Consider the following 72,089-nt stretch of genomic DNA (forward strand, 5'->3'; position numbering starts at 1 on the left):
TCTGTCGCCAATAAAATCAAAACTCCATTGATGGAATCTTGGAAGCCTTGCTTCCAGTCGTCTAGGATTTTGATCTATCTTTCCTTTGTCAAAATAGTGGGAATATGCCACTTTTGTATCCCTTGGAAAGAATAACTCATACCCATCAATTTGTGTGTATGAAAAAGTGGAATAAGGATTTGTATTTGCAGGACACAACACTTCAATTAAGTCATTACATGTATGGTTAGTAAATCAATAAGCATGAATAATAAAACCATAACAAATCGACCAATTGCCTTCTAAAAGATGCGAGTATAAGATTGCTCTCAGATTTTTATAAGCAATACTAGTGACTAGACTACACCAAGATGAAGGATTTAATCTATATGAGCATGATATTAAGCTAAAAATGGATTCAAGATGGATGAAAATTCAAGCAATAACAAATTCAAGCAATAATGGATGCAAATAATCTAAAAAAAGCACAATATATTCAATGACTCCAGAGCAAAAATCAGCATAATAATCTCCAAGCATATCCTCAAAAATTTCTGGGGTGTTTTGAATGAGAGCTAAAGGCTGAATTTATAAAGAATTACAAGAGAGATGATGAAAAAGCTCAATTTAGGATTAATTGAAAATAATTGAGAAATCATGTTTAGTTAACCTTAGGATAGATTCCAATTATAGTTTAATTGAAATGCATCTAAATTAGGAAGTTCAAGTTGCATTAGAAATAAGATTTAATTAATTCCATGCACTTGTGATAAAAATAGATAATTCTTTTATTTATTCAAGAAAAGAGTCTTTTCAATGCAATTGAACTTCTTTTTTCTGAAAAGCTTTGAGTTCCAATTTTAGAGAATGATCAATAATTCATTTATTTGCTTTTTTGATTTCAAGTTCTAAATTTAGACAAAGAAATAATATCTCAAGTTTGATTTCTCTCTCAATTCAGTTCTTTAATTTTATTTTCAATTCAACTCTTGCTTTGTAATTAATTTCTCTTGTGTAATAAATTAATTCTTTTTTGCATGATTAAATGGCAAATTTATTAATTAATTAAATATGCAAGGATATTTAACAAATTAAATAGGATAATTGATTAAAAATGATTTTCTTGGAATGATTCAATTAATTACATAAATATTAAATTAATATTGAGTAATTGATTTGCCATGTGATATTTGATGATTGAAGAATTAATAATGTGCTCAAGATTGATTTAATTTCCTTTGGTTAGGACCTTGGTGATGTTGTCGAGATTAGAAGCCCATGGTTTAGATGACCATTTTTAGGGTATTACATTTGCCCCTCTTTGAATTAATGTGTGAGCAATGCATTGGTTCAAAGAATATGTTGATGTCTAGGAGATACCAGTTCTGAACTTGATTGATCACGAACTAGATGAAGAGCAATGTGTTTAGCTTGATTTGAAGAGATGAAGCTGAATGTAGTCTGATTAAAGAGAAATCGATCCCGAACTTGATTTAACTAGGAATGATAGAGAGAAAAGATACCAAACTTGAACTTGACTGATCAAGAAGCGGATCTTACTGATCTAGAACTTGATTGAACTAGACATAGTGAGCGAAGATAAAATTGATCTTGAACCTAATTGATCAAGATACGATGAGCGAAGATAAACTGTGCAACTCAATTCAATGAGATGAAACTGAACACCTACTTAGATTGAGTGTGTGATCTAAGATACTCTTTAAACCCTTGATTGAGTTTAAATGAATAATCAGCTTGATGAAAAGTGATGAAACTGATTAACGTTAAGAGATTGATTCAGATGAAGATAAATATCAGCTTGATATGAAGCGATGAAACTGATATGCCCCTAGCCATTGAATTTGATTCAGATGAATGGGAAATGTCAACTTGATGTGAAGCAATAAAGGTGAGATACCCCTTAGCAATAAGATTTGATTGATTTTCTTTAGTTGAAAGGATTTTTTCTCGACTTTCGATGAAGATTTGAAAAATTTCTCGACTTTGAAGATCTGAGGTCATGAGGTCATGAGTATGCCCCCTTGGGAGCGAAATCGAAAGATAACAAGGGTACATGAGTATAGGCAATTTTTAGCAATGATAATGATTTGAGCACAAATGATTCAAAGGAATTTTTGAAAATTTAGTGTTGATTGATAAGAAATTAAGCACAAAGTTGTTTTGTAAAATAAAATTGAGATTCAGCATTGATTCATGAGAAATTGAGCGCAATTAGAAGAAAGAATGAGCATTTGATGAAAAGCGCTAAGTGGTCCAATTTTTTTGAATTGACTAGAAAAATGATCTTAGAGTTCAATTTCGATCCCAAAAATGGAGTCAGAATAGGCAAATTAGCTAAGGGTACAATTTTCATGTACATCGGAGGAAGTTGAAAAATTAGGGTTTTTCTGATCCAAGGATTGGTTCCAGCAGCATCCATTACCTATATTTTCTGATCTAGCAGAGCAGGCACCTCGTATTGAGGAGGTTGAGGATGATTCCCCCACACAGGGGTAGGGATAGGGCTAGAGACAGGGACAGGGATAGGGACAGAGAGACAAGGCTCCAAGGCGGGTAGGTGGCAATCTTGGTGCTACTAGCAGCAGGGGTTGGACAGTAGAGGGGTGAGGGCGGATCCCTAGGGAGTGTAGGTGTGAGGTTGGGTGGATCTGAGGAGGAGAGAGTAGCATCGAGATAGGTTCGATAGAGACGGGAAGAGTAGGGTGGAGCTGGAGGTGGAGATCAGCGTGGAGAGCCTATGAGAGAGCAGGGGACCGATGCAGCGCGGTTGATGAGAGCACATCTAGTGGATCTACAGTCACAGTTGACAGTGGCATAGAATCAGCTAATGAAGTGAGACTGATAGCTAGAAGAGAGAAATTGTCAGCTAGTTGAGCTCAAAGCAAAGTGCGATAGTCAGGTTGCGGCGATGAGAGTAGAGCGAGACACTCTTCACCAGGAGGTTTTGCACTAGACTAGTCGAGCGACTTACTATGTTGCGGCTTATAGTGTAGCAGTTCCATTAGCACAGCAGGTTGTCCCCTACTCATAGTACATGGCATGGTCAGAGGGAGCTCAGGCACCTCGTTAGGATCCCGGTCAGCATGCTCCTCCTCCTCCACCTGGCAATGAGGGAGAGGCCAAGAGCTAGATATTATTTTTGTAGCTCTGATATTTTTTGTACTCTAAGACTTTATATGATATGACTTTATTCGATATATATATATATATATATATACACACACACACACATGCACAAGATCTAATTTGACTTCATCGTACTTGTGTTGATTCACTTATGAGATGCTTTCTATATGCTTTATTCTATATGTATGCATTTCTTTTTAGTATGGATGTATGTAATGTGAATGAATATGGATGTCTATTTTTGTTTCTTTTCATATGCAAATAAATGATGAATGAGAATGAGTAATGAGTAATGAGTGATGCAAATTTTTATTTTTCTATGCAATAAGATGAATGCAAATGAGTAATAATGAAATGTATGAATCTATATAAAATGTTTATGTGTGCAGCTAACATCTCAAAACACAAGTACTCGATCAAAGAAATGATGAAAAAGAGACCACTTAGCTAAGAAATGATGATGCTTCTAGCTCTCATTCAGAAAATAAAGAGATCATTATTATCATACCCAAATCACTCTGAATTCACAAAATATAGAATGAAATGCAAAATGAGATGCAACCTAAACCTAGTCACTAGATTTAAAATACTTAAGATTCATCACCGAGTATAATGAACATAATAGGCAGATTAGAGTTCCTTTCTTTTCATGTGCAATATTTATTATCTTGTCTACAATGACCCTTTTTTCGTTCATATCCTTGGACAGATTTCATAGGGACCCGAATTGCATGATAAAAAAATTCACTCAAAACAGACAAAGAAATGATGGGAACCTCCCTGTAGCACTCAAGTAAGAGGAGTCGAGGTATGTGTGGTGATTTCACCTTGATGTGAAGGCTCTTATCACAAACACCCAGCTTATTAGATGTTTCCAGATCATCAGAATCATTCCTACAAGCAGAAAACAAAGAAAATAATATGCCCCCAATCCTTGCTCCTCTTAGTCAAGATAGACTTCCTCAAGTTACTCAGAGGGATAATAATCAAAAATCAATATAAAAGACAACATACAAAGTAAATTTTCACTCATAGCTCAAACTGTTTAGTGATTGTTTTCAATTTTGTTGTTTTCTTGTTTACTCAGTGATTAAACTCTTCAGTAATTAGGAGATAGGTGACTGACTTAGAGTGGACGACCAGGTTTCACTGATAGAAAGATGACTTGGTTGATACTGCTTATGACATGTAAATTGCTTTGTTGATTAACGTAAGACTAGGACATTAATCAGTTTCAAGCCATGGGGGTTCCAATGAGCCAGGATGTCACTAAAGTGACTAAAATATATGTACAGGCGACAACAAGATGCAAGAAATGATATCCTTGTACCATGAGGTTCTTTGCAAACTACAAATTGCATCCTTTGAATCAGATAAAGTTTTATTCAGGCAGATTCTAAATATTCCTCAGCCATAAGCTTTGCTAGGGCCATTCCTTAGACCAATTTAGTAATAAGAATGTCAATGTCGAACTCTTGGACCCTGTTGATCCATCTACATTTTCTACCTTTTGTTTCTGAGTAGACAAAGATATCCTTCACTACTGCATTAGGCACATAAGCTATGACATGGATGCCTACAAGGTATGGTCTGAATTTTTTCATAGCCTTGACTAAAGCATAAGCTTGTTTTTCCATAATGCCATGCTTGAGTTCTGCTACCTGGAGGGATTTACTATAAAAAGCAATAGGTTGTTCATACCCCTCATTGTTCTTTTGTAACATGACAACAACTACAACGTGGAATGAGGCAAAGGAGAAAACCTGAAAGGGTTTCTTGAAATCAAGTGCCTTTAGAACAAGGGTTTGTTTGATGGCTCTTTTGATAGCTACAAAATCTTCTAGGGCTTCATTTGTCCAATCTATTATAGCTCCTTTCCTTAGCATCTTAGAAATAGGCTTTACTATCTCACCAAAGTTGGATTTGAACCTACAGACAAAGTTTATTTGGCCAAAGAAAGATTGGATATCCTTCATAGTCTTGGGGACGGGTATTTTGTCAATGGCTGCCACCCTCTCATGGTCTATCCTTACTCCATCCTTGGACACAATGTTTCCTAACAACTTTCCCTTAGTCATAGAAAAGTGGCACTTTTTAGGATTTAAAGAAAACCCATATTCCAAGGATATGGTGAACACCTTCTCTAAATGAAAACAATGCTCCTCTGCCTTCTTGAAAAATGTCATTAGATAATCTTGATAGACCATCATAATGATGTCTATCAAATATGAGAAAGCTACATCCATAGCTCTCTGAAAAGTTTCTCTAGTATTAGTCAGTCCAAAAGGCATCCTAACATAAACATAGGTCCCCCATGGAGTGGTGAAAGTGGTCTTGTACTATTCAGATTCCTTGACCTTCACTTGGTTGTATCTTGAAAATACATCCATCATAGACAACAATTCACAACCTCTAACCTTTTGTAACATTGCTTCCATGTTGGGGAGAGGGTATTTTGTTAGGTCCCAGAGACAACGAAGAGGGGGGGGGTGAATCAGTTGTCTACTAAATTCAAACCAAAAACAAGTTAACCAACTTAATGCTTAATATCGGTAAACCAGTTAAGTATGTCGGTAGACACTTTTAATAGTTAATTGCTATACCGGTAAAGATTAATGCATGAAACATAAACACAAAGTCTTCCACAACATATAACACCAATATTTGTACATGGAAACTCTGTAAGGGGAAAAACCATGGTGGGAAACCTTACCCACAATCAGATGATACTACTACAGATAGTAAGTGTACATAAATGGGGTCTGCACATGTAGAAAGGTCAACAGCCTAGAGCTCATTGCTCAATCACAAAATGGGAGTCACACTGACTACAGTTGGATGGTTATATCCAATAAGAATGTACTGCACAGAATAGCATATTCATATGCTTGATTCAGTACTGGTGTAATGCTGATATGCTTCCACAAAAACCTAGCTTCACCTTCAAATGATGTCTTCATGTATAGCTCTTCTTAATCTCGCATATACCTTCACACAATCCTTTTTCGCATTCCACATTTGATCTTACAAATAAGATCTTACATTTATACCATAACCTAAGACCAATTTTAGTAGGTCAGCTCTACAAGATATTACAATAAAAACATTTTACAAATAATATAATATCCGATGCAATAACCGATTAAACATGCTGGCTTAATGCATTTACAATAATAATTAATCATCTCCATAGCATGCCATGCTGATCTGGAAAAGATAAACCTACCGGTGTAACCCTAGATAACCATGGACCTATTTGCCAGTAAAAGCAAATATGCAAATATGAATATACCAATGAACAAAACTCTAGGACAAGATGTCCAAATGATGTCTTTGACATTACCAAGTGTCTTCCATGTAATTCCGAGTGTCAGTGATCATTATATCCTGCTGGTGAACCATATACCAATAACTATGCAATAGTTACTTACTTGTCGGTGAATGCTACTAGATCTCCAAAGTGCTAGTGTTTTAGTAGGTGTTGACATAAATAACAAAACCATACCAAAATACCAACAATCGCCCCCTTTGGCATTGATGGAAACACAAGATGGAAAAACCATCAAAGTGCCAAAACAGAAATGCCAAATACCAAAAACCAACAATCTCCAAAAAGATTATAACTAGAAATCAAAATACATACAAAGAGTAATAGTCTCTCCCAAACAACAATCTCTCCCCCTGGGAGCAACATGTGTTATCCAAAGTTTTTCAATACCAATCTCTCCTCAAAAGATAATGTGTTTTTCCATAGATATCTCTCCCCCTTTGACATGAAATGCCATAGTTTATAACAAAATACCAATCAATTCAATACACCAACTACTCCCCCTGAGAAGTAGCTTCCTCATCAAAGACCATAATAAAAGATTTGTCTATTAATTCTACTGGTTGATGACAATCATCATCTATTTAAGTCTCTACCAGTGGTGGTATGACTCCAAGTTGATCTCTGAGATATTCAAAAGTCTCCTTAGGCAAAGGTTTTGTGAAAATATCTGCAAGCTATTCTTTAGTATTCACGTAAACCAGTTTTATCTCCTTTTCTTCAACTTTTTCCCTTAGAAAATTCAGTTTGATAGAAACATGTTTTGTTTTAGAATGTAATACCAGATTCTTAGATATATCAGTTGCTGCAGTGTTATCACAATATATAGTAATAGGTTCCTTGCATTTTACCTTTATGTCTTTCAACATTTGCTTAAGCCATAGTACCTGTGTACAGCTAGTTGCTGCTGCAACATATTCTGATTCTGCTATTGATAAAGATGTACAACTTTGTTTCTTACTCAACCAAGAAACTAATCTATTTCCAAGAAAGAATGCTCCGGTGGTGGTGCTTTTTCTATCATCCACATCTCCTGCCCAATTTGCATCTGTGTATGCACATAATTCAAAGTTTTCATCTCTAGGATACCATAATCCAAGATTTATAGTGCCTTGTAAGTACCGAAAAATCATTTTAACTGTTGATTCACGATTTTCTCTAGGATTACTTTGAAATCTTGAAACAATACATACTGCATTCATAATATCAAGTCTAGTTTGTGTCAAATATAGTAAACCTCCTATCATAGATATGTATCTAGTTGGATTAACAAGTGTAGATTCATCCCTTTGTGATAATTTGTCATTTGTTGTCATAGGTGTGCTTACCGGTTTAGAGTTGTCCATCCCAAATTTCTTTAGTAACTCTTTTTAGTACTTGGATTGACTCAAGAATATACCTTTGTCAGTCTGTGAAATCTGTAATCCTATAAAGAATTTTATTTCTCCAATCATAGATATTTCAAATTCTTGTTGCATTTTAATAGAAAATTCCTTACATAATCCATCTTCTCCTCCAAAGATTATATCATCAATGAATACTTCTATAATCAAGATGTCATCATTAGTTATTTTGTAATATAAATTGTTATCTGCATTTCCTTTAGTAAAACCAATCTTTAAAAGATACTTATCCAATCTTGCATACCAAGCTCTTGGAGCTTGTTTTAATCCATACAGAGCTTTTCTTAACCTACAAACCATATCATTGTCATCTGTCAAATAAAATCCATCAAGTTGTTCAATATAGACTTCCTCTTCAAGATCTCCATTCAAGAATGCACATTTAATATCCATTTAATAAACTTTGTAGTTCTTGTGTACTGCAAAAGCCAAAAATATTCTGACTACCTCAATTCTAGCTACCGGTGCAAAGGTTTCATTGTAATCAACTCCTCCTTTCTGAGAATATCCCTTACACACTAGTCTTGCTTTATTTCTGACAATCGTACCATCTTCATTAAGTTTGTTTTTGAATACCCATTTGGTTCCAATTACATTCTTATCTTTAAGCCGGGGAACTAATGTCCAAGTGTTATTTTTCTCAGTTTGTTCTAATTCTTCTTCCATAGTTTTAATCCAAAATTTATCTTCACATGCCTCATTAATAGATGATGGTTCAATTTGAGAAATAAGACATACCTCTTCATTTGCAAATCTTCCTCTTGTCATAACTCCTTTAAATTTGTTTCCAATTATATGATCTTTAGAATGATTCAATCTTACATACCGGGGTGTCTTTGTTTGCTGTTGTTCTTCAATTACTGTGGAATCCTTAGATGGTATTGAGGTAGCTGGATCTTCATTCTGTACTGGTGGATTTAGTGTAGGTTTATTTGTCACAATTTATGTTGTCGGTTCAAAGTCTATATACCTTGAAGTTCCTCTAAATTGTTCATCAATCTTTACATTTGTACTCTCAACAATTTTCTGCAATCTCTTGTTAAAACATCCATATGCCTTGCTCTTAGATGAATAACCAAGAAATATTCCTTTATCACTTCTAGGATCAAATTTGCTAATATACTCATCTCTTCTGATATAACATTTACTTCAAAATTTTTTGAAATACATAAGAGTAGGAGTATTACCAAACCATAGTTCATGAGGGGTCTTACCGGTTTCACCTTTGATGTGAACTTTGTTGAATGTATAGACTGCTATACTGATTGCTTCTGTCCAATATACATGTGGTAAATTTGCTTCTGATAACATACTTCTTGCTGCATCTAAGATAGTTCTATTTTTCCTCTCAACAACTCCATTCTGCTGTGGTGTCTGAGGTGCTGATAGTTGTCTTCGGATTCCATTCACTTCACAGAATGTATTAAAATCCTTAGATGTAAATTCACCTCCTTGATCTGATCTTAAACATTTGATTTTCTTACCGGTTTCATTTTCAACCATTTCTTTAAATAGTTTAAACTTTCCAAGTGCTTCTAATTTTTCTCTGAGAAAAGTAACCCAACACATTCTAGAATAATCATCAATAATTAGCATGAAATAGGTATCACCTTGTAAGCTTTTAGTTCTAGCTGGACCACATAAATCAGTGTGAATCAAATCAAGAGCATTATTGGATTTTTCTGGAATACTTTTGAAACTAGCTCTAACTTGCTTTCCAAATTGACATTCCTTACATATTGTATTCTGAGGTTTGACAATTTTAGGTAGATCTCTAACTGCCTTAGAAGTACTAATCTTCACCATGCAATAAAAGTTTACATGATAGAGTCTCTTATGCCATAACCAACTTTCATCTATATGTGCAATCAAGCATGTCTTTTCACTGTTATTCAAATGAAAGATATTACCTCTAGTCTGATTACCAGTTGCAATTTCTAAACTAGTTCTATTCATGATTTGCATTTTCCATTCTTAAATTGTAACTGAAATCCTTTCTCAACTAATTGACCAACACTCAAAAGATTATGCTTTAATCCTTCAACATAGTAGACATTGTCAGTGTTATGCTTACCATCAAGAGATATTGTACCCTTACCTTTGATTGAACAAAGCTTTTGTTGGCATTATGAGAACCAGCATGAGCCTTATGTAAACTGGCATGAAGACATAATGATATTGTATGTTGTCATTGATGTCAATATGATACATAGTGTGAACTGGCACATGAGATAAGAGAAGAAAGAGATACCGGCATATGTGTGAACCGGTATATGCCTAAGTGAAGCAGCATATTTGTTCAAAGTGAACCGGCATGCAGTTATGGGAACTAGCACATAGAAGCACTGTATGACTACCGGTTGGTAAGGCAACTTCCACTTTGGGGTTTCCGGTTGGAGTATCTCAAGTCTATGTGACTCAATCGGTGATCTTTGTGTGATGAGTCAGTAGTATGATGGACAGATCATGTTGCCATGTAAGCTTTGTGCACGTGAAGGATCTTGCATGAAGAAGACTATTTCTATCTACCTTGGGAATGTGTGAAGTCTGTCAAATAGTGATAATGCATTATGGGTTATCAGCCGCCATGAAAATGGTGGATAATGGACGATGGAGAATGTCTTGAGATCGACTCAAGACTAGTGCATTCAATGCAGTATGTTTCAATGGTCAGGATTGAACCATTTGAATTGCTCAACCTAATAGGTTTAGGGTTTAGGGTTTTTGCTACCGACCTGTATGTTCCCTATAAGGTCGATGTTAGGTTTCTGTCTAAAGTTGTTGGCAAAAAGTAGTGAGTGCGTATCCAATGAAAGTGATACAAGTTTCTTGCCAAACCATAGGAGAAAAGAGATACCTACAAAGTATATGTGCAGAAGGAGAAGAGGAGCCTAAATGGATCTGTATTAGTATTAAGTACTATTAATAGATCATTGTAATACCTATTGATCTCTAACCACTTCAACAGTTGCAAAATCCCCTAACAGGGTAGCCTTAACTGGCTTGATTCAAAATCCCTTAAATCGGGTGGTCTCAATAGGCTTGCTATAAATCCCTTAACTGGGTAACTCGAAGCTAATGAGTTCTGAGAAGCTAGAAAAGATTAGGAGATCCTTTTAGCTATTGAGTTCTTAAAATCCTCTAACAAGGTGACCCTATCGGGTTTAACCCTTAACCAGGTATCCCTTAACCAGGTGATCCCTAATAGGATCGGTTCGTACCAGAACCTATTGTAATGTTCTTAACCGGACAAGGCTCCTAATAGAGCGGACTTCTAAAGAGTTCAAAAAGCAGCTTGTGGGTATTCATCCCCATCGTGATTTTTCCTAGTTGGGTTTTCACGTGAAAAATATGTGTGTCATGTGAAATGCTTTTGTCTTGTGATGCTTTGTTTTATCTGCTATGCACATGAAGTTTCTATGTTTTATGCCTGTCTATAAAACATATTGAACTCACTGTTGTGAAGATTTGATGGTTAGGTCTACTAGTTCATGCACGAGAATATTATGATAATGTGGTATTGAGCTAAGAGAAAAGCTTAGCAAATAACCAGTTGCACTCTATTTTACCGGTATCTCTGTTTATCAGTCATTGAGAGTGGTTGCTGTCAAACTGGTTTTGAACTGTATTTGTGTCTGTACTGATTCACCCCCCGCTCTCAGTACCAGTTTGGTACTAGTGGTTCATCATTGAGTTATCAATTGGTATCAGAGCACTCCAGGTCCTTTGTGTTGTAAGCTTAACCGCTTGAGGAAAAGATCCTAGCCAAATGATGAAGAGGGAAGGTCCAAAGTTCAACAGGGATAACTTTTGTATATGGAAGTACATGATGAAGATATTCATAAAAAGTATGGGTGTTCAACAGTGGAGTTATGTTGAAAATGTATATGTTGTTCCCACCGGTACTCTCACTGATGACCAAAAGAGATTGATACAAGAAAACGGGCAAGTCATGGAAGCCCTCATCAGTAGTCTATCTGACATTGAGTTTATTGATGTTCAGGACAAGGCAAATCCCAAAGAAGTATGGGATGATCTTGAAAATATCTATGGTGGTGATGAGCATGTAAAACAGGTTAAGGAAGAGAGCTTGAGAGGAAAGTTTGAAGACATGAGAATGGTTGAAGGAGAGACCATTCAGTAGTATGGAATAAGAATCAAAATAGTTGTTGGAGAAATAAAGAGTGCAGGTGGCAAAATAGAAGATTCCACTGTGGTAAGTAAAGTCCTAAGATCCCTATTGTTGGTCTATGCAATAAGGGTTGCTGCTATTCAGGGGCTGAGATCAATAGACAAGTCTAAGTCATCCTTGGACTCCATCATAGCCAAGTTGATAGCCTATGAGCTAAATAGCTTTGATGGTAGTGTTCAAAAGTCAGAATCAGCTTTTAAAGCTTCTGCTATACCATCCAGAAAAGGAAAAGAGGCTAGCACTAATGGGGAACCTAGTCAGAATAGAGAGATGAAGGATTAAGAGTTTCTAATGGAATTTGAAGCTCTTCTAGTTAGGAGATTCCCAAAAGGAACTGGTAAATACAAAGGTAAACTACCTTTGAAATGTTTCTCCTGCAACCGGATAGGACATATTGCTATGAACTACCCTAATAGTGACAACAAGGACAAACTGGAAAGGTTCAAGAAATTCAAAGGAGGAAATCGGAGAAATTGTTTTGTGGCAGTTGATGAAGGTGTCATAGATGAGGAATCTGAAGATGAAGAAAATGAAGACATTGTGTTCGTTGCTGTAAAGGAAGATGTGATAGATAAGAAGGCTCTTGTCTCCCAGTTTGATGATTCCAATGAGTGGATCATTGATAGTGGTTGCTCTCACCATATGACTAGTGACGAGAGAAAGTTTCTATCATTAGAAGAGTATGATGGTGGTGTGGTTCACTTTGGCAATGATGCACCATGTATGGTCAAAGGCAGAGGGTCCATCTCCTTGAATGGAAAGAGTAGTGCTGACAATGTGTATTGGGTTGATGGTCTCAGATACAACCTTCTAAGTGTTGCCTAGTTAAATGACAGTGGACTCGCTCTGCAATTCAAGAATGGAGTTTGCAGAATCAAAGGTAAAGATGGTAAATTGGTAGCCACCGACATGCAAACTAAAGGTAACCTATTTCATCTAAATGCTAATATAAGTACATGTCTTATGGCTAAGCTTGATGATAGCTGGATATGGCATAGGAGATTCTGCCATGTGAACTTTGACAACATTGTGAAGGCTAGTAAGATCAAGGCAGTTAGAGGGTTGCCGGTGCTGAGCAAACTGGATAATACCTTGTGTAGAGAATGTCAATTGGGGAAAGTGTCTTCCTCAACTTTTAAAGGTAAATCTTTCACTGCTGACAACTTGCTTGATCTTGTGCATATTGATTTATGTGGTCCTATGAAAACTAGAAGTGTGCAGGGTGATAGGTACTTCATGATTCTCACTGATGACTGCTCAAGAATGATGTGGGTCACATTCTTGAAAGACAAGTCTAAAGCTTTTGGGAAATTCAAAGCTTTCAGAGCATTAGTGGAAAAGGAAAGTGGTAAAAGGATCAAGTGTCTCAGAACTGATCAAGGAGGGGAATTCACTTCTAGTGAATTCAACAAGTACTGTGAAGAATTTGGCATCAAGAGATAGCTGTCTGCCCCCCAAACTCCATAGCAGAATGGCCTAGCAGAGAGGAATAACCGGATTGTGGTTGAAGCAGCTAGAACTATGTTGATCCAAGGAAAGGTTGCTCACACCTTTTGGAGAGAAGCGATGAGCACTGCAGTTTACACTATGAACCAGGTACTCATCAAAAAGGGCAAGGACAAAACTCCTTATGAGTATTGGACCGGTAAGACCCCTGTGGTAAATTATTTTAAGGTCTTTGGTAGCAAATGTTACATCAAGAGGAGTGAACATCAGGGCAAATTTGAAGCTAAATGTGATGAAGGAATATTTCTAGGATATTCCACCAAGAGTAAAGCTTTCAAGTGCTACAACAATAGGACTCAGAGAATTATGGAAAGCATCAATGTAAGAGTTGATGAATCCTCTGAGAAGACTGAGAAAACTGGTAGTGAGCAAGTTGTAAATGAACCGGTTGCAACCTTCTGGGAATCGGTTGTCAATCAAGCGAGCACCAGTAACAGTGTTCCTGAACCAGTAAATGTTGATACTAATGAAGATAAGGATGAAGAAGAAAAGCAAGAAGAACCAATTAAGACCATTCCTCGGTATGTCAAGTTGAATCATGATCCCAAGCAGATCATAGGTGATAAGGATGCAAGAATCCTCACTAGAAGAAAGATCAGAGAAAACTTATGCATGATCTTTGAATTTGAGCCTAAATCATTCAAAGAGGCTCATAATGATAAAGACTGGATCAAGGAAATGGAAGAAGAACTTGACAAGATAGAGAAAAATGGTACATGGTCCTTGGTACCCAGACCAGAGCATAAGAATGTCATTGGCACCAAATGGGTGTTTAGAAATAAGTTGAATGAGGATGGCACAATGATTAGGAATAAAGCCAGGTTGGTATGCAAAGGATATGCTCAAGAAGAAGGTGAAGACTATGGGGAAACCTTTGCTCCTATAGCCAGATTGGAAGGAGTTCATATGCTTCTTGCATATGCAGCTTTTAAGAGATTCAAGGTGTATCAAATGGATGTAAAATTTGCATTCCTAAATGGTGTACTTGAAGAGGAGGTATATATTGAGAAACCTGATGGGTTTACCCTGTCTGAAGATAGTGACATGGTATGTAGGCTATATAAAGCATTATATGGTCTAAAGCAAGCACCTAGGGCATGGTATGGGCACCTACATTCCCATCTTGTGAAGATTGGATTTGAGAGAACAAGTGAAGATAGTAATATCTACTTGAAGTCTGAAGAAGATCAGATCCTGATCTGTGAAGTCTTTGTTGATGACATCATCTTTGGTGGAGATGACAAGATGAGTCATGACTTTGCTGATGAGATGAAGAAAGAGTTTGAAATGTCACTCATAAGGGAGATTAAGTTTTTCATTGGACTGCAGATCCAGCAAATGAAAGATGGAATCTTCATCACTCAGTCCAAATATGTCAAAGAGGTGTTGAAGACTTTTGGCATGGAAGATAGAAAACTAGCTGGTACACCAATGGTGACTAGTTGCAAATTGACAAAGGAAGATGATTTCACACTGGTTGATGAGAAGGAATACCAATCAATGATTGGTAAGTTGCACTATGTAGTGCATAGCAGACCGGATATTGCACATGCAGTTGGCATCACAGCAAGGTTCCAGAAGAGTCCAAGAGAATCTCACTTGAGTGCAGTCAAGCGGATTCTTAGGTATCTAAAGGGAACAATTGACTATGGATTGTGGTACCCATACAACAATAATTTCAATCTGAAAGTATTCACAGATGTTGATTGGGCCGGTAATGTGGATGATCGGAAGATCACAACCAGTGGTGCATTCTTTCTTGGTGGTAGACTGGTCTCATGGATGAGTAAAAAGCAGAGTTGCATCTCTCAGTCTACAATGGAAGCGGAGTATGTTGCAACTTTCATGAATTGTACTCAGGCAATCTGGATGAAGCATGTACTGGAAGGCTTCAAGATCCTTGTACTTGAACCGGTAAGTATATTCTGTGATAACACAAGTGCTATCAATATATCAAAGAATCTAGTTTTACATTCTAGAACCAAGCATTTTGAACTTAAATATCATTTCTTGAGGGAAAAGGTTCAAAATAAAGAGATTGCACTGGAGCATGTGTCCAGTAAGGAGCAGTTAGCAGACATATTCACCAAGCCTCTCCCAAAGACAACATTTGTGCATTTGAGAGGTGAATTAGGGGTATTGCCCCTTTAGGAGGTGAACTAAAAGTGGTAGTTCCACATCAGTCCGGTACTGGATAGACAAATCTTTGGTTTATTAGTGTGTTTAAGGATGCTACTCCTCAGGGGGAGCAGCATAAGGAAATAGTGGTGATTGTACCTCCACTTTGGCATTATTGTCAAAGGGGGAGAAGAAGTGAAACAAAAAGACATCTATAGCAACTGGGGAGAAGATGTGAAGCAGAGAACATATCTTTTGTATATTGCCATCAATGCCAAAGGGGGAGATTGTTAGCATTATGAGAACTGACATGAGCCTTATGTAAACTGGCATGAAGACATAATGATATTGTATGTTGTCATTGATGTCAATATGAGACATAGTGTGAACTGACACATGAGATAAGAGAAGAAAGAGATACCGGCATATGTGTGAACCGGTATATGCCTAAGTGAAGCGGCACATTTGTTCAAAGTGAACCGGCATGCAGTTATGGGAACCGCCACATGGAAGCACTGTATGACTACCGATTGGTAAGGCAACTTCCACTTCGGGGTTTCTGGTTGGAGTATCTCAAGTCTATGTGACTCAATCGATGATCTTTGTGTGATGAGTCAGTAGTATGATGGAGGACAGATCGTGTTGCCATGTAAGCTCTGTGCACGTGAAGGATCTTGCATGAAGAAGACTATTCCTATCTACCTTAGGAATGTGTGAAGTCTGTCAAATAGTGATAATGCATGATGGGTTATCAGCCGCCATGAAAATGGTGGATAATGGATGATGGAGAATTTCTTGAGATCGACTCAAGACTGGTGCATTCAATGCAGCATGTTTCAACGGTCAGGATCGAACCGTTTGAATTGCTCAACCTAACAGGTTTAGGGTTTAGGGTTTTTGCTACCGACTTGTATGTTCCCTATAAGGTCGATGTTAGGTTTCTATCTAAAGTTGTTGGCAAAAAGTAGTGAGTCTGTATCCAACAAAAGTGATACAAGTTTCTTGCCAGACCATAGGAGAAAAGAGATACCTACAAAGTGTATGTGCAGAAGGAGAAGAGGAGCCTAAACAGATCTGTATTAGTATTAAGTATTATTAATAGATCATTGTAATACCTGTTGATCTCTAACCACTTCAATAGTTGCAAAATCCCTTAACAGGGTAGCCTTAACTGGCTTGATTCAAAATCACTTAAATCAGGTGGTCTTCACCGACTTGCTGTAAATCCCTTAACCGGGTAACTCGAAGCTAATGAGTTCTGAGAAGCTAGAAAAGCTTAGGAGATCCTTTTAGCTATTGAGTTCTTAAAATCCTCTAACAAGGTGACCCTACCGGGTTTAACCCTTAACTGGGTATCCCTTAACCGGGTGATCCCTAACAGGATCGGTTCGTACCAGAACCTATTGTAATGTTCTTAACCGGACAAGGCTCCTAACAAAGCAGACTTCTAAAGAGTTCAAAATGCAGCTTGTGGGTATTCATCCCCACCGTGGTTTTTCCCAGTTGGGTTTTCACATGAAAAATATGTGTGTCATGTGAAATGCTTTTGTCTTGTGATGCTTTGTTTTATCTGCTATGCACATGAAGTTTCTATGTTTTATGCCTGTCTATAAAACATATTGAACTCACTGATGTGAATATTTGATGGTTAGGTCTATTAGTTCATGCATGAGAATATTATGATAATGTGGTATTGAGCTAAGAGAAAAGGTTAGCAAGTAATCGGTTCATGACTGATTGAGTTATTCTGGATGCTATCGGTTGCACTCTATTTTACCAGTATCTCTGTTTATCAGTCATTGAGAGTGGTTGCTGTCAAACTGGTTTTGAACTGTATTTGTGTCTATACTGATTCACCCCCCCCTCTCAGTACCGGTTTGGTACTAGTGGTTCATCATTGAGTTATCTACTTTGTCATCTCCAAATCTCACTAAACCTCCATTGTATTCTTGAAAGTTCAAGAATTTACCTTTGTCTCCTGTCATATGATGTCAGCATCCTGAATCAATGATCCATTCATCCTTTACTTCAACTTTAGCTGCTAGGGCTTGTTCTACCGGTTGAGCAGTAGGTGTCGGTTGATCTTCTATTATAGAAACAAAAACCCATCCATTGTCTGCCAGATCCTCATCAGAATCATCAGTCACACCTTCATCAGCAATGTAACAAGATTTGTCTTTATTCTTCTTAAATTTGTATCTCTGATATTCAGGGTTAGGCTTGTATGTTCTTCTAGCTTCTTCTCTTAGTCTAGCATGTCTATCAGGGCATCTTGAAGCCATATGACCAATCTTATTGTAGTTAAAACATTTAAAGGGTGCTTTAACTTCATACTTACTTCCAACTAGACCTTTAGGCATTTTTCTTGCAAATAGTGCTTCAAGTTCTTCAAGTTTTTCATTCTCCTTCCTACTTTCTTCAAGTTCTCTTGCATAAAAGGCTTTCCAATCTGATTTGTCAAATGATGGAGCAGATGATGTTGATGCTTTAAAGGCCAAATTTGTCTTAATAGTAGCAATAGGACCAAACCTTTCAATTCCAAAAGCTGAAAGTTTTCCAATCAATGTATCCCTAGTTACTGAGGGGTCTTACCAGTTTCACCTTTTAATGTGAATTTTGTTGAATGTATAGACTATTGTGCTGACTGCTTCTTTCCAATATACATGTGGTAAATTTGCTTCTGATAACATAATTCTTGCTGCATCCAAGATAGTTCTATTTTTCCTTTCAACAACTCAATTCTACTATGGTGTCCGAGGTGCTGATAGCTGTCTTCTAATTCCATTCACTTCATAGAATGTATTAAAGTCCCTAGATGTAAATCCACCTCCTTGATTTGATCTTAAACATTTGATTTTCTTGCCAGTTTCATTTTCAACCATTTCTTTGAACAGTTTAAACTTTCCAAGTGCTTCTGATTTTTCTCTGAGAAAAGTAACCCAACACATTCTAGAATAGTAATCAATGATTAGCATGAAATATCTATAACCTTGTAAGCTTTTAGTTCTAGCTAGACCACATAAATCAGTGTGAATCAAATCAAGAGCATTATTGAATTTTTCTGGAATACTTTTGAAACTAGCTCTAACTTGTTTTCCAAATTGACATTCCTGACATATTGTATTCTGAGGTTTGATAATTTTAGGTAAATCTCTAATTGCCTTAGTAGTACTGATCTTTACCATTCAATCAAAGTTTACATGACAGAGTCTCTTATGCCATAACCAACTTTCATCTATATGTGTAATTAAGCATATCTTTTCACTGTTATTCAAATGAAAGATATTGCCTCTAGTCTGATTACCGGTTGCAATTTCTAAACTAGTTCTATTCATAATTTTGCATTTTCCATTTTTAAATTATAACTGAAATCCTTTCTCAACTAATTGACCAACACTTAAAAGATTATGCTTTAATCCTTCAACATAGTGGACATTGTCAGTGTTATCCTTACTATCAAGAGATATTGTACCCTTACCTTTGATATAACAAGCTTTGTCATCTACAAATCTTACTAAACCGCCATTGTATTCTTGAAAGTTCAAGAATTTACCTTTGTCTCCTATCATATGATTTGAGCATCCTGAGTCAATGATCCATTCATCCTTTACTTCAACTTTAGCTTCTAGGACTTGTTCTATCGGTTGAGCAGTAGGTGCCAGTTGATCTTCCATTATAGCAGCAAAAACCCATCCATTGTCTACTGGATCCTCATCAGAATCATCAGTCACACCTTCATCAGCAATGTATCAAGATTTGTCTTTGTTCTTCTTAAATGTGTATCTCTGATATTTAGGGTTAGGCTTGTATGTTCTTTTAGCTTCTTCTCTTAGTCTAGCATGTCTATCAGGGCATCTTAAAGCCATATGACCAATCTTATTGCAGTCAAAACATTTAAAGGGTGCTTTACCTTCATACTTACTTCCAGCTGGACCTTTAGGTATTGTCCTTGCAAATAGTGCTTCAAGTTCTTCAAGTTCTTCATTCTCCTTCCTACTTTCTTCAAGTTCTCTTGCATAAAAGGATTTCCAATCAGATTTGTCAAATAATGGAGTAGATGATGTTGATGCTTTAAAGGCCAAATCTGTCTTTATAGTAGCAACAGGACCAAATTCTTCAATTTCAAAGCTGAAAGTTTTCCAATCACTGTATCCCTAGTAACTGATATATTAGACATTGTTCTTAACTCATTTATAGTAGTAACCTTCATTTTGTATGCCGGTGGCAATCCTCTTAAAACTTTTGAAACAATTTCATCCTCACTTAAGGTTCCTCCACAACATTTAATACCCAAAACAATTTAATTTACTCTTTCCATAAAAGCAGAAATCCTTTCATCTTCTTCCATTTTTAAATGTTCATACCTGACTCGGAAACTTTCAAGTTTTGCAATTTTGATTATGGAATCTCCTTCATTCAGTGTTTCCAAATGATCCCAAATAGCTTTAGCAGTAGACCTATCTGATATTCCTGTGATTTGTTGATCTGATAATGTGCTCAAAATTGCTTCTCTTGCTTTGCAATCATTTTCCTCATCTTTAGTCAAATTAGCTAGACTAGGTTGACCGGGTACAGCAGCGGTATAACCATTCTTTGTAACTTCCTAGATGTCTTTTCCAATGCAATTCAGATGTGTCTCCATTCTGATCTTCCATATGCCATAGTTGGTTCCATCAAGTTTAGGACTGTCCTTCCTGAAATGATTTGTAGACATTGGATCTCCTCAAGCTGTTAAACTTCTGCAAAAGAGGACTAAGCTCTGATACCAATTATTAGGTCCCGAAGACAACTAAGAGGGGGGGGTGGTGAATCAGTTTTCAACTAAATTCAAACCAAAAACAACTTAACCAACTTAATGCTTAATATCGGTAAACCAGTTAAGTATCCCGGTAGACAGTTTTAACAGTTAATTGCTATACCAGTAAAGATTAATGCATGAAACATAAACACAAAGTCATCCACATCACATAACACCAATATTTGTACGTGGAAATCCCGTAATGGGAAAAACTACGGTGGGAAACCTTACCCACAATCAGATGATACTACTGTAGATAGTAAGTGTACATAAATGGGGTTTGCACATGCAGAAAGACCAATAGCCTAGAGTTCACTACTCAATCACAAAATGGGAGTCACACTGACTACAATTGGATGGTTAAGTCCTATAAGAATGTACTGCACAAAATAGCATCTTCATATGCTTGATTCAGTACTAGTGTAATGCTTATATGCTTCCACAAAAACCTAGCTTCACCTTCAAATGATGTCTTCACGTATAGCTCTTCTTAATCTCACATATACCTTCACACAATCCTTTTTTGCATTCCACATTTGATCTTACAAATAAGATTTTACATTTATACCATAACCTAAGACCAATTTTTGTAGGTCGGCTCTACAAGATATTACAATAAAAACATTTTACAAACAATATAATATCCAATGCAATAACCGATTTAACATGTCGGTGTAATGCATTTACAATAATAATTAATCATCTCCATAGTGTGCCATGCTGATCTGGAAAAGATAAACCTACTGGTGTAACCCTAGATAACCCTGGACCTATTTGCCGATAAAAGCAAATATGCAAATATGAATATGCCAATGAACAAAACTCTAGGACAAGATGTCCAAATGATGTCTTCAACATTACCAAGTATCGTCCATATAATTTTGAGTGTCGGTGATCATTATATTCTACTGGTGAACCATATACTAGTAATTGTGCAATAGTTACTTGTTTGTTGGTGAATGCTACTGGATCTCTAAAGTGCTAGTGTTTTAGTAGGTGTTGACATCAATTATTAAACCATACAAAAATACCAACATATTTATCCTTTAATGATGACACATTCAAGTTTTTAAAGTCCACACATAATCTAATGTCACTGTTTTTCTTCCTTACTGGGACTAGGTTTGAAACCCATAATGAATATCTTATAGGCTTAATGATTCTTCCATCTCTGAGCTTCATTAACTCCTCTTGCAACTTCAGTTTGAGAACTAGATTAATTGGTGTTTGCTTCTTCCTAAAAGGCTTGGTAGTTGGGTTCAAAGGAATCTCATGCTGGAACAAGTCCTCTCTGTAAGCCTTTAAGTCATCATATGTATGCAAATTTTTTTGTATTTTCTGAGTAGGGAAATCAACATAGATCTAATATTGGGGCTGATCTTTTAACCAATGTAGACTCTCCTAGGGGATGAATCAGTTCCTAAGTTGATTTCTTCAAGGTCCTCCTTATTCATAGGGGACTACTTCATTGTTTGACTATCTTGACTATCAAACAGTCTTTCTAGAGCCACCAATCCTTTTGAGATTTTATTTGTTTTCAACTGCACTATCTCATTCCCAAAGATAGTGTCCTTGCCATCTATGGTTTCCACAAAAAGCATTGAAGTCAATTTATTGACTATAATACTCATCTATGCAATGCAAGAATCTTAGCAAGTCATCATCATCATTAAAGAATGTTGATATTTTTGGTATGGTCTTGTCATTGATGTCAACACCTACTAAAATAATAGCACTTTGGAGATCCAGCAACATTCACCGGCAAGCAAGTAACTATTAAATAGTTACTGGTATATAGTTCACCGATAGGATATAATGATCACTGACACTCAGAATTATATGAAAGATGCTTGGTAATGTTGAAGACATCATTTGGACATCTTGTCCTAGAGATTTGTTCATTGTTATATTCATATTTGCATATTTGCTTTTACCGGCAAATAGGTCTAGGGTTACACTGGCAGGTTTATCTTTTCCAGATCAGCATCGCACGCTATGGAGATGATTAATTATTGTTGTAAATACATTAAGATGACATGTTCAATTGGTTATTGCATCAGATATTATATTGTTTGTAAAATGTTTTTATTGTAATCTCTTGTAGAGCCGACCTACTAAAATTGGTCTTAGGTTATGATATAAATGTAAGATCTTATTTGTAAGATCAAATGTGGAATGCGAAAAAGAATTGTGTGAAGGTATATGCGAGATTAAGTAGAGCTATACATGAAGACATCATTTGAACGTGAAGCTAGGTTTTTGTGGAAGCGTATCAGCATTACACCGGTACTGAATCCAGCATATGAAGATGCTATTTTGTGCAGTACATTCTTATTGGATTTAACCATCCAACTGTAGTCAGTGTGAATCCCATTTTGTGATTGAGCAGTGAGCTCTAGGCACTTGGCCTTTTTGCATGTGCAGACCCCATTTATGTACACTTACTATCTGTAGTAGTATCATCTTATTGTGGGTAAGGTTTCCCACCATGGTTTTTCCCCTTACAGGGTTTTCACGTACAAATATTGGTGTTATGTGTTGTGGATGACTTTGTGTTTATGTTTCATGCATTAATGTTTATTGGTATAGCAATTAACTATTAAAACTGTCTACCGACATACTTAACTGGTTTACCGGTATTAAGCATTAAGATGGTTAAGTTGTTTTTGGTTTTGAATTTAGTTGACAACTAATTCATCCCCCCTCTCAGTTGTCTCTGGGACCTAACAATTGGTATCAGAGCTTAGTCCTCTTTTGTAGAAGTTTAATAGCTTGAGGAGATCCAATGTCTACTAATTATTTCAGGAAGGACACTCCTAAACTTGATGGAACCAACTATGGCATATGGAAGATCAGAATGGAGACACATCTAAATTGCATTGGTAAAGACATCTAGGAAGTTACAAAGAAGGGTTATACTACTGCTGTACCTGGTCAGCCCAGTCCAACTACCTTGACTAAAGATGAGGAAAATGATTGCAAAGGAAGAGAAGCACTTTTGAGCGCATTATCAGATCAACAAATCATGGTATTATCATATAGGTCTACTGCTAAATCTATTTGGAATCAAAACATTGAATGAAGGAGATTCCACAGTCAAAATTGCAAAACTTGAAAGCTTCCGAGTCAGGTATGAACATCTGAAAATGGAAGAAGCTAAAAGGATTTCTACTTTTATGGAAAGAGTAAATGAAAATGTTTTGGGTATTAAATGTTGTGGAACCTTAAGTGAGGATGAAATTGTTTCAAAATTTTTAAGAGGATTGCCACCGACATACAAAATGATGATTACTTCTATAAATTAATTGAGAACAATGCATAATACATCAGTAACTAGGGATACATTGATTGGAAAACTTTCAGCTTTTGAAATTGAAGGGTTTGGTCTTGTTGCTACTATTAAGACAGATTTGGCCTTTAAAGCATCAACATCATCTGCTCCATCATTTGACAAATCAGATTGGAAAGCCTTTTATGCAAGAGAACTTGAAGAAAGTAGGAAGGAGAATGAAGAACTTGAAGAACTTGAAGCACTATTTGCAAAAAAAATGCCTAAATGTCTAGTTGGAAGTAAGTATGAAGGTAAAGCACCCTTTAAATATTTTAACTGCAATAAGATTGGTCATATGGCTTCGAGATGTCGTGATAGACATACTAGACTAAGAGAACAATTTAGAAGAACATACAAGCCTAACCCTGAATATCAGAGATACAGATTTAAGAAGAATAAAGACAAATCTTGTTACATTGCTGATGAAGGTGTGACTGATGATTTTGATAAGGATCCGATAGACAATGGATGGGTTTTTGTTGCTATAACAGAAGATCAACCGGCACCTACTGCTCAACTGGTAGAACAAGCTCTAGCAGCTAAAGTTGAAGTAAAGGATGAATGGATCATTGATTCAGGATACTCACATCATATGACAGGAGACAAAGGTAAATTCTTGAACTTTCAAGAATACAATGGAGGTTTAGTGAGATTTGGAGATGATAAAGCCTATTCAATCAAAGGTAAGGGTACAATATCTCTTGATGGTAAGCATACCACTGACAATGTCTACTATGTTGAAGGATTACAGCATAATATTTTGAGTGTTGGTCAATTAGTTGAGAAAGGATTTCAATTACAATTTAAGAATGGAAAATGCAAAATCATGAATAGAAGTGGTTTAGAAATTGCAACTGGTAATCACTCTAGAGTTAATATCTTTCATTTGAATAACAATGAAAAGACATGCTTGATTGCACATATAGATGAAAGTTGGTTATGACATAAGAGACTCTATCATGTAAACTTTGATTGCATGGTGAAGATCAGTACTTCTAAGGTAGTTAGAGATCTACCTAAAATTGTCAAACCTCAGGATACAATATGTCAGGAATGTCAATTTGGAAAGCAAGTTAGAGCTAGTTTCAAAAGTATTCAAGAAAAATCCAATAATGCTCTTGATTTGATTCACATTGATTTATATGGTCTAGCTAGAACTAAAAGCTTACAAGGTGATAGATATTTCATGCTAATTATTGATGATTATTCTAGAATGTGTTGGGTTACTTTTCTCAGGGAAAAATCAAAAGCACTTGGAAAGTTTAAACTGTTTAAAGCAATGGTTGAAAATGAAACCGGTAAGAAAATCAAATGTTTAAGATCCGATCAAGGAGGTGAATTTACATCTAAGGATTTTAATACATTCTGTGAAGTGAATGGAATCAGAAGACAGCTATCAGCACCTCGGACACCACAACAGAATGGAGTTGTTGAAAGGAAAAATAGAACTATCTTGGATGCAGCAAGAAGTATGTTATCAGAAGAAAATTTACCACATGTATATTGGAGAGAAGCAGTCAGCACAACGGTCTATACATTCAACAAAGTTCACATCAAAGGTGAAACTGATAAGACCCCTCATGAACTATGGTTTGGTAATACTCCTACTCTTAAGTATTTCAGAATTTTTGGAAGTAAATGTTATATCAGAAGAGATGAGTATATTGAAAAATTTGATCCTAGAAGTGATGAAGGAATATTTCTTGGTTATTCATCTAAGAGCAAGGCATATAGATTTTTTAACAAGAGATTGCAGAAAATTGTTGAGAGTACAAATGTAAAGATTCATGAACAATTCAGAGGAACTTCAAGGTATATAGACCCTAAATTGGCAATAGAAATTGTGACAAATGAACCTACACTAAATCCATTGATACAGAAATAAGATCCGGTTACCCTGGTACCATCTGAGGATTCCACAGTAATTGAAGAACAATAGCAAACTAAGACACCCGAGTATGTAAGATTGAATCATTCAGAAGATCAGATAATTGGAAACAAATTTAAAGGAGTTAAGACAAGAGGAAGATTGGAAAATGAAGAGGTATGTCTTATTTCTCAAATTGAACCATCATCTATTAATGAGGCATGTGAAGATAAATTTTGGATTAAAGCTATGGAAGAAGAATTAGAACAAATTAAGAAAAATAACACTTGGACATTAGTTCCCTGGCCTAAAGATAACAATGTAATTGGAACCAAATGAGTATTTAGAAACAAACTTAATGAAGATGGTACGGTTGTCAGAAATAAAGCAAGAGTAGTGTGTAAGGGATATTTTTAGAAAGGAGGAGTTGATTACAATGAAACCTTTGCATCGGTAGCTAGAATTGAGGCAGTCAGATTATTCTTGGCTTTTGTTGCTCACAAGAACTACAAAGTTTATCAAATGGATATTAAATGTGCATTTTTGAATGGAGATCTTGAAGAGGAAGTCTATATTGAACAACTTGATGGATTTTCTTTGACAGATGACAATGATATGGTTTGCAAGTTAAGAAAAGCTCTGTATGAACTAAAACAAGCCCCAAGATCTTGGTATGCAAGATTGGATAAGTATCTTTTAAAGATTGGTTTTACTAAAGGAAACACAGAAAAAAAATTATATTAAAAAATAACTAATGATGACATCTTGATTATAGAAGTATTCGTTGATGATATAATCTTTGGAGGAAAAGATGGACTATGTAAGGAATTTTCTATTAAAATGCAGCAAGAATTTGAAATGTCTATGATTGGAGAAATAAAATTCTTTTTAGGATTGCAGATTTCACAAACTGACAAAGGTATATTCTTGAGTCAGTCCAAATATTTAAAAGAGTTACTAAAGAAATTTGGGATGGAGAACTCTAAATCGGTAAGCATACCTCTGACTACAAATGACAAATTATCTCAAAGGGATGAATCTATACCTATTAATCCAAAATACAAATCTATGATAGGAGGCTTACTGTATTTGACACAAACCAGACCTGATATTATGAATGTAGTATGTATTGTTTCAAGATTTTAAAGTAATCCTAAAGAAAATCACGAATCAGCAGTAAAAAGGATTTTTCGGTACTTACAAGGCACTATAAATCTTGGATTATGGTATCCTAGAGATGAAAACTTTGAATTATGTGCATACACAGATGCAAATTGGGCAGGAGATGTGGATGCTAGGAAAAGCACCACCGGTAGAGCATTTTTTCTTGGAAAAAGATTAGTTTCTTGGTTGAGTAAGAAACAGAGTTGTACATCTTTATCAACAGTAGAATCAGAATATGTTGTAGCAACATCTAACTGTACACAGGTACTATGGCTTAAGCAAATGTTGAAAGACATAAAGGTAAAATGCAAGGAACCTATTACTATATATTGTGATAACATTGCAGCAATTGATATATCTAAAAATCCACTATTACATTCTAAAACAAAACATGTTTCTATCAAACTGAATTTTCTAAGGGATAAAGTTGAAGAAAAGGAGATAAAACTGGTTTATGTGAATACTAAAGAACAACTTGCATATATTTTTACAAAACCTTTGCCTAAGGAGACTTTTGAGTATCTCAGAGATCAGCTTGGAGTCACACCACCACCGGTAGAGACTTACACAATTGATGATTGTCATCAATCAGCAGAATTAAAAGACAAATCTTTTACTCCGGTGTTTGATGAGGAAGCTACTTCTCAGGGGGAGTAGTTGGTACATTGAATTGATTGGTATTTTGTATATGAACTTAGTTTTGTTATAACTTCGGCATTTGATGTCAAAGGGGGAGAGATATCTATGGAAAAACACATTATATTTTAAGGAGAGATTTGTACTGAAAAACTTTAGATAACACATGTTGCTCCCAGGGGGAGAGATTGTTGTTTAGGAGAGATTGTTGGTTTTTGGTATTTGGCATTTTTGTTTTGGCACTTTGATGGTTTTTCAATCTTGTGTTGCCATCAATGCCAAAGGGGGAGATTGTTGGTATTTTGGTATGGTTTTGTCATTGATGTCAACATCTACTAAAACACTAGCACTTTGGAGATCCAACAACATTCATCAGCAAGCAAGTAACTATTGCATAGTTATTGGTTAATAGTTCACCAGCAGGATATAATGATCACCGACACTCGGAATTATATGGAAGACACTTGGTAATGTCGAAGACATCATTTGGATATCTTGTCCTGGAGTTTTGTTCATTGGTATATTCATATTTGCATATTTGCTTTCACCGGCAAATAGTTCTAGGGTTACATCGGCAGGTTTATTTTTTCCAGATTAGCATGGCACGCTATGGAGATGATTAATTATTATTGTAAATGCATTAAGCTGACATGTTCAATCGGTTATTGCATCAGATATTATATTGTTTGTAAAATGTTTTTATTGTAATATCTTGTAGAGCCGACTGTCGTGCCCAAACTTTAGGGCACAAAAACGGAACAACAAATTATTTTTTGACATCAAGAACTCGCAATATATCCTAATAATAATATTAACTTTATTAGAGTTTTGTCTTATTTAGGGTGAGAATAAAATTATTTACTAAGGTTGGGTTAATTAACCAACTCGAACGAGCAACTAGTTTAGTGAAGATTAAATTAGTATCATGGATTATTGGCTAGCTCAATTACCTAACTCAAGTAGTCACTAATTAAAAACAAAGGTTAATTGGTTATCTTCGTGAGTTTAATCATTCCCATTCATATAATTAGAATACCAATAATTAATTGATGCTCATGCAAAATTTATTATTTAAATCCAACCGATGAGGGTTCGAATTTCTATAAGGTCATTTGCCCACTAAGACCGACAATAAGCTAAAGCCAGTTCTAATTTTTCTAACCTCTTAATTATGATGATTTAATTAAATTCGGCCCAAACTGGTCACCAAGGGCTTATGGTCCATAAAATTAATTCTACAATTTCTCCTTTTAAATTTTCCTAACGTCCAAATATATTGGGAAAAATCTATTGATTAATTAAATAAATTAATCATTTTAATGTATGGTGTATCTAACTATAAAAACCCCTTCATTTTTAAATCCCTTTAATTTTACTATATTAAAATTTTAATCCCCTAAAGAAAAAATGGACATATAATAATTCCATTATTAAAATAACCCCAAATATATATATTAAAATCAAAGTTTAAAATTCCCATTAAATAAACTCCCCTCTCTAATTTTAATTTTTTTTTTTCCCTTCTAAATAAAGAAATCCTTTATTTAAAAATGCCAACCCTAACCCGAAATTGGGTTAGGGTTGCATTTCTATTTATTTACCCTTTGTTTAAATTTCTTATTAATTTATACCCTAACCCGAAATGGGTTAGGGTTTATTATACTACTTTTTTTGTTTAGTATGAGTGCAGGTACGGAGGCAGATTAGGGCACGACAGCCATGGCAAGGCGGCGATTTTCGCAGAGGGGGGGATGAGTGGAGGAGGCGGCGCGGGGCTCTCCCGGACGCCACTGTGTTTAGTGACGGCGGTGCCGTCCACTGTGTATAAGCACAGTGGCGGCCGCGGACCGTCCACTATGCTTACACACAGTGGCGGCACCTCCTGTGCCATCCACTATGGGTAAGCACAGTGGCACGGCCCGAGCGTCGTCCACTGTGTTTACACATAGTGGCTCGGCATTTCCCGTGCCATCCACTGTGGGTAAACACAGTGGCGCGGCCCGAGAGCCATCCACTATGGGTAAACACAGTGGCACGACCTGAGAGCCGTCCACTATGGGTAAACACAGTGGTGTGGCCCGAGAGCCATCCACTGTGTTTACACACAGTGGTTTGGCCAGTGCTACGATCTTTTTTTTTTTAATGATATCTCTTTTTTTTTTAAATTTATCATTAGGTAAATATATATATATATATATTTATAAATCAATATACATATTTTTATATATGTATCTGTATATCTCCATTGTCATGTTTCAAGTCTATACATATATTTCTCCCACGCAGGATATATATATATATATAGGGTTAGGATTAGGAAGTTTATTCTGAATTATTTTTAACACAGCAGTATATAATCTTTTATATATTCTGTAACAGGGATGCACAAGTTCAGAATACATCTCTTCTTTTGTTGTTGCAGGGGTATGCACATATAGCAGTTTATATATATATTTATATATATATAGGTATATATTTTTCAATATATATACTTATATATTTATAGATATATATAAACAAATGTTGAAATAATAGGGCTGAAAACCCTTATATGGTTTGAGATTTTAACCATTAAACATTATGTTCTTAGTCTTCTAACAGGATTAAGAATAGGTCTTGTTTATCTTCTTATTTAGCAGTCTTACATACTACTTTCTACAACAATAAAAATACTAGTTCTTTTTTTTTTAGAGTCATAAAATAACAGTAATTTGAACTATGCAAGTAAATCATGAAACCTAATGCATTTTTATTTTTTTTCCCTTTTCTTTAATTTTGCAGTAACTAAACAAGTTAACAGACCAGATTTAGATGTAGTCTATAGCAACATCATAGACATCAAAAATTAAATAAAAATTACATTGCCTTCCAGAATAATAAGTTACAATAGCCCATATATAAAAATGGGTGAATAATCTAACCAGTCTTCCCTTTTCTTAATCTTTACACAGAGAATAAAAGAATACATTTATTTAAACAGAAAAGAAGAATCAACTTAAACCCTATATTTACATATGCACTTTCTCTTTCTTTTTTTTTTTTGCTACAAATCATAAAGTTACATTTTCTTTCTTTGCTTTGCTGCATTTAAATAGAAATCTGAATCTGAAATATCTGCAACCAAACCAACTGCATCTCCTAGTCTTTTTCCCAAGCCACCTGCATGTAAGATTTAGGAATGTGACCATGGGATGCTCACCTCCCAGCCTAGGCTTACCAGAAGCCACCCCCGAGCTAGGAGAATCAAGTTCTAGAAAGGTTACAAACAAGCATACAACACAACAATAGGGCAAATACTCAAACATACACCTTCCCATCCCAAGCTACACTTTCACCACATTTTGTGATGATCAATCTACGGGTGGAAGTGGACCAAGTACCATTGGGGAGACTGCAGCCAAAATACAACCCAAGCCACCTCATGGCAACACAAAATACACAGCAGATTCATCCCACACACCTTATGCCCCTCAAAGGCTCAAAGCCATATTCTCTCCCCTTATGATCCCCAAATGCATACACAGGGCTATGCAGCAAGGGTCACAAAGGACACCCTTGAGATCACTCTCCTTAAGGAGAGCCTCTCACCCAAGGCTGTCATGCTTCTTCCACCCCAAGATCATCCTACTCCCGCAAGAGTAGGAGATCTTGGACACTCCCAAAGCAAGAACACATAAACAAAAAAAAACATAAAAATGAAACTTACATTTCTTTTTTTTTTTTTTTTTCTACAACAATCTACATATACACAACTCTTTTCACAAGCATTTATTTCAAAAGAAGGAACAATTTAAACAACATAAACAAAGAGAATACAACCAACCTTAATCTACCAATAGGTATGTTAGACTTAGTTGGAGATGAGCTGCCCAATCCACACAACTTTCTGCAATTTCTTGGCCCCCAAATTCCTCTATTCCTAAAACTGGTTTTTCCTCCAAAGTTTTTCCCAAAAATCTCCCAAGATGGAGAGTGGGTGATTAGCTCACTAAGCTTCCATTCTTAGCCTAAGAAGGCCTCTCTCACTCCTTCCAACCTTTTGGATAGAGTGAGGGATCCCCCATTGGATTGGTCTTCCCTAGGTCTTACATCCTCCCTAACCTAGGTACCTAGAGAAGGGAAATGGAAATGGGGAAGAGGGATTACTATCTCCAAGAAGGTTATCCTACTAAGGATGGCACTCCTATAGATGGAATTCGTCCATCTTGGGAAAACCACTTTTTTGGGTGGTTAAACAAGTCCTAAGGGAAAGGCACATGGCCAATTTTGGCCTTCAGCCATAGGCACCCCATGAGGCCTAATATAAAAGCTCTAAAATTGACTCTAGGAGTTGATTTGACCTTCAGAAAGTCCACCTGAAGTTAACCTATGGGTCAACTCTAAGTTGACCTTCCTTGTGGCTCTCTAACCTAGATTTCTTGGTTCCTTCAAGGATAATTAGGAGATATAACAATTAACAAAAAATAAAACTTTCAAAAAGGTGACATGACAAATTGCCAACACAACATACTACATAGGTGTCAAGTGACACTACAAAATAATTCCACATCACAATACACACATGGCAATTGTCCCTTACACAATTTAAACAATCCAATAAATACCATTTTCACTCATGCAACATTTTACATTTACGAATAAAATACAGTACATACGGGGTGTTGTCTCTCCAAATAGACAACCCCTGGTTTTACTAACGCACATTGGCCTAGGCTTGACTCTCCATAATATTTCCATGGTCACATGGATAATTTCCTACACATCTCAATTAAAGCATTAGTACTTCCCAAATAACCTCATATAATATATAACACATAATCAGAATACAATACATTCATTCTGCAAAGGCTCGTCATTATAAAATACGATTTATCACAAATCAAAGCAATTTATTATAATCCTCAAAATTTGATCCATCTACAAGATATGCAAACATTTTTCTAACATTATAACAAATTCTGAAATTCAGATAATAACCTGCATCATCACAATATTACCCTAATCTAGAATCATATAATATTCTATAATCCACAAGGCATAGAAATGAAGCATCCATACATATCAATGTTACCAAAATCATGGGACCATGTAAAGTTCTCTATCCATAGTGTGTCAAAACTAGCATCTAAAATAGTTCCAAAATGAAAATAGCTGAAGAGATAGGATGGATCGGGGTAGGGCCTCACACCCTCCCTCTCTAGGCATGAACGTCCTCCTGGAGTTCATCAAAAAGATGAGGGTAATGTGATCTCATACGTGCTGCATCCTCCCATGAAGCTGTGACCTCATCATAGCAATCCCACTGGACCCTAACCTGGTCCAGCTCTCGACCTCGAAGGGCCAACGCCCGGTGAGCCAAAATGCGAATGGGCTCCAAGGCTAGCTGCCCGTCCGACTCCACCTGCAAGGCATCCCAATCTAAAATATGAGACTCATCATAGATATATTTTCTCAAAACTGACACATGAAATACATCATGGATGCGTGATAGGCTAGGTGGCAAAGCTAGGTGATAAGCAACTGGTCCTATCCTCTCAAGGATCTCAAAAGGTCCGACAAAGTGAGGTGAGCTTAGAACCCTTTCCATAGCGGATCGGACTCTTATGTAGTTGCACTCTCAGGAAAACTCTATCCCCAACCATGTAACTCTGGTCTATCCTCTTTGCATCTGCATATTTCTTCTGCCTATCCTGTGCCTCTCTAAGGCGCTGTCTAATCAGGATTACCTGCTGCTCCATATCACCGACCATCTCAGGGCCTATGGCCACTCTATCCTCAATACAGTCCCAACTCAAAGGTGTCCTGCATGGTCTGCCGTACAAAGCCTGAAAAGGTGGCATCCCCAAAGAAGTGTGATGCCCATTATTATAGGCAAATTCTACTAAATGCAGGTACTCCTCCCATCGGGTCTGATGATCCATGACGTACATGCGGAGAATATCCTCTAACACTTGGTTAACCCGCTCTGTCTGTCCATCTGTCTCTGGATGATAGGCTATGCTGAAGTTGAGCTTGGTGCCCAATGCTGCCTGTAATGCCTTCCAAAAGGAAGAAGTAAAGAGAGAATCTCTATTAGAAATAATCTTGTGTGGGACACCATGAAGCCTAACAATGTCTCGCAAGAACACCTGTGCCACTGCTGGAGCCGTGAAGGTAGTCCGGACTGGTGAGAAGTGGGCTACTTTGGTCAATTTGTCAACTGTCACCAAGATAGCATCATGGTGACGAGATGACATAGGAAGACCAATGATGAAGTCCATGGATATAGTATCCCACTTCCACTCTGGTATAGCATGGGACTGGAGTAACCCACCTGGATGGCGGTGCTCCGCCTTGACTCTCTGACACTCAAGGCATTAGGCTACTAGCTCGGCGATAAGCTGCCGCATTCCTGGCCAATGATATAATTGCCTCAAGTCAACATGCATCTTCTTAACCCCGGGATGCGCTACATAAGGAGCTCTATGAGCCTCCATGATAATGAAATCTCACAAACCCCCAAGAGAGGGTACATAGATGCACCCTCTATGGCGTAATAAACCATCAGACTCCAAAGAGTAGTCCACAAACTTCCCTTCTAGGGCCTCCTGAGTTCGGATCCTCTGACAAACCTCTAGATACCAATCATCCTCTGGCAATTGCTGCAAAATATAGTCTCTCAAATCTGTGCTCATGGATATGGTGTAAACCTCATGTCGTCTCCTACTTAGGGCATCTGCGACCACATTCTCCTTTCCTTTGATGTAATGAACATCAAAATCATACTCACAAAGGAACTCCATCCATCTCCTCTAACATGCATTAAGGTTAGGCTAGGTGAAGATGTACTGCAAACTCTGATGGTCCGAATGAAGCTTGAAGTGATGACCTAAAAGGAAGTGTCTCCACCTCACAAGTGCATGTACAACTGCTGCAAGCTCTAGGTCGTGCGTAGGGTAGTTAAGCTCGTGAGTCTTAAGTTTCCTAGACTCGTATGCTATAACCCTACCCTCCTACATAAGAACTGCTCCCAATCCATCTAAGGAAGCATCTGTGCATACCATGAAGTCGGCCGTGGGGTCTGGCATAATAAGAATAGGTGCACTAGTAAGTGCCCTTTTTAGATCTTGAAAAGCCCTCTCACACTTCTCTGTCCACTTGAATTTCTTCCCTTTTCACTGGAGGGATGTGATGGGGTGTGCAACTCTGGAAAATCCCTCAACAAAGTGTCTGTAGTACCCTGCCAAACCCATGAAGCTCCTGACCTCTGTCACACAGGTAGGCGCCGGCCAATCCATGATGGCTCTAATCTTTGATGGGTCAACTGAGATCCCATCACCGGATATAACATGCCCTAGGTACTTGACCTCTGATCTAAAGAAAGCACACTTTGACAAACTGCCAAACAACTGGTTGTCCCTCAAACACTGCAAAACCTGCCTCAAATGCTCCTCATGCTCCTGCTCATTTCGGGAATAGATCAATATGTCGTCAAGGAACACTATCACAAATCGGTCGAGGAAGGTGCAGAATACCCCATTCATGAGACTCATGAATATAGCTGGAGCATTCGTAAGACCGAATGGGACCACAGTGAACTCATAGTGGCCATATCTGGTGTGAAACGCGGTCTTGTGGATATCACTTTCCACAATCCTCAACTGATGATATCCTAACTTCAGGTCTATTTTGGAAAATACTTTAGCACCCTGAAGCTGATCAAACAAGTCATCGATCCTCAGCAAGGGATAGCGGTTCTTGATGGTTACTTTATTCAGTTGCCTGTAATCCATGCACAACCGAAGGGATCCATCCTTCTTCTTCACGAAGATGACTGGTGCGCCCCAAGGGGAGACACTAGGACAGATGTGACCCTTCTCTAAGAGTTCCTCTAGCTGCATCTTGAGCTCATTAAGCTCATGAGTGGTCATCCTATAAGGTTCTCTTGAAACCGGCTCGGCTCCCGGTACCAAATCTATGTGGAAGTCAATCTCTCTGCTGGGCAGCATACCGGATAGCTCATCAGGAAACACATCTGCAAATGCCTCAAGGATGGGATGATCATCTATGGAAGGCTCCTTCTCATTTTCTTCCTCTCAGTCACTGATTGTGATAGCAAACAACTAGCATCCCTTCCGCATGCTCCGCTTAAGCTGCATAGCGGATATCATACGAAGAGACACGGGTCTCTAAATCCCAGTGATTACTATGGGAGCACCATGATCATCCTCACACTCGACCTTTTTCAAGCGACAATCCATCTTGGCTCTATGGGCGTAAAGCCAATCCATGCCAAGTACGACGCCATAAGATCGGAGTGGCGTAACTCTAAGGTCTACTAAGGTGGTGGTATTACCAATCTGGAGCGGACATCCCCTAACCTCTGAATCCACTGACACTCTAGCCCCTGAAGCTAACTCCACTTCCCAGCTGACACTTTGCCTTACTGCCACTAGCTCGCAACGTTCCACAACCAATGGAGATATAAAGGAGTCAGTTGCTCCTGAGTCAAATAATATAGAAATACTACTACCTCTGACCTTACCTGCAGCCTCGATGACTGTGGCCTGGTGCTCTGCCTGGCAATTGTCAACCGCTGCGAAGACCCTATGGGACTTGCCCATGTCCCCAACTGTAGGCTCTGATGTTGCCATCCTCTGATTCCCTGTCATCTGTCCCTATGGACACTCTCTCTCCATGTGCCCCATGGCTCCACACGTGAAGCAAGCACTGTGTGCCTGAAACTATGCGCCCTGAGGCCTTGAAAAAGGATGCCCACCTATCTGGCTAGAACCACTGTACCCACCCCTGGAGGACTGCTGAGCCCATGCCGGGGGTGTGTATGTACCCTGTGCTCTCTGGTCTCACCTGGGACCCTATGACTGCCACTGCTTGGGCTTGGAGCTCTGTTGTCTCTGAGGTGGCCTCTATCTCTAACTCTGCTATGACTACTTTGGAGGAGGGGGTTTATAGGACCCTAAAACATTTCTGTGGTTGCCCTTCCAATGGGGTTTCTGAAACCCGAAAGGCAGGGGAGCTGGGTTTCAGTTCTGAAACCGATCCCTTGTGTCCTGTGGCCTGATCTGAATCTCCTTGGCTATAAGGGCCTTCTCTACGGCAACCCGAAGGCTCCCTGGAGTGGCCATCCTCACTGGTCCTGCTATCCCAGCATTAAGTCCCCTAACAAATCGGTTGACGAGCAGCTTCTCATCCTTTAGGTAATCTACATAAGGTAGGAGCTCAATAAACTTACTCTCATACTAGGTCACTGAGAGACCCTTCTGTTGGAGGTCGTGGAACTCATCGATCCTACGCTGCCTGAAGTGCTCTGACAAGTACCTCTCTCTGAACCTCTCTGTGAAGATTTCCCATGTGATGGTATCTGCAGTGAGTCCGCACTTGAATTCCTCTTGCTTCCACCATGTGGAGGCTGTCGATCTCAGAAGGTGGACTGCAACTCGTGCCTTCAGATTGCTTTCATAAGATCGCAATGCGAAGCACCAATCTAGGCTCAAAAGCCATGCCTCAGCCTCTACTCCATCAGTAGTTCCTCCAAAAGATGGTGGCTGGAGGCATAAAACCTCTCTAATTAGGTCTCCTGGTTCCTGACGTGCTCTCTCAAAGTACACAGGTGCTGCTACTGGAGGGGGTTCGGGCAGGTGAACGGACTCTGGCTCATGCTCTGCCTCGCCCTCTATGGAATTAGGAGGTGGACTCCTACTCCGTTCCCTCTCTACTGACCTATGACTCCCTGAGTTCTGATTGTCTGCATGATGGTCCACTACTGGAAGCCTGTCCTGCACTATCCCAATCAAGTTCTGAAGAGCTAGCAAGATGTCTCGGTTAGGGTCAACCGGTGGTTCAGGAGGTGCTTCCGGGTTCCCTTCTGGAACTGGTTCCTCCCTAGCAACATCCTCGCATGCCATACGTGTATGCCTAGGACCCCTTCCACGCTTGCGAGCTTGTCGCGTAGTCGGAGGCATCCTAATGAGAAACAAAGATAAAATAAATAAACAATTAATTAAATAATTTAATTTTCATATATTTATATTTATATTTTCTTTTTAAGAAAATATTTGATTAATTTAGATAATTAGAGCGAAACGTAATGGAGAAAGGTTCCTAGTGTCGGAAACCTGGCTCTGATACCAAAATGTCGTGGCCAAACTTTAGGGCACAAAAACGGAACAACAAATTTTTTTTTGACATCAAGAACTCGCAATATATCCTAATAATAATATTAACTTTATTAGAGTTTTGTCTTATTTAGGGTGAGAATAAAATTGTTTACTAAGGTTGGGTTAATTAACCAACTCAAACGAGCGACTAGTTTAGTGAAGATTAAATTAGTATCACGGATTATTGGCTAGCTCAATTACCTAACTCAAGTAGTCACTAATTAAAAACAAAGGTTAATTGGTTATCTTCATGAGTTTAATCATTCCCATTCATATAATGAGAATACCAATAATTAATTGATGCTCATGCAAAATTTATTATTTAAATCCAACCGATGAGGGTTCGAATTTCTATAAGGTCATTTGCCCACTAAGACCGACAATAAGCTAAAGCCAATTCTAATTTTTCTAACCCCTTAATTATGATGATTTAATTAAATTCGGCCCAAACTGGTCACCAAGGGCTTATGGTCCATAAAATTAATTCTACAATTTCTCCTTTTAAATTTTCCTAATGTCCAAATATATTGGGAAAAATCTATTGATTAATTAAATAAATTAATCGTTTTAATGTATGGTGTATCCAACTATAAAAACCCCTTCATTTTTAAATCCCTTTAATTTTACTATATTAAAATTTTAATCCCCTAAAGAAAAAATGGACATATAATAATTCCATTATAAAAATAACCCCAAATATATATATTAAAATCAAAGTTTAAAATTCCCATTAAATAAACTCCCCTCTCTAATTTTAATTTTTTTTTTCCCTTCTAAATAAAGAAATCCTTTATTTAAAAATGCCAACTCTAACCCGACATTGGGTTAGGGTTGCATTTCTATTTATTTACCCTTTGTTTAAATTTCTTATTAATTTATACCCTAACCCGAAATGGGTTAGGGTTTATTATACTACTTTTTTTGTTTAGTATGAGTGCAGGTACGGAGGCAGATTAGGGCATGACAACCATGGCAAGGCGGCGGTTTTCGCAGAGGGGGGGGGGATGAGTGGAGGAGGCGGCGTGGGGCTCTCCCGGATGCCACTGCGTTTATACACAGTGACGGCGGTGCCGTCCACTGTGTATAAGCACAGTGGCGGCTGTGGACAGTCCACTGTGCTTACACACAGTGGCGGCACCTCCCGTGCCGTCCACTGTGGGTAAGCACAGTGGCACGGCCCGAGCGCCATCCACTGTGTTTACACACAGTGGCTCGGCATTTCCCATGCCGTCCATTGTGGGTAAACACAGTGGCGCGGCCCGAGAGCCTTCCACTGTGTTTACACATAGTGGTTCGGCCAGTGCTACAATCCTTTTTTTTTTTAATGATATTTCTTTTTTTAAAAAATTTATCATTAGGTAAATATATATATATATATATATATAAATCAATATACATATTTTTATATATGTATTTGTATATCTCCATTGTCATGTTTCAAGTCTATACATATATTTCTCCCACACAGGGATATATATATATATATATATATAAGGTTAGGATTAGGAAGTTTATTCTGAATTATTTTTGACACAGCAGTATATAATCTTTTATATATTCTGTAACAGGGATGCACAAGTTCAGAATACATCTCTTCTTTTGTTGTTGCAGGGGTATGCACATATAGCAGTTTATATATATATAGGTATATATTTTTCAATATATATACTTATATATTTATAGATATATATAAATAAATGTTGAAATAATAGAGCTGAAAACCCTGATATGGTTTGAGATTTTAACCATTAAACATTCTGTTCTTAGTCTTCTAACAGCATTAAGAATAGGTCTTGTTTATCTTCTTATTTAGCAGTCTTACATACTACTTTCTACAGCAATAAAAATACTAATTCTTTTGTTTTTTTACAGTCATAAAATAACAGTAATTTGAACAATGCAAGTAAATCATGAAACCTAATGCATTTTTTTTTTTCCCTTTTCTTTAATTTTGCAGTAACCAAACAAGTTAACAAACCAGATTTAGATGTAGTCTATAGTAGCATCATAGACATCAAAAATTAAATAAAAATTACATTGCCTTCCAGAATAATAAGTTACAATAGCCCATATATAAAAATGGGTGAATAATCTAACCAGTCTTCCCTTTTCTTAATCTTTACACAGAGAATAAAAGAATACATTTATTTAAATAGAAAAGAAGAATCAACTTAAACCCTATATTTACATATGCACTTTCTCTTTCTTTTTTTTTTTGGCTACAAATCATAAAGTTACATTTTCTTTCTTTGCTTTGCTGCATTTAAATAGAAATCTGAATCTGAAATATCTGCAACCAAACCAACTCCAACTCCTAGTCTTTTTCCCAAGCCACCTGCATGTAAGATTTAGGAATGTGACCATGGGATGCTCACCTCCCAGCATAGGCTTACCAGAAGCCACCCCCGAGCTAGGAGAATCAAGTTCTAGACAGGTTACAAACAAGCATACAACACAACAATAGGGTAAATACTCAAACATACACCTTCCCATCCCAAGCTACACTTTCACCACATTTTGTGATGATCAATCTATGGGTGGAAGTGGACCAAGTACCATTGGGGAGAATGCAGCCAAAATACAACCCAAGCCACCTCATGGCAACACAAAATACACAATAGATTCATCCCACACACCTTATGCCCCCCAAAGGCTCAAAGCCATATTCTCTCCCCTTATGACCCCCAAATGCATACACAAGGCTATGCAACAAGGGTCACAAAGGACACCCTTGAGATCACTCTCCTTAAGGAGAGCCTCTCACCCAAGGCTGTCATGCTTCTTCCACCCCAAGATCATCCTTCTCCCCCAAGAGTAGGAGATCTTGGACACTCCCAAAGCAAGAACACGTAAACAAAAAAAAAACATAAAAATGAAACTTACATTTCTCTTTTTTTTTTTTCTACAACAATCTACATATACACAACTCTTTTCACAAGCATTTATTTCAAAAGAAGGAACAATTTAAACAAATAAACAAAGAGAATACAACCAACCTTAATCTGCCAATAGGTATGTTAGACTTAGTTGGAGATGAGCTGCCCAATCCACACAACTTTCTGCAATTTCTTGGCCCCCAAATTCCTCTATTCCTAAAACTGGTTTTTCCTCCAAAGTTTTTCCCAAAAATCTCCCAGGATGGAGAGTGGGTGATTAGCTCACTAAGCTTCCATTCTTAGCCTAAGAAGGCCTCTCTCACTCCTTCCAACCTCTTGGATAGAGTGAGGGATCCCCCATTGGATTGGTCTTCCCTAGGTCTTACATCCTCCCTAACCTAGGTACCTAGAGAAGGGAAATGGAAATGGGGAAGAGGGATTACTATCTCCAAGAAGGTTATCCTACTAAGGATGGCACTCCTATAGATGGAATTCGTCCATCTTGGGAAAACCACTTTTTTGGGTGGTTAAACAAGTCCTAAGGGAAAGACACATGGCCAATTTTGGCCTTCACCCATAGGTACCCCATGAGGCCTAATAGAAAAGCTCTAAAATTGACTCTAGGAGTTCATTTGACCTTCAGAAAGTCCACCTAAAGTTAACCTACGGGTCAACTCTAAGTTGAGCTTCCTTGTGGCTCTCTAACCTAGATTTCTTGGTTCCTTCAAGGATAATTAGGAGATATAACAATTAACAAAAAATAAAACTCTCAAAAAGGTGACATGACAAATTGCCAACACAACATACTACATAGGTGTCAAGTGACACTACAAAATAATTCCACATCACAATACACACATGGCAATTGTCCCTTACACAATTTAAACAATCCAATAAATACCATTTTCACTCATGCAACATTTTACATTTATGAATAAAATACAGTACATACGGGGTGTTGTCTCTCCAAATAGACAACCCCTGGTTTTACTAACGCACATTGGCCTAGGCTTGATTCTCCATAATATTTCCATGGTCACATGGATAATTTCCTGCACATCTCAATTAAAGCATTAGTACTTCCCAAATAACCTCATATAATATATAACACATAATCAGAATACAATACATTCATTCTGCAAAGGCTCGTGTTTATAAAATACGATTTATCACAAATCAAAGTAATTTATTATAATCCTCAAAATTTGATCCATCTACAAGATATGCAAACATTTTTCTAACATTATAACAAATTTTGAAATTCAGATAATAACCTGCATCATCACAATATTACCCTAATCTAGAATCATATAATATTCTATAATCCACAAGGCATAGAAATGAAGCATCCATATATATCAATGTTACCAAAATCATGGGACCATGTAAAGTTCTCTATCCATAGTGTGTCAAAACTAGCATCTAAAATAGTTCCAAAATGAAAATAGCTGAAGAGATAGGATGGATCGGGGTAGGGCCTCACACCAACCTACTAAAATTGGTCTTAGGTTATGATATAAATGTAAGATCTTATTTGTAAGATCAAATGTGGAATGCAAAAAAGAATTGTGTGAAGGTATATGCGAGATTAAGTAGAGCTATACACAAAGACATCATTTGAAGGTGAAGCTAGTTTTTTGTGGAAGCATATCAGCATTACACCGGTAGTGAATCTAGCATATGAAGATGTTATTTTGTGCAGTACATTCTAATTGGATTTAACCATCCAACTGTAGTCAGTGTGACTCCAATTTTGTGATTGAGCAGTGAGCTCTAGGCACTTGGCCTTTCTGCATGTGCAGACCCCATTTATGTACACTTACTATCTGTAGTAGTATCATCTGATTGTGGGTAAGGTTTCCCACCATGGTTTTTCCCCTTACAGGGTTTCCATGTACAAATATTGGTGTTATGTGTTGTGGATGACTTTGTGTTTATGTTTCATGCATTAATGTTTACTGGTATAGCAATTAACTATTAAAACTGTCTACCGACATACTTAACTGGTTTACCGGTATTAAGCATTAAGATGGTTAAGTTGTTTTTGGTTTTAAATTTAGTTGAAAACTAATTCATCCCCCCCTCTCAGTTGTCTCTGGGACCTAACAATTGGTATCAGAGCTTAGTCCTCTTTTGTAGAAGTTTAACAGCTTGAGGAGATCCAATGTCTACTAATTATTTCAGGAAGGACACTCCTAAACTTGATGGAACCAACTATGGCATATGGAAGATCAGAATGGAGACACATCTAAATTGCATTGGTAAAGACATCTAGGAAGTTACAAAGAAGGGTTATACTACTGCTATACCTGGTCAGCCCAGTCCAACTACCTTGACTAAAGATGAGGAAAATGATTGCAAAGCAAGAGAAGCACTTTTGAGCGCATTATTAGATCAACAAATCATGGTATTATCATATAGGTCTACTGCTAAAGCTATTTGGAATCAAAACATTGAATGAAGGAGATTCCACAGTCAAAATTGCAAAACTTGAAAGCTTTCAAGTCAGGTATGAACATTTGAAAATGGAAGAAGATGAAAGGATTTCTACTTTTATGGAAAGAGTAAATGAAATTGTTTTGGGTATTAAATGTTGTGTAACCTTAAGTGAGGATGAAATTGTTTCAAAATTTTTAAGAGGATTGCCACCGGCATACAAAATGTTGATTACTTCTATAAATTAATTGAGAACAATGCGTAATACATCAGTAACTAGGGATACATTGATTGGAAAACTTTCAGCTTTTGAGATTGAAGGGTTTGGTCCTGTTGCTACTATTAAGACAGATTTGGCCTTTAAAGCATCAACATCATCTACTCCATCATTTGACAAATCAGATTGGAAAACCTTTTATGCAAGAGAACTTGAAGAAAGTAGGAAGGAGAATGAAGAACTTGAAGAACTTGAAGCACTATTTGCAAAAAAAATGCCTAAATGTCTAGTTGGAAGTAAGTATGAAGGTAAAGCACCCTTTAAATGTTTTAACTGCAATAAGATTGGTCATATGGCTTCGAGATGTCGTGATAGACATACTAGACTAAGAGAACAATTTAGAAGAACATACAAGCCTAACCTTGAATATCAGAGATACAGATTTAAGAAGAATAAAGACAAATCTTGTTACATTGCTGATGAAGGTGTGACTGATGATTATGATAAGGATTCGACAGACAATGGATGGGTTTTTGTTGCTATAATAGAAGATCAACCGACACCTACTGCTCAACTGGTAGAACAAGCTCTAGCAGCTAAAGTTGAAGTAAAGGATGAATGGATCATTGATTCAGGGTGCTCACATCATATGACAGGAGACAAAGGTAAATTCTTGAACTTTCAAGAATACAATGGAGGTTTAGTGAGATTTGGAGATGACAAAGCCTATTCAATCAAAGGTAAGGGTACAATATCTCTTGATGGTAAGCATAACACTGACAATGTCTACTATGTTGAAGGATTAAAGCATAATATTTTGAGTGTTGGTCAATTAGTTGAGAAAGGATTTCAATTACAATTTAAGAATGGAAAATGCAAAATCATGAATAGAAGTGGTTTAGAAATTGCAACCGGTAATCAAACTAGAGGTAATATCTTTCATTTGAATAATAGTGAAAAGACATGCTTGATTGCACATATAGATGAAATTTCGTTATGGCATAAGAGACTCTGTCATGTAAACTTTGATTGCATGGTGAAGATCAGTACTTCTAAGGTAGTTAGAGATCTACCTAAAATTGTCAAACCTCAGAATACAATATGTCAGGAATGTCAATTTGGAAAGCAAGTTAGAGCTAGTTTCAAAAGTATTCCAGAAAAATCCAATAATGCTTTTGATTTGATTCACACTGATTTTTGTGGTCTAGCTAGAACTAAAAGCTTACAAGGTGATAGATATTTCATGCTAATTATTGATGATTATTCTAGAATGTGTTGGGTTACTTTTCTCAGGGAAAAATCAAAAGCACTTGGAAAGTTTAAACTGTTTAAAGCAATGGTTGAAAATGAAACCGGTAAGAAAATCAAATGTTTAAGATCCGATCAAGGAGGTGAATTTACATCTAAGGATTTTAATACATTCTGTGAAGTGAATGGAATCAGAAGATAGCTATTAGCACCTCGGACACCACAGCAGAATGGAGTTGTTGAAAGGAAAAATAGAACTATCTTGGATGTAGCAAGAAGTATGTTATCAGAAGAAAATTTACCACATGTTTATTGGAGAGAAGCAGTCAGCACAACAGTCTATACATTCAACAAAGTTCACATCAAAGGTGAAACTGATAAGACCCCTCATGAACTATGGTTTGGTAATACTCCTACTCTTAAGTATTTCAGAATTTTTGGAAGTAAATGTTATATCAGAAGAGATGAGTATATTGAAAAATTTGATCCTAGAAGTGATGAAGGAATATTTCTTGGTTATTCATCTAAGAGCAAGGCATATAGATTTTTAAACAAGAGATTGCAGAAAATTGTTGAGAGTACAAATGTAAAGATTGATGAACAATTTAGAGGAACTTCAAGGTATATAGACCCTGAATTCGCAATAGAAATTGTGACAAATGAACCTACACTAAATCCATTGGTACAGAATGAAGATCCAGTTACCCTGGTACCCTCTGAGGATTCCGCAGTAATTGAAGAACAATAGCAAACTAAGACACCCGAGTATGTAAGATTAAATCATTCAGAAGATCAGATAATTGGAAACAAATTTAAAGGAGTTATTACAAGAGGAAGATTGGAAAATGAAGAGGTATGTCTTATTTCTCAAATTGAACCATCATCTGTTAATGAGGCATGTGAAGATAAATTTTGGATTAAAGCTATGGAAGAAGAATTAGAACAAATTGAGAAAAATAACACTTGGACATTAGTTCCCTGGCCTAAAGATAACAATGTAATTGGAACCAAATGAGTATTTAGAAACAAACTTAATGAAGATGGTACGGTTGTCAGAAATAAAGCAAGACTAGTGTGTAAGGGATATTCTCAGAAAGAAGGAGTTGATTACAACGAAACCTTTGCATTGGTAGCTAGAATTGAGGCAGTCAGATTATTCTTGGCTTTTGTTGCTCACAAGAACTATAGAGTTTATCAAATGGATATTAAATGTGCATTTTTGAATGGAGATCTTGAAGAGGAAGTCTATATTGAACAACTTGATGGATTTTCTTTGACAGATGACAATGATATGGTTTGCAGGTTAAGAAAAGCTCTGTATGAACTAAAACAAGCCCCAAGATCTTGGTATGCAAGATTGGATAAGTATCTTTTGAAGATTGATTTTACTAAAGGAAAAGCAAACAAAAATTTATATTACAAAATAACTAATGATGACATCTTGATTATAGAAGTATTCGTTGATGATATAATCTTTGGAGGAGAAGATGGATTATGTAAGGAATTTTCTATTAAAATGCAGCAAGAATTTGAAATGTCTATGATTGGAGAAATAAAATTCTTTTTAGGATTGCAGATTTCATAAACTGACAAAGGTATATTCTTGAGTCAATCCAAATATTTAAAAGAGTTACTAAAGAAATTTGGGATGGAAAACTCTAAATCGGTAAGCATACCTATGACTACAAATGACAAATTATCTCAAAGGGATGAATCTATACCTATTAATCGAAAATACAAATCTATGATAGGAGGTTTACTGTATTTGACACAAACCAGACCTGATATTATGAATGCAGTATGTATTGTTTCAAGATTTCAAAGTAATCCTAGAGAAAATCATGAATCGGTAGTAAAAAGGATTTTCTGGTACTTACAAGGCACTATAAATCTTGGATTATGGTATCCTAGAGATGAAAACTTTGAATTATGTGCATACACAGATGCAAATTGGGCAGAAGATGTGGATGATAGGAAAAGCACCACCGGCAGAGCATTCTTTCTTGGAAAAAGATTAGTTTCTTGGTTGAGTAAGAAACAGAGTTGTACATCTTTATCAACAATAGAATCAGAATATGTTGTAGCAACAACTAACTGTACATAGGTACTATGGCTTAAGTAAATGTTGAAAGACATAAAGGTAAAATGCGAGGAACCTATTACTATATATTGTGATAACATTGCAGCAATTGATATATCTAAAAATCCGGTATTACATTCTAAAACAAAACATGTTTCTATCAAACTGAATTTTCTAAGGGATAAAGTTGAAGAAAAGGAGATAAAACTGGTTTATGTGAATACTAAAGAACAACTTGCATATATTTTTACAAAACCTTTGCCTAAGGAGACTTTTGAGTATCTCAGAGATCAGCTTGGAGTCACACCACCACCGGTAGAGACTTACACAATTGATGATTGTCATCAACCAGCAGAATTAAAAGACAAATCTTTTACTCTGGTGTTTGATGAGGAAGCTACTTCTCAGGGGGAGTGGTTGGTACATTGAATTGATTGGTATTTTGTATATGAACTTAGTTTTGTTATAAATTTGGCATTTGATGTCAAAGGGGGAGAGATATCTATGGAAAAACACATTATATTTTAAGGAGAGATTTGTACTGAAAAACTTTAGATAACACATGTTGCTCCCAAGGGGAGAGATTGTTGTTTAGGAGAGATTGTTGGTTTTTGGTATTTGGCATTTTTGTTTCGGCACTTTGATGGTTTTTCCATCTTGTGTTGCCATCAATGCCAAAGGGGGAGATTGTTGGTATTTTGGTATAGTTTTGTCATTGATGTCAACATCTACTAAAACACTAGCACTTTGGAGATCTAACAACATTCATCGGCAAGCAAGTAACTATTGCATAGTTATTGGTTAATAGTTCACCAGCAGGATATAATGATCACCGACACTCGGAATTATATGGAAGACACTTGGTAATGTCGAAGACATGATTTGGACATCTTGTCCTAGAGTTTTGTTCATTGGTATATTCATATTTGCATATTTACTTTTACTGGCAAATAGGTCTAGGGTTACATCGGTAGGTTTATTTTTTCCTGATCAGCATGGCACGCTATGGAGATGATTAATTATTATTGTAAATGCATTAAGCCGACATGTTCAATCGGTTATTGCATCAGATATTATATTGTTTGTAAAATGTTTTTATTGTAATATCTTGTAGAGCCGACCTACTAAAATTGGTCTTAGGTTATGATATAAATGTAAGATCTTATTTGTAAGATCAAATGTGGAATGCAAAAAAGAATTGTGTGAAGGTATATGCGAGATTAAGAAGAGCTATACATGAAGACATCATTTGAAGGTGAAGCTAGTTTTTTGTGGAAGCATATCAACATTACACCGGTACTGAATCTAGCATATGAAGATGTTATTTTGTGCAGTACATTCTTATTGGATTTAACCATCCAACTGTAGTCAGTGTGACTCCCATTTTGTGATTGAGCAGTGAGCTCTAGGCGCTTGGCCTTTCTGCATGTGCAGACCCCATTTATGTACACTAACTATCTGTAGTAGTATCATCTGATTGTGGGTAAGGTTTCCCACCATGGTTTTTCCCCTTACAGGGTTTCCACATACAAATATTGGTGTTATGTGTTGTGGATGACTTTGTGTTTATGTTTCATGCATTAATCTTTACTGGTATAGCAATTAACTTTTAAAACTGTCTACCGACATACTTAATTGGTTTACTAGTATTAAGCATTAAGTTGGTTAAGTTGTTTTTGGTTTTGAATTTAGTTGACAATTGATTCACCCCCCCTCTCAATTGTCTTTGGGACCTAACAAAGACTTTCCAGCTACAAATATTATCTGGTATAGCGGGCCCGGTCTTCACTTCTATCTTTGAAATTATAGCTAAGGTGATATCATCAATTTTCAAAGAAACATTTGCTAGAAAATATGACACGATGTTTTTTGACCTCTCAACCCATCTGATGTTGAAGGCATCAAAAAATTCTAATGAATCTTACACAACTGATCTATATTGCTTCAATCTGTCATTCTGAGAGGAATAAACATCTAACCTGAGATATGATCAATTTAGAATCCCCCCATACTGCCAATTTCTTTATCCCATGCTTAGTGGCAAGGTTTAAACCTAATAACAATGCTTCATATTTTTCCACATTGTTGGTGCATTCAAAAAGAAATTGGAAAGAATACTTAGATGTTGGCATTTGGCATTATAACAGACAAGGAGAGATTGTTGTCATTTCAATAAGGATATTGAAAAGGTTGTTGATGATTATGGATAAAATTGATTAAGGATGTTTACTGTCTTAATATTATTATTTTGTCATTGATGTCAAGAAATTGATTTTCTAATTCAGTATGATGTTGCCATATCTTGAGAAGTATGATTTGATGAGTACAAAGATGTTGGTAAAAGACACAGAATTAATATGATGGATAAGGGGTGAAATAAGTTATTCAATGGGAAACTATTACCGAGTTAGACAATGATGAGATCATGATGATTAGATGGTTTTGATATCCTACATACGTTATTGATTGAAAGGTTAATACTATACTATGTTACCAAGCAAAGAACCTAGTCGATAAACCCTAAGGAACCTAGTCGGTAAACCCTAAGGTTATCGCTATCGGTTAATGAAGGCAGAATGTCTACCAAGTGAAGTTTAGTATTTACCGAGTTGCAACCAAGTAATAACATAATGCATTGAATGAATAAAAACATTATTTAATGAAGGAAGTTGATGAGATAGCTATGATTAAATGATTGGTATGCCATGAATGAAGTTTGTTAAAGAATCTATGGCAAAGGATAATCGGCAAGAAGATCTACAGCTCAGATTGAACCGCAATACCCTACCACAAGTTCCAAGAAATATATGCAAGTTCCAAGGCAAGGTAAAACATTTTCAGATCTAAGGATACATTGAACCTGGTCAAAGTTTGAAGATCTGATGGCTATGATTGATCATGGGAAATGTGATCAAGGAGATTAAGCGGTTGGTGAATTGTTTATAAATAGGGAACTGTTGATAAACAATGTATGCAGGCAAGTGTATGCATAGGGATGCTACACAGTGATTACCGAGCACAGAAGCTTGAAGATTTGTTTTGAATAATAGAGTATAGAGCCCAATAGATGGACAAGATTAGTTCTATGTCTATATTGTATTGAGCAAATCAGAATCTACTTTAGCATTTTAGATGTGAAGTGACAAAAAATCTCTTAACCGAGTGGACTTAACAGTCTCATTTGTAAAACCCTCTAGCAAGGTGACATTCTGATTGAGTGTTTGAAATCCTTTAACAAGGTCACTTCTAACCAAGTGAAGATCCTAACAGATCTGAGGGAAATCTCTTAACCGGGTCACATCTAGCAATGTGTTTGTAATCTTTAACAGGATTTGCTTTTAACCGAGCATACTCTAGAAGAGTATATTTCTTAGTGGGTCCAAAATCCCACAATGGTTTTTCCCTATTTGGGTTTCCATGTTAAATCTGGTGTTATGAGTGTTATTATGTTTATATGTTTTTGAGTTTGCATGTTTAGCAGTTTTGGTTATATTACTAAAGTATATGTTACCGAGGTTGAATCTAATATTTTTATGGAAGATTAAGTTTGTATGATTCACCCCCCCCCCTCTCATCTTATTAGCTTGTCATTTGTACTTATCTTTAAGTATATCAGAACTATCAATTGGTATCAGAGCTTTGGACTTCGAAAGGAAAAGTTTAAAGGTACTTGAGTTAAAGATCCAAAGATGTATAAGAGGGATGCACCGAAGCTGAACAAGTCAAGTTTCTCCACATGGCAGAAAAGGATGAAGCTGCACCTATCAGGAGTTGGAGAATATGCTTTATATTATCTGGAGAATGATTTCATCACACCGAGCACCTATCCATTGACAATGGAAGAGATAAAGGCAATGCAAGAACATATCCAAGCAATGATTGAAATAACATCTGCATTGATCGATTCAGAGTTTAATGATCTAGAAGGCTGCAATGATGCAAAGGCAATGTGGAACAAGCTCATATCTGTGTATGGTGGAGATGAACATGTTCAAAGAGCAAAAGTGGATAGTCTAAGAGGACAACTTGAATCTATGAGGATGAATGAAGGTGTGAACATAACCCAGTACAGTACAAGACTAAAGGAGATTGCCAATCAAATCAAAGGAGCAGGTGGAACTATTGAAGAAAAGGATATAACAAGTAAGTTGTTAAGAACCCTTCTATCGGCTTATGCAATCCGAGTCTCTACAATAAATGAATTAAGATCTATACCTAATATGCCAATTTCTTTAGATGCTACTATTGGTAAGCTAAATGCATTTGAGTTAAGTAACTTTGATAACAATGGGTCATCGGTAAATAAAGTTGAATCTGCATTTAGTTCTTTTCATATTGGTGAATCTGATGATTACAATGATAGAATGAGTAAGTACACTAAAGGGGATCACAGTGGAGCAAGTGAAAGATTTCACAAGAACATGGAGGAAGTACACAAATTGTATGAGGAAATCAAAAAGCAAGAAGAGTTTGAAGCACTATTAGCCAGAAGGTTATCGAGAGGCAAAGGTAAGTATAAAGGAAAACTACCTTTGAAATATTTCAATTATGATAAGATAGGACATATGGCTTCTAACTGTCCTGACAAAGATTCTACTGAAAAGAGAGATTACCGAGATGATAGACAAAAAGATAATCATTACAGAGGACACCAAGACTTCAGAAGAAGAGATAGAAATCCATGCTTAATAGCCGATGAGGAATCCAATATCTCACATAAATACTAATGATTCTTGGATCATAGATAGTGGATGCTCACATCACATGACAGGTGATAAACACAAGTTTGTTATGTTAGAAGACTATGATGGAGGCTATGTAAGATTTGGTAATGATGCACCATGTCCAGTAAGAGGTAAATGATCCATAACACTTCTTGACAATGCAAGATGCAATGATGTTTATTGGGCTGAAGGTTTGAAATACAATTTGTTGAGTGTAGCACAACTAAACAATACAAGATACCGAATAGAATTTCAGAAAGGAATTGTCAAAGTTCATGACAAGCATGGAAAGTTAGCTGCTACTAGGACACAAACAAAAGGTAACACATTTCACCTTGACTCAACTCGGAATAAGTGTTTGTATGCAAAGATAGATGATACCTGGTTATGGCATAAAAGGTTTTGTCATGTAAATTTTGATAATTTGATCAAAATAAGCAAGAAGAACCGAGTAAGAGGTCTACCGAGTCTTGAAAAACCTGAGAATTCTATGTGCCAAGGATGCCAGATGGGTAAAATGACAAGATCAAGCTTTACAAGTAAGTCCTACACCTCCAAGGGAATTTTAGATCTTGTGCACACTGATCTTTGTGGTCCTATGAAAGTTCAAAGTTATTATGGTGATAAATATTTCATATTATTTGTGGATGATTACTCAAGGATGATGTCAGTAATGTTTTTAAAAGAAAAATCAGAAGCTTTTCAAATGTTTAAATGGTACAAGGCAAGAGTTGAAAATGAAACAGGAAGACAACTAAAATGTCTTAGATCAGATAGAGGAGGAGAGTTCACATCTGATGAGTTCAACTTATTCTGCAATGATCATGGTATTAAAAGACAAGTCTCTACACCGAGAACTCCACAGCAAAATGGAATAGCTGAGAGAAGAAACAGATCTATTATGGATTGTGCCAGAACCTTGATGATTGAAAAGAAAGTACCACAAACATTTTGGAGAGAAGCAATAAGCACAACAGTTTATACCCTGAACCGAGTACAATTGAAGAAAGGTACTTTGAAGACACCATATGAAATCTGGTATGACAAGAAACCTAATGTAAGTTATTTTAAAATCTTTGGAAGTAGATGCTATGTACACAAGGATGATAGAAATGGCAAGTTTGATCAGAAAAGTGAAGAAGGAACATTTCTTGGTTATTCTTCTAGAAGTAAAGCATTTAAATGTCAGATAAAATCATCTAACAAAATAGTAGAAAGTGAAAATGTGAAAATTGATGAATTTGCATAAAGAAATGATGAAGGAAATTCCAAGGAACCAGAAAATTATGATGAATTTGTCTATATTCAACTTACAAGTCCTACCGAGAAAATAGCAGATGGAAATGAAGAGAATATCTAGTTACCGAGTGATGAAGAAGATCATACAGAGCCTACCGAGCCTGTATTAGCCAAATATGTCAGAAGACATCATGCACCAAGTTAGATTATAGGAGATAAGGATGATCCAGTGACGACAAGGAACAAACTGAGATAGAACAAATGTTTGATATTTGAATTTGAACTGAGAATAGTGAAAGAGGCATTTAACAATGAAGATCGGATAAATTCTATGACAGAAGAGATTGATCAAATCAAGAAGAATGACACATGGACACTGGTCCCAAGACCGAAGGACAAAAATGTAATCGATACAAAATGGATTTTCAGAAACAAGCTAAATGAAAAAAGAGAGGTCATTCGAAATAAAGCAAGACTAGTTTGCAAAGGTTATGCCCAAGAAGGAGGAATTGATTATGGTGAGACTTTTGCACCTATAGAAAGACTTGAAGGAGTAAGAACATTGTTGGCATATGCTGCTTACAAGAATTTCAAGGTATATCAAATGGATGTCAAATCTACATTTCTGAATGGTATATTAGAAGAAGAAGTTTTTATTGAACAACTTAAAGGATTTGCTGAAGATAATAATAAAGATCAGGTATGTAAATTGAACAAAGCTTTATATGGTTTGAAACAAGCACCTAGAGCATGGTATGAAAGATTGCACTCTTATTTAATCAAGATTTATTTTATAAGAACAAGTGAAAACAACAATATTTACATGAAGAATGATGAAAATGGAATACTGATCTCAGCCATATTTATTGATGATATTATATTTTGTGGAAATGACTCTTTATGCAAGAACTTTGTAAATGAAATGAGCAAATAATTTGAGATGTCATTAATTGGTGAGATAAAGTATTTTATAGGTTTACAGATACTGCAAATGAAAGATGAGATTTTCATTACTCAATCCAAGTACAGAAAGGAAATCTTGAAGAAATTTTGAATGGAGGATTCAAAACTACTAAGTACTCCTATGACTACCAACTGCAAACTATCAAAGAATGATGAATCTACATCTATTGATGAGACACTTTATTGATCCATGATTGGAAAGCTACAATATGTTGTTCACAGTAGGCCAGACATAGCACATGCAATAGGTATAGTTGCAAGATTCTCTGCAGATCCTAAGGAAACACATATGACAACAATCAAGAGAATTTTTCAGATACTTGAAAGGCACTGAGGATTATGGCTTAGTATATTAGAAAAGAAATGACTTTGATTTAAAATTTTATACTGGTCCTGATTGGGCAGGCAACATTGATGACAGAAAAATCACAAGTGGAGGAGCTTTCTTTTTAGGAGAAAGACTAGTGAGTTGGCTTAGCAAGAAACAAGGATGTGTTTCACAGTCAACAGCAAAAGCTAAATATGTTGCTGCAGCATTGAATTGTACCAACATAGCATGGATCAAACAACTGTTGGAAGGTATAAATGAGAAAGTTACCGAGTGAGTAACTATATTCTGTGACAATACTAGTCCCATTAACATTTCAAAGAATCCTGTTATGCACTCTGAGACAAAGCACATCTCTATCAAATATCATTATCTTAGAGAAGAAGCTCAAGAGAAGATAGCGGTGTTGGAATATATTAGCACAAAGGAACAAATAACAAATATCTTCACCAAGCCATTGCCAAGGGACACTTTTGAGTATCTCAGAAGTAAGTTAGGGGTCCTACCCCTATCTTCTACTCACTGACCGAGTTCGATGAAAGCATCAATTCAATGACTCTACAGAATATCTTTTAGGAGTTGATGCTGATTTACACACTTTAGGATGTTTTCTAAAGGTGTACAGGAAACAATATAGGAAACAATACAGGGAAAAGGAATTGAAGACATAATGCTCTGACTGAAACTAAGTTGACACATAACAATAGGAAATCACTTCATACAGGAAGAAATTATGTTTTAGTTCTTTACTTTTTGGCATTGTTGTCAAAGGGGGAGAAGATAGAAGAAGAGGAGAGGACTAATGTATGGGGGAAAATTCTGATGACAGTGGGAGAGCATTTCAGCATTTCAGAATCTCACAGCAATCCAAATCAATTAGGTCAAATCAATTGGTTTTGCCATCAATGCCAAAGGGGGAGATTGTTGGCATTTGGCATTATAACAGACAAGGAGAGATTGTTGGCATTTCAATAAGGATATTGAGAAGGTTGTTGATGATTATGGATAAAACTGATTAAGGATGTTTACTGTCTTAATATTATTATTTTATCATTGATGCCAAGAAATTGATTTTCTAATTCAGTATGATGTATCCATATCTTGAGAAGTATGATTTGATAAGTATAAAGATGTCGGTAAAAGACACAGAAAGAATATGATGGATAAGGGGTCAAATAAGTTATTCAATGGGCAACTATTACCGAGTTAGACAATGATGAGATCATGATGATTAGACTATTTTTATATCCTACATATGTTATTGATTGAAAGGTTAATACTATACTATGTTACTGAGCAAAGAACCTAGTCGGTAAACCCTAAGGTTACCGCTATCGGTTAATGAAGGCAGAATGTCTACTGAGTGAAGTTTACTATTTACTGAGTTGCAACCGAGTAATAATAGAATGCATTGAATGAATAACAACATTATTTAATGAAGGAAGCTGATGAGCTGGCTATGATTAAATGATTGGTATGCCATGAATGAAGTTTGTTAAAGAATCTATGGCAAAGGATAATTGGCAAGAAGATCTACAGCTCAGATTGAACCACAATACCCTAGCACAAGTTCCAAGAAATATATGCAAGTTCCAAGGTGGGGTAAAACATTTTTAGATCTAAGGATACATTGAACCTAGTCAAAGTTCGAAGATCTGATGGTTATGATTGATCATGGGAAATGTGATCAAGGAGATTAAGTGGTTGGCAAATTGTTTATAAATAGGGAACTGTTGATAAACAATGTATGCGGGCAAGTGTATGCACAGGGATTCTACACAGTGATTACCAAGCACATAAGCATGAAGATCTGTTTTGAATAATAGAGTATAGAGCCCAGCAGATGGATAAGATTAGTTCTATGTCTATATTGTATTGAGCAAATACGAATCTGCTTTAGTATTTTAGATGTGAAGTTGCAGATAGATTTTTATTACTGTTATTTTGTGAAGTGATAGAAAATCTCTTAACCGAGTGGACTTAACATTCTTATTTGTAAAACCCTCTAACAAGATGACATTCTGATTAAGTGTTTGAAATCGTTTAACAAGGTCACTTCTAACAAGGTGAAGATCCTAACAGATATGAGGGAAATCCCTTAACCTGGTCACATCTAGCAATGTGTTTGTAATCTTTAACAGGATTTGCTTTTAACCGAGCATACTCTAGAAGAGTATATTTCTTAGTGGGTCTAAAATCCCACAGTGGTTTTTCCCTATTTGGGTTTCCACGTTAAATCCGGTGTTATGAGTGTTATGATGTTTATATGCTTTTGAGTTTGCATGTTTAGCAATTTTGGTTATATTACTGAAGTATATGTTACCAAAGTTGATTCTGATGTTTTTATGGAAGATTAAGTTTGTATGATTCACCCCCCCCTCTCATCTTATTAGCTTGGCATCTGTACTTATCTTTAAGTATCAGAACTATCATTAGACATATTTCCAGTTGGTGCAATGAACACCACACCAACACTTGAACCTTCTTTGTTGTAATCTCCATCAAAATACATGTGCCACAAATCCGCTTGACTATTTTGAATCTTGGTTATGACAAGATATGAAATTTTTGGGGATGGTTGAATGAGTTCAACCCTGAAGTTTCGCATATCAAAGTCACAAAACATCACCATATTATTTAGGCAAACTTTCTCAATAGTAGTGTCAAATCTGGGTTCTATTCTAACTTGACATCTTTTCCATTAACAGGGTTGGTATTATATGATAGATTTAACTGAACATTTCTCCCAAACACTATTGTCCACTGTCGTGATAAAAGAATGTCATAGTTTGGAGGGACATCTACAACTATTACATCCACCTTGTAAGAAGGTTTTGGGAAGTTTTCTATTTTGACCTCTAGGCTCTTTAGGATGCCTATCACAAGTATGGACCTATTGTCCATGGCATAACATCTCCCATAGTTACAATCAACATTTAACCCAAGTTCCTTCATGACCCCCACAAGCATGATATTTATAGCAGCCCCAAAGTCAACCATACATTTTTTTACATATCTACCATTGATTAACAAGGTCATATAAAAATGATCTACTTGAGAAGGGATCTTAGTGATAGCACTCCCTAAGTATACTTCAGGAACTTGCATTGTTACAAGCCATTCTTGTGTACAATTTTATCACTTCCTAAGACAACATTATTGTGCAAAGAACCTTAAGACACACTAGGGACTCCATTTATTAAAGCTAAAGCATTGCCTCCATGTTCTTGAATTTTCATCATTTCTAATAAAGGGACAAAAATATTAATTTGAGATAATGTCTGCATCATATCCAAACAAGGTGCAACAAAAGTACCTAGAATAACCTCATTTTGATTTGTTGCTTTTGGTTGCTTCTCCTTCTTAGCTACTTCTATTTTTGGCAAAACTTCAGTTGTTACCTCTTTCTCAGTCTTCTTGAATTTAGTGCTCCCTTTTGGCACATACTACTGGGTAGGAGTGGTCTTTGCAACCTTGTTCTTTTATTTAGTGACTGGAGGAAGAGATTGTTGCTTAGGCTCTAGCTACTTATCCTTCATGAATATTACACCAGGTTTCCCTTGGTTGGGAGAAGCACCCCTTGGTCTCAAGTTATACCCACTTTTAATTTGGGTAACAACAACCATAGTGATTCTTTTTATCTCTTATTTAGAAGGTCTTCTCAGATTGATGTTTTTAGATTGGTCATTAGAAACATTGACCTTTTGATCTTCTCTTTCTTCTTCATTAGAATACTCTTCTTGATAATGACTGCTATTCCATTGTCTTTGAACATCCACATCTATTTTTGTTTCATTTTCTTGGAAGTTGAATATTTAGATCCACTATCAGCTTGAAAAGAAAGCATGTTCACCATGTGATCTATGAATCCATATTCCATGCAGCTAGCATAGACATCTTCATCTTCTTCCATGGCCTTTGAAGAGGGGAAAATAGATTTGAAGGTCAAATGATCAAAACATAACAAAATAAACATGTAGAATGCTAAAATATCATTAAAAGACCATTTCACCTTGCTATTTTACCTTCTCCTTTAGATTGAGCTTGATGAAGTGAAGGTGCCCCTTGATAATGCTCCACTTGATGTGCTCCTTTGATTGCTGGATGTGGATGGCTCTCCAATGTTGTGCACAAATGGAATGGATTTGGAAAATGATAAGGATGAGATGATCAAGTTGCCAAGATCATTTCCTGGGCTCAAAAGGGCAGCATAAGCTTATTGGATTTCAAGATGTTTTGAATGAAGGGATGGAGGCCTATTTATAGGAAGAGGAAAGGAAAATGGATGGCTAGGATGGATTCGAGATGAAGGGCTAAGATTTACTTGTGAGCTCACACAAGCTCCAAGAGTGGGTGTGGAGACCAAGAAATATTCCTTAAAGGCATTTCGTATCTCCACACTCCAGAAGATGCATTGGAGGAATTAAAAATTCTCCAAAAAAGGATATCATGGGGATTGGAGGAATAAAAAGGATTTAAAAATTCCTTGGGAGAGGGGATGCCTAAAGGAATGTGTGATTTCAAAAATCTTACATTCACCTAGGAAAAGAGCATTTAAAGCTAGTGGCTGGATGAAAAAGACAAAGAGTTGACTTTGTGGCTAATCATGATGATTAACCGTTAACGACTCATTAGGAGAGGGATTAGAGGAAATGTTAGGTGGATTAATATTTGTAGGAGAATTTGACTAGGAGAGAGAATGAGTGGAGGGAATAAAAAATTAGAAGAATAATATTAAGTGAGTTTAGGGGGTTTCTAGAAGAATGAATTAAGAAGATGATTTGTAGGAATCATGTAGGTTAACTAATTAATTGAAATTAATTAGCTAAGAGGAAGATTTGTGAGGATTTGATTTTTTTAGAAGAATAAAGAAAGGCATTGATTTATTAAATAAATCAATCATATGCTATAGTGACTATATTAATTATATTTAATTAATATTGAGAGGAATTTGAATTAACATAATTAATTAATTAATTATACGAGGAATTAAAAATAATTAAAATAATTATTTTTAAGTGTCTACATTTTGTCCCTCTTTGAAGCGAGGTGTGATGACACATTGATTCAAAGAATAATCTTGTTTTGATGCTGATATTGGTTTGATAGGATGCCCCGACTCTTGATTGATAGATTATGGTATGGTGATGCCCCCTCGGGAGATCAATTGAGGTATTTGATCTTTGGAGTTTTGTGAAATTGATATCCCGATAGATTTGATTCGATTCGATTGATAAGATCTAGATTCAGTCTGGTTTCAAGAAGAATTCATCCTGTATAAGACAAAGATGATCAAAGTGTCTGGTTTCAGGAAGGATTCATCCTATATAAGACATGATTGATCACAATATCTAGTTTCAGGAAGGACTCATCCTGTATAAGACATGATCGGAGTGTCTGGTTTTAGGAAGGATACATCCTGTATAAGACATGAATGATCACAATGTCTGGTTTTAGGAAGGATTCATCTTGTATAAGACATGATCAGAGTGTCTGGTTTCAGGAAGGATACATCCTGTATAAGACATGACTGATCACAATGTCTGGTTTCAGGAAGGATTCATCCTGTATAAGACATGATCAGATCACAACGTCTGGTTTCAAGAAGGATTCATCCTGTATAAGACATGATTGATCACAACATCTGGTTTCAGGAAGGATTCATTCTGTATAAAACATGATCAGATCACAACGTTTGGTTTCACGAAGGATTCATCCTGTATAAGACATGATTGATCACAATGTCTGGTTTTAGGAAGGATTCATCCTATATAAGACATGATCAAATCACAACGCCTGGTTTCAAGAAGGATTCATCCTGTATAAGACATGAATCAGAATCAAAATTGATTATGTGAGGAAAAAAAAATAGAGGAAGAAAAATTAAGGTGGAAGGGATAGATGAGGAACAAATATGAAGCAGTCGTGAGGTATTTGGAAAGAAGAATACGAGATGCGAGACCACAGAGGAAAATGGGGCCAATTGAGAACTCCATGGGATTATTGAGTTTAGGATTTGATGGAATGATGGTGAGATTTTGTGTACAACAAATGTGGAGAGCCAACCTAGTTTGATGTTTCCCTGAGTGACTTGCACCATTGATTATAGAAATCAGGATCCCATGAGAAATGCAGGGTGTGGACTGACTCTATAAACAAACGGGAATTTCTTACACACAACAATGTGAGTGTTAAGAAACACTAATACAGAGTTGTGGGTTTGTGCAAGGAAACCCTCAAACACATTGATACCTCTTGTACATGAGAAGGTAAGTGTTGATAAACACTAGTACCAGGTCACCGATTTATACAAGAAGGATCCAAAACATGCCATACTATGAAATATGCCCTAGTATGCACCTATCATAACGTACCTGGATATGGAAGAACCCAGATAGTAGTAAATAGTGGCAGTCATAGGGCAAAAGATGCAAGCCTATATGAAAAGATCTAACAAAATCTAACAAGTCTCTTCCTTACGACCACATGATACCTCTTGCCAAGAGTAGAACTAGGATGGACTTGGGATTGTTTCTCAGGACTTCTTGAAGCTTACACATAGAGGCATAAAATCTCAGTTTCAATGGGACATTCCTTGTTCATGACTCAGGCGAAGACTTCATCATCATATGCATGTTTTATTGGGAGGCGGAAAAGAAGGAATGTTGCACATGGGTGGGATGGATGGCAAATGACTTGTAGTATAGACCTGATAGACAGTGGATTTGGTTATTTACCTTGGCGCCTGCACACAGGTTTTCACCAAGGTACTTGTCCATAGCACCACTAAGTGGTTTTCACCAAAGTGACGATTTTTTTAGGATCTTTTTCTCATTTTTTTTTTTTAAAAAATTTTCTTGATTTTTTTTTGACAATTTAAGACTTTCTGAGGACTAAGCATAAAATCTTTTGAGGTGCATGATATTCATTGGATCATCCAAAGGATCGCCTTTAGGAGTAGCCAACTGATAAGCTCCTATTCCATATTTCGCTATGATTACATATGGTCCAAGCCAATTAGGCTCAAACTTGCCTTTCTTTTCTCTTTCTTGTAGATTTTTCTTATTTTCCATGAGGACAAGATCACCAACTTGGAATTCTCAAGTTCTAACTTTTTTATGATAACTCATGCGCAGATGATTTTGATATACCCGGAGATGATTCAAGGCCTTGAGGCACCTTTCATCTAACAATTCTAGCTCTTGTAAGCGGGCAATTCTGTATTCTTCCTCTGGTAGGATGTTTTGTAGTGATACCCTTAGAGACGGGATCTCGATCTCAAGGGGAAGGATGGCTTCGGAACCAAATACTAGGGAATAAGGAGTGGCACCTGTGGGGGTGTGGATGGAGGTGCGGTAGGCCCATAATGTAGGATGGATTTGGAGGTGCCAATCACGGCCCGCTTCATTGATTGTCTTTTTGAAGATTTTTATTACAGTTTTATTAGAAGTCTGATCTTGGCCATTGCCTTGGGGGTAATATGGAGTGGAGAAGTGATGTTGGATGTTGAATTTTTGGCAGAGTTCTTTGACATCCTAGTTCTTAAATTGTTTACCATTATCTATGATGATAACTTTTGGGTTGCCATACTGGCAGATTAGGTAGTTCAGGATGAGTTTGGATATTTGCTTGTCGGTGGTGAATTTAAGAGGGATAGCCTCTACCCACTTGGTGAAGTATTCGGTGGTGGTGATAATGAATTTATGTTCGTTGAAAGATGAAGGGTGGATTTTCCCAATGAGATCGAGCCCCCACTATGAGAAGGGCCATGGTGTAATGAATGGCTGCTATTCTTGTGATGGTGCATGAATCTTGTTGCGATGCTGCTAGCAAGGGATGCATTTCTTCACATAATTGTATGCATCTTCTTCCATTTTAGGCCAATAGTATCCTATTCTCAAAAGTTTTTTAGCCAACGTGAGTCCACTTGAGTGTGCCCCACATATACCCTCGTGTACTTCGCGTAGTGCCCATTCTACTTCTTGTTTATCTAAACACCTTAGGAGGGAACCATCAAAATGCCTTCTGAACAAGGTGTGTACAAGGATGGTGTAACGGGCACATTGGCGGATGAAGGTTTGCTGTTGGGTATTAGTGAGGTGTGGGGGAATGGTGTTGTCTTTGAGGAAAGCGAAGGTTTCTTGGTACCAAGGGGACTCGGGACCAACAAGAACACACACCATTTCAGACTCTGGTAGGTCCTATGCTGGTATAAACAATTTCCCAACCAAGAACTCGCACTTCTGACTGTGTGCTGGCATTTGAAGGAGGGAGCCAATGGTGGCCATTACATCTGCAGCCTTGTTGTTTGTTCCTGGGATTTGGTCAAACTTGATTGCCATGAAATATTGCTTAAGATCTTCAACCATGGTACGGTAGGGAAGGAGTTTATCATCTTTTGTCTGGTATTCATCATTGACTTGTTTTATGATGAGTTGGGAATCACCATAGACTTGTAAATCCTTTATTTTCCAGTGGATAGCCAAGCGTAAACCTGTGATGAGGGCTTCGTATTCTGCTATGTTATTGGTACATGCAAAGGCTATCTTATATGATTTGGGGATGCCATCTCCTTGAGGTGTGACCAATAATATTCCTGCCCCCGATCCATTTTGAGTGTAGGAGCCATCAAAATACAATTTCCATGTGGAGGATGTTGTAACAGTCATAATGAACTCATCTAGTAATTATGTGAGAAGAGGATGGTCGCCTGGAAGGGGAGCTTCAACCAACTGATCTGCAATGACTTGTCCCTTGATTGTCTTTCTGTCCACATATTCAATGTCAAACTCACTTAAGAGCATGACCCATTTGGCGGTTCTTCCAGTGAGAGCAACTTTGGACAAGAGATATTTAAGTGGATCAATTTTGGCAATTAATTTTGTCTTATTATTTAGCATATAGTGTCATAGTTTCTGTATGTTGAACACTAATGCCAAACATGCTCTTTCAATGCGGGTGTAATTGAGTTCATATCCTACCAACATCCGACTGATGTAGTAAATGGCATGTTCCTTCCCTTGATCATCTGTTTGCGCTAATAATGCCCCCAATGCCACTGCAGTAGCACATATATACAAAATAAGGGGTTTTCCAGGAGCAGGAGGCATCAATACGGGAGGTGATGCTAGATATTCTTTTAATTTCTCAAAGGCCTTTTGACATAGGCAATCCCATTTAAATTTTGTGTCTTTACGCAACAGGTGTGCAAATGGATGGCACTTGTCTGCTAGCTGTAAAATGAAACGCCTGACAGAGTGGAGTTTTCCTTGGAGACTACGCAGTTGTCTGAGAGTTTTTGGCGGAGGCATTTCCATAATAGCTTTTACCTTTGCAGGGTCAACCTCGATGCCTTTGCGGGAAACAATGAATCCCAGTAGTTTTCCTGATGTGACGCCAAACACACACTTTTTTGGATTCAGCTGTAGTTTGTATTTTTCTAATCTTTCAAAGATTTGCTTTAGAATGGGAATGTGTTCTTGTCTTGTCTTAGATTTGCCTAGCAGATCATCCACATAGTCCTCCATAATTTTGTGCAAGAGGTCATGAAAAATTGTTGTCATTTCCTATTGATATGTATCTCTAGCATTTTTAAGGCCAAAAGGCATGACCTGATAACAAAAAGTACCCCATGGTGTTGTGAATGTAGTTTTATGCTGATCCTCATCTGCTATCCTGATTTGGTTGTATCTAGAAAACCCATCCATTAGCAATAACATTTCATGTCCTGCTGTAAGGTCCACAATCATGTCTATATTGGGGAGCAGGAAATCATCTTTGGACAAGCTATATTTAGATCTCAAAAATCTGTGCAGATGTAGATGCCCCCAGTAGGTTTGCCGACAGGTACAATGTTGGAGACCCATTCAACATAATCTATTGGTTTGATAAATTTTGCATCTAACAACTTTTGGAGTTCCACCTTGACCAAGAGTACAATATGTGGGTGCATTTTGCGCAATTTTTGTTTTACAGGTTTTGCATCTGGGTGGATGGCGAGATTGTGAATCACCAAGGCAGGGTCCAACCCTGGCATATCGGAATAGGACCATGCAAAATTGATTTTTACCTCTGTAAGGAAGTTGATGAAGTCTTATTTTTTGATTTCTGTGAGGGATTTGGCAATGAGCACATTTTTTGGAATGACCTCGGTGCCCATGTTGATGCTGTCTGTTTCTTCTATCAACAAATTTGATTTGTCCCGTAGAAGGTAACCAATGGTAGTGAGGTCAAATCCCTCATCGTCAAGTGCCTTTTCCAGGTTTTCACTTTCAGATACGCCCTTTGTTTTTATTTCTTGTTCATCCAAAGGTGCCTCAGGGGGGTTTTCACCTAGGGAATCATATCTTTTTCTTATATTATCTTTTTTGTGGCTAAGGGCATTGACTTGACTACCAAAGTATCCATTTTTGTGTAGTTGAATACCCTCGATTCTGTTACAATCTTCCATATTTTGCGTTGTTAGGAGAGCAATGAGAGCATTATCATCGATGTAGATATCTAAAGTGGGTTTGTCTCGTTGGCCCCAATCAATGAGTTTAGGATGGCCAAGATGTAGCTCATGTGAAGTGGGAGGGGTTATGGGGGTGATGGTATTGATTTAAGCATCCAAGAAGATATCTTTCTCATATTCATAAGGCATTTCATGGAATTCCTCTTCGTCAGCACTTTCAATATCTGAAGAAGGACTAGAAGGGGCACCAGCAATAGTAATCTTAAGAACCGAGGTGTACCTCAAGCCTCTGTTGTATCTATAGGAGATAGGATTTATGGGTTTTTTTCTTCCTTTCTCCTCTAGTCCCAAGCCGTGTCCTTTGTAACCCATTTTTTCAACTATGGCAAATGCTTTTGGGTATATTTCTTGGGATATTCTTGTTGGATCTTCATCTTCCTCCCGGTACAGCCATGAAGAGATATCTGCTTTGAGGCTCTCATTATCAAGTGGGCCCCATTGCTGGAAGGTGGTGTTTTGGTATTGCATGATTCATTTTGGGTCCTTTTTTATCTCTTTTGGTTTGCCAAATGACTTAGGAGAGAGAGGGAGGTTGCCTATTAATAAGACGTCCTCCAATTTGTATTCTCCATAGCCATTGTCCAAGATCTTGATTTGATTATTTGGTTGGGATGATGTGGAGGCAACATTTGATGCATCAGATGGAGGCGTTGGTGAGGGTCTATTTAGTGGGAAATGATACGAATGCTTCCCCTCTAATAGTTTGCAATATTGAAAAGGTTGGGGATCACCTTTGATAGTGATCACTCTTCCATTATAGGGGAATTTGATGCATTGGTGATAGGTGGAGGGTACGACCTACAAGAAATGAATCCATGGCCTCTTGAGGAGAATGTTGTAGGGGAGATCAAGATCTAGTACTTGGCAAGGGGTTTCAATTGTAATGGGGCCCACTTGAAGAGGTAAGGTGATCATGCCCTTTGAAATTCTTTCTGCATCATCATATGCCTTTATTGTGATCCTTCCTGATGTGTTTATCAGATCCTCAGAAAGTTCCAATTATTTTATTAATTTGTATGTACATAGATTGAGTCTGAACCCACCATCTATCAGGATACATTTGACCTTGTGCTTGTGGATAAGAGCTTCAATGTGTAAAGGTTTGTTATGGTCTTCATCTGCGGGAGCATCTTTAAAGTTAAATACAATGTGTTGCTAGGTAGCAAGGTTTCCAATGAGGGCTTGGAATTGGGTGGCATTGATGTTATTTGGAATGCATGATTGGAGAAGGGCTTGTTCCAAAATTTCTTTATGGACCGGGTAGGTCTTGAGAAGTTCCAAAATGGAGATCTGTGTAGGTGTCTTCCCAAGTTGATCAAGGAGGTCATATTGGCAGGTGGAAGACATGGGTGGGGGGTTTGGTGGGGGAGGGACTCCTTGGATGGTGACTCTTCCTCGGCATGTAGTTGCATTGCAGTCATTCTAGAAATGGGAGGTGGAAGGCGTGGCACCTTGAATGACTATCCTAGCAAGATTTGGTCTGTTTTGGGAAGGAGGATTAACTCCTTGGATGGTTATGACATTGACATTATTGTTTGTAGGTTCAATGCAACCTACCAAAAAATCAAAACTGGTTACGTGATTAGCATAGTCATAACCCATTGCGTTAGATGATGAGCCTTTTCCTTTATCATGCTTCAAGAAGGGTTCCTAGTACATTTTGAGTTTGTCATTGTTATTACCAGGTTTTGTATTTGTTATCTCAATCTCACCTCTATCAATAAGATCTTGTATGTAGATATTCAGTTTCATACACTTTCATGTATATGTCCCTTGATACGATGGTATTCACACTACTCATTTTCAGTATACCATCTTGGTTTAGGTTGATTGGGGTCAAATAGGCGAGTGACTGAGAAAACCACTATACCTGCTTGGACAAGTTTTTGAAACACCACTTCAATAGGCTCAGCCAGAGGAGTGAAATCTCTTGGAGTCTTGTTATTCGATCGGGGTGGTCGTCCCTGGATTGAGACATTGTTGTGAGGTTTTTGTGATTGATTTTGGTTTTTGAATTGATGATTGTTGGTGGTGGATTTTGGGGGAGCGGCCACGGTTTGGACCCGCTTTGCATCAGTTACACCATCATTGACCACATTTTTGTTTTTGGATCAAAATTTTGGCTTGTCATTATAATAAGAGGAAGAACTTTGTGTTGATTTCTGGTAATGTTTCAAGGTTCCTTCCTCCAACAAGACACGTTCGAGGGTGAGGCCCTTATCTATCAATTTTTGGAAGGATTTGATACATTGAGATATTAAAGGTCTTGAGAGTTCGGGCACTAAGTTCTTTTGGAATAGCTCAATTTGATGTTGTTCTGGCATGTCCCACTGGAATTTCTTGATAAGATGTCACCATCTTTGTAGGAAATTGGTGAAGGTTTCTCCAGGCCTTTGTTTTGTATTACATAATTCCATCATAGTAACATCATTACCCATGTTGTATGCATAGTGGGCCACAAATTTTTCTGCCAAGTCTAGAAAAGAGACAATGGAACCTCATGGTAGAGATGAGAACCATGCCAGGGCGTCTCCTATGAGATTCTTGGGAAAGAGTCTGCGAAGATAAAGGTCACTATAGGAGACTTCTTGGCATAAGATGTGGAATTCTTGAACATGATCGTGGGGGTCTCCTTTGCCTTCATAGTTGGTGAATTTAGGCATCTCAAATCCTAGGGGATATGGTGCAACTGATATAGATGGATCATAAGGACAAGGGCAAAACTCTTCGAATGAGTAAGTTTTCCTTTTATTAGTCCTTTGTTTCATGTCCTTGATGATATTTTTCATCTCTTGAATTTCCTTGATGAGGTCTTGTTGTGGACTTTGATATTGATGAATTGTATTTGCCCCAAGAATTGGATGAACCAAAGAAGGTGCACCACCACCAATATATTGATATGATGAGGAGGTGGGAATGTGGGATGTGATGACCGATGTTACTAGGGTTTGAGGGATAGTTGGTTGCGGTCCGCCAACTGTTGTGACGGGATTGAATACGGCCTGGATAAAATTTGTGACATTGTTGGGAGGAAGGGAAGTTTGTGGAATAGAAATTTGTGGTTGAATAGAAGGAGGTGGTATAGAAGTTTGTTGGAGAATGGATGAGATCGAATTTGATAGTGGTATGGATGGTAAGGAGGAAGAAGGTGGGTTGGAGACCATGGTGGGAGGTACCGCTGGTGGCATTGATTGAGCCTAGATGATTGATGGGGCTGCAATTGATTGAGTTTGAATAGTAGGTGCAACACTTTGTGTGGGAGTGAGGTCTTCTTGTGGTTGTTGGGTGAGAGCGGATCTATTAAATTCAGGTAGAAGTTGAGCTCCATGTTCAAGGAGAGTTTTCAGAAGTACACTAGGATTGTGTTTAATAAACTTTTCCATCATCTCTTGGTTATAGGAATCCGCTAGGAAAGTTTGCACTTTCAGACAAAGTTCATCTTGGTTAACCTTGTCAAGATTTTGACTTTGATCTTGATTGCTAAGTTGCCCACTTTGTGTATGATCTTGTGTGGGATCTTCATATAGGACACCAATGTCTGGCATGGCATATTATTGTCCAACCATCTTTTTCTTTTGGGATCGAGTTGCAACCATACACGATATTTGTGATGAAAAGACTTAGGAAAAATGTGATGAAAGGACTTAAGAAATTTGTGATGAAAGGATTTAAGAAATTTTTGATGAAAGGATTTAAGAAATATGTGATGAAAGGACTTGAGAAATTTGTGATGAAAGGATTTGAGAAATTTGTGATGAAAGGATTTGAGAAATTTCAGGATGAAAAGACTTGAGAAATTTGTGATGAAAGGATTTAAGAAATTTGTGATGAAAGGACTTGAGAAATTTGTGATGAAAGGATTTAAGAAAATTGAGGATGAAAGGATTTAAGAAATTTGAGGATGATTGATGAAGAAGGTATGGTAGTGATGGTTTAAAAGAAACTTGATAACTAGCTTGTCTTTGGTATGAACATGAAGGATCGATTCGAATGGCAAGTTGTATGAAGAGATATGACCACCCTGATTTGGACGATAGTTGGTGTTTCAAAGGACAAACTTGAATGTTGACAAACTCTTAGCTTCTCTCTTAGGCTTATGAAAAATTGGACCGACAGAGTTTTGACGCAATTTTGGACTTTGTGTGGGTAATGACTTGGACAATTGTTTGTGTCTTGACAAATGTTTTTGCAAAGTGTTTGGGGATAGTGATGTGTTTTTAGTCTTCTCTTGGCAAGTATGTATCAAACAAAGCAAACACAGTGATCAAATGCATATTATATCAAAGACACTCATGCTCATATACAACATTCTTAAGGCTGGCAAGAACAATAGTCATTGAATCCCAATTGGTTTCCCATCTATGCTTACCCAGAGCAGACACTTAGATGCTTGACCCCACTAGCTCCCCTCCACGACACTCACTTCTCGGGGCAGCCAAGCATCAATTCCCATGAAAACTTCTCATGGCAAACTTTGTGTCTCTACTAAGGGCCATAAGAATATGGGCCGCTTCAGAGGTCCGACCTCCTGCACCAATGACTAGAAGGTTTTTGGCCACTATGAACAAGGTGTTTAGTAAGTCTTCCCGTTAAGAGCTACCCTTCGAAGTTGCACAAGTGCAATTGAGGCCTATAGCCCAATGAAGCACCAAGAACTTAGTAGTCATGCAAGCATGATTAAAATCTCTAAGATCCTACTAAGCACCCAATGTGAGAGTGAACTTTCATATAGCCCCAACCATTAACCCTTTCATAGTCAATGGCCTATTTATTATAGTGAGTTGGGGACCCCAGGTTCGGGTGTACTCACTTGGGTCGTTCCCCTCTTACCTTCTCAAAGAGCAAGTTGGGAGGGAGGCCCGCTAAAGGTAAACACACAATCAAACAAGAAAAGGCTGGAGGGTCTGGATTTCTGATCGTCTAGTAAGACGAGAGCATACTTTCCTACCTTTACGCTTTTCTTAAAGACACATAAGACAATGGTTCATTCCATTTTAATTAATATCTAGGTGCCTAATTTAAATAAATGCACAATATTTGGTTGAATCAGCTAGGCAACTTGCAAAACCACTTGATTAGTAGTTTGAAAAATGGAGTCTTCAAAAAGCGTCCTGCAAAACAACTTGATTAGTAGTTTGGAAAAACAGAGTTTTCAACAAGCATCCTGCAAAAAACAACAAAATGACAAAAATATTAATTTTTTTTAATTCTTTGGGAATGAATAGAAAAACATGAATAAAAACTTTTTTGCTAATGACAAATGTGGATTTGAAGAAAGCTTTGATGGGTAAATGGGGTTTGACTAGGTTTTTGCCACTTTTCAAGGGATAGGCAAGTGAAAAATGGGGATTTTGGAAGAGAGATGAAGGAATGGGAAAAATTGTCAAAGAGGGGCAAAGAAGCAAAAGCTGGAGATGGATAATATGGGAAAAATTTGGAGGTGATTGGATAAAAGGGGAAGGAGTTATGAAAAATCCTAAAAATAGAGAAATATGGGATTTTGGGCTTCAAAAAGTGGATTTTTGGGATAAGGCCTCCAAGGAATGAAATGTGGAAAATGGCAATGCGGAGAATCTGATGAAGTTTGGAGGAAAATGGAGTCAAGATTTAATAGAGCAGACAGAAACCCTAAAATTTAACAGAGCAAATAGAAACCCTAGATTTAACAGAGCAGACAGAAACCCTGGATTTAACAGAGCAAACAGAAACCCTAGATTTAATAGAACAGATAGAAACCCTGGATTTAACAGAGCAAACAGAAACCATAGATTTAACAAAACAAACAGCCTCACTAAACAAAATTAAAAAAATGCCAAAGGTTTGGATTTCTGATTGTCTAGATAGACGAGCATACTCCTACTTTCACACTTTCTTGTGGTCAGACAGATTATGATTAAACAGAGCAGATAACATGAAATGAAAAGAAAATGCAGACTACTGTTAGTGCCTAACAAATTTCAGACATATTAACAGAGCAGACAGTCGCACTAAATAGATAGAAAAGTGCCAAAAATATGGATTTATGATTGTCTAGATAGACAAGAGCATACTCTCCTATTTTCACAGTTTCTTGCAGTTAGAGCATATAGTCACGCTAAACAGAATAGAAAAGTGCCAAAGGTCCGGATTTTCTGATTGTCTATATAGACAAGAGCATACTCTCCTACTTTCACATAGATTATAAATAAATAGAATAGATAACAAAGTTGTTGTGCTGAAACAGAAACAACAAATAAACAAAAAAATAGAAAAGTAAAAGAATAAGGAGGAGTTGTCGCGCAGAAATGCAGAGACGCTATTCTGGAACCTGCGAAAAAGATAATTTTTTTTTTTTTGCAGTCACGCTATTCTGGAACCTACATCTCACAACTCACAAAAACCTAAAGAAAAACATTAGTTCTTAGGGACGTGGGTCCCATCGGGCGTGCCAAAATGAAGAGGGGAAAACAGATTTGAAGGTCAAATGATCAAAACATAACAAAATAAACATGCAGAATGCTAAAATATTATTAAAAGACTATTTCACCTTGCTATTTTACCTTCTCCTTCGGATTGAGCTTGATGAAGTGAAGGCACCCCTTGATAATGCTCCACTTGAAGTGCTCCTTTGATTGCTAGATGTGGATGGCTCTCCAATGTTGTGCAAAAATGGAATGGATTTGGAAAATGATAAGGATGAGATGATCAAGTTGCCAAGATCATTTCCTGGGCTCAAAAGGGCAGCATAAGCTTACTGGATTTCAAGATGTTTTGAATGAAGGGATGGAGCCCTATTTATAGGAAGAGGAAAGAAAAATAGATGGCTAGGATGGATTGAAGATGAAGGGCTAAGATTTACTTGTGAGCTCACACAAACTCCAAGAGTGGGTGTGAGACCAAGAAATATGCCTTAAAGGCATTTCGTATCTCCACACTCCACAAGATGCATTGGAGGAATTAAAAATTCTCCAAAAGAGGATATCATGGGGATTGGAGGAATAAAAAGGAATTAAAAATTCCTTGGGAGAGGGGATGCCTAGAGGAATGTGTGATTTCAAAAATCTTACATTCACCTAAGAAAAGAGCATTTAAAGCTAGTGGCTGGATGAAAAAGACAAAGAGTTGACTTTGTGGCTAATCATGATGATTAACCATTAACGACTCATTAGGAGAGGGATTAGAGGAAATGTTAGGTGGGATTAATATTTGTAGGAGAATTTGACTAGGAGAGAGAATGAGTGGAGGGAATAAAAAATTAGAAGAATAATATTAAGTGAGTTTAGGGGGTTTCTAGAAGAATGAATTAAGAAGATGATTTGTAGGAATCATGTAGGTTAACTAGTTAATTGAAATTAACTAGCTAAGAGGAAGATTTGTGAGGATTTGATTTTTTTAGAAGAATAAAGAAAGGGATTGATTTATTAGATAAATCAATCATATGCTATAGTGACAATATTAATTATATTTAATTAATATTGAGAGGAATTTGAATTAACATAATTAATTAATTAATTATGCGAGGAATTAAAAATAATTATTTTTAAGTGTCTACAACCTTTTCCATAGAACATTGGGATTGTGTGTGTGGAAAATTACATGCCATACACCATGGGATATTTTATACAAGATGAGAACTTGGTCTCTTCAGTGGATCCAATGTTTCTTTGTTTGCAGGCCTCTGATTTCCAACCACAGGTCGTCCATCTTTCCAATTTGTATTATAGGGCATGTCATGCAACTTTGGTCTATCATGCCTTTAAAAAATAGGTCTATCATGAGACACACCCTTTTCATTTCTAGCCACTTTGTAACTCAAATCCTTTAAGGCACTCATACCCTTGTTGAACTTATCTTCCTCTA

The sequence above is a fragment of the Cryptomeria japonica genome, chromosome 3 (genome assembly GCF_030272615.1).
Source record: "Cryptomeria japonica chromosome 3, Sugi_1.0, whole genome shotgun sequence".
Taxonomy (NCBI): domain Eukaryota; kingdom Viridiplantae; phylum Streptophyta; class Pinopsida; order Cupressales; family Cupressaceae; genus Cryptomeria; species Cryptomeria japonica.